This window comes from Oreochromis niloticus, linkage group LG23 (genome assembly GCF_001858045.2).
Source record: "Oreochromis niloticus isolate F11D_XX linkage group LG23, O_niloticus_UMD_NMBU, whole genome shotgun sequence".
NCBI classification, from domain to species: domain Eukaryota; kingdom Metazoa; phylum Chordata; class Actinopteri; order Cichliformes; family Cichlidae; genus Oreochromis; species Oreochromis niloticus.
Window position 1 is genome coordinate 32,237,317 of NC_031986.2, and position 64,213 is coordinate 32,301,529.

A 64,213-nucleotide genomic window follows, 5' to 3' on the forward strand; every position below is an offset into this window, starting at 1 on the left:
TTTTCACTCATTTAGATTGTAACCTTGTTGAGCTCCTTATTATAACACATTCAACCACTCCCCTGATTTTTAGTTGTATTTTATTTTAATTTTTTATTTTAATTTATTTCACTACTTCCTAGTATTTTTTTTTTTTTACCAACTTGAGCTGTTTTGTGTTGTCATTATGTTTTGTTTTTGTTTTGTTTTTTATTTTGACTGAGCTGCTTTCTTAAAGCTTTTTTATTATACACTGTGTTCTGGCTTAAATCAGCATATTACTAAAACCCAATGAAGACGTGTGATACGAACCATACCAAATAAACATACGTAGTTAAATTCACACTCAGCCACAGGTGTGACCAGGTGACCACAAACTGAGAAGAGATACTTTTACTCACTTTATTCGATGTCCCGTCCACTTTTGTGTCTTTCGTGACGGTGAAGGATCCACGCTATGTTACGTCCGACGATTTTATTGAAAATAAATAAATAAAAAATAAACTCTATACAGCTGGAAGTTGTCCAAAGCTTTTGTTAGCAAACAGAATGCTGATATTAGCTAGCTAACAATTCCAAGCTTGTTTCAGGTAAAGTGTGACCGCGCTGTCCCACAGACCTTCCCATCCACAGTTATAGACTGACCTCAACTGTAACTATCTTATTCTTATTTATTTAATGCTTATGAACTCACCTTGCTACAATTCATCAATTCAACCCTACTCCCGTTTGAGGCCAGTTGATTTTTATCAGCCTTTACAACCCAGGGGGCGCTGTTTCACACATTTACCCAGACTCAGAAAAGGGTAAGGACTACAAAGATGGTTCCATTTCCCACCTGACCCCCTCAGAGTCAGTCCGTTTTTTACATTAGTTCATATTATGAGAACAAAATTTTGCCCTCATAAAATGAGTGTTTTCCAAATTACAGGCCAAACTTTTTAAATGTGTTTATTTTTTCTTTATTTTTGTCAGAACTCAACATCAAATTTCCAGGTCTGAAAAAAAAAACATTACAACCAAATCAATTTTATGTCACAGTCTGATGACAACACCTGATTTCTGATAAGCATTTTTCTGTAATAACCTTTCATGATTTCATCAGTATCACAGGTATCAGTATCACAGGTATTGTACTTTCAACAGTACAACTACACCAGTTTCATGTCTATGACATTAGAGGAATAGAAACAAGCACTGATACCCTGGAAGTTTGATGTGTTTTATTTTAATTCACTGGAGAAAAGCTGAAAACTGGCATTTGGGGTAAACTTTAAAGGTTTGGATCACCATATGGGATTGCAGCTCAAAACAAGTTATGAAAAGTCTCTCTTTTTTTTTTCTTGTTTTCTTACCAATAATCAGGCTCATCTTCTGCCTAGATTTTTCTTTTTTGGCTTATTTATAAATCTGTGGCTTAAAATAAATTTTATTATTTGATGAATGTGAAATGTTTTACCTATATTCTGTGACTTTATTTTTGCACTTTTTGTTGAAATTGTTTGTCGTCGTTGTTGTTGTTGGACTAACATTGCACCTAGTTTTGGGGATGGGTCTTCCAGCATGCCATGACCCATACTGCCAAAGCAACAAAGAAGTGGCTAAAGAATAAGTATGTTCGGGAAAAACTCTTCTTCTTCTAAGCTTGTATGACACACCACATTCATCAGTTTTCTAATTGTAATAATGAGATTGCTTGAGTTTAATAACAGCATTGGTCAGAATACTGAGGTGTGACTTGCTTCACCTTACATGTGTTTAACTTGTGGAACTGATCAAAACTGAGAAGAGGCAAAATTTAAGAAATTGCATCACAAATCCTATGGCTGTTCCTTGTAAGGATCACCACAGACATCAAATTAGAAAAAAGAAAACAATCTTGATGAGTCTCCATGCATGGCAGGAATATAGATGGGCAAATTATTATATTGATTGCGTTTTCTGTGTGTTAGATTTCATTGAAAAATTAGAAATTCCACTTGTTAGAGAAAAAAAAAAAAAAAAAAAAAAAAAAAACTGATGAAGAAGCACAGAGCATTTTCAATTTTTATTGACTTTTTTGGACAATTTCTTTTCCAGTGTCATCCATAACCGTTCACTTCAATGGTATTTGCATAATCTTTCATTCAATACTAGGAGGATAGAAACCAAGGTAGGCTGATGCTAGATGCTGAATTAGCAGCTGACAAGCTAAATCTGCACTCGAGCAAAGTAAACTAGTAACTGAGGAGGAGAGGCGGAGGGGGGGGGGGGGGGGGGGGGGGGACTGTCCCGAGAGTTTGAGGAAACAATAGACATACCTTCCAGTTGTCCATTAAAAATGCACCTCAACATCATCTCTACCTGGTTTGTATCTTTCTAGTTGTAAGGCTGATTAAAAATAAAAAGGGCCATTGCTATTTAACAGAGCAATCTGCATAGCAACTGGAAGACAAAAGGACTGGACACTGACCCAATACAGAGGATGAGTAACACAGGACATCACTAGACAGGTAGTTGGCACACGATGGTCTGCTGTTTTGATCACAAACACACAGTCATTTTATTTTGTAGAGTGACTTACTTTTGAATGTCAAAAAAAAAAAAAAAAAAAAAAAAGAAAAGAAAAAATATATATATATATAGGTCCAACAGTTAGTGTGAGGTTGGATACGTTGGAGCTCTAGGCCTAGTGTTGCAAGAGGTTTAGTTCTGGCATGATCTCCAAGCATCTGGCAGTTTGAGTAGGTGCCATTCTGCACTGGCTAAAACCACCCCCCGCCCCCTTCCCCACCCTTCCTCCCCTCCCACACCCCCTTTGTAAAGTTTACCAATTCATAAGGCTACAAGGTACGTGCCACTACTTGACCATATACACAGAAGCACAGTTACAAGCAAATGGAACGACGTGACGGAGGACAACCACTAGAGTGTGCTTGAGGGCTAATGACTGACAATTTTCACGCAGCTACATGAATAAGGCAGGAGAGGGGTGGGATACTGAAACAGCTGGCCTCGTTGGTCAGGCTTCATGTCTGAATAGGTCACCAGCAGCAATTCAATTGCTTCACCCCACCCTGCGAAGGCAACTAAGATAAGGGCAGCTCAAAAAAAATTAAAAAATAAAATAAAAAGAACCTCATGTCTGGCCACCACTGAATTTGGTATAACAGTTCAAACCACAATGAAATGTCTTGTCTAATCAACATTTAAACATCGGTCTTTTACAGACTGTAGACGTCACCGTAACAATGGTCTTTTTTTTTCCTTTTTTTTTTTTTTTTTAAGCATAAGACAGTATTTAATGCAGAAACAGAGCTCACAAGTCAATTACAGTATCTTAGAACACTTTTAGACTGAATCTGCGAGGCTAGACCGAGATAAGTAGACAGAAGGATGACAGTCTCAGAACTGAAGACTTTTAGGGTCAGCGGTCAGTCCAGGTCAAGAGGGGGTTGGGGAGAATAACGGGGTAGATTGTGTTGGTTAATTTCAGGCCCGTCTGTAGCAGCACGGCTTAGAAGCGCTTTGGTCCCCAGGGTGAGGCCTTGGTTGCCACCGGGGCTCCAAAGCTTGGGAAATCTTCAGAGCTGCTCATATCAGGGGCCTTAGAGTAGAAAAAAAAAAAAAAAAAAAAAAAAGGAAAATGAGGATTTAAAAAGAGAAGGGTGTGACCAGTTCTCAGATTTTTTTTTTTTACAGTGACATTAGAAGACCCTCACCTTCTCATTGGCAGTAGCCCAGGGAGCCTCCCTCACCACGAAGCCTTTGGATGGGCCACGCTGTTCGTCCGCGGCAGCAGCGCTACTGCCAGAAGGCCTCATATAAGCCATCTTTGCCTCATTTTCCACAACATCTGCCATCTGACACAAAACAAACTGTGTCAGTACCATTTAACTCAGACAAGGCGCCTTTTGTTTTGGACATTATCTGGAGAGGGAAGCTTACGTATTCCTCTTCCAGGTTGAGGAGATGGTCGATGGCTTCATCCACAAGCTCAGGGCGACCGGTGACTGTCACGAGGTTCGGGTCTGCAGCTCCACTCTGGGGAAACCTGAGATCAACCTGAAGAGTTTAAAAGAGAAGTTAAAGTTTGTAAGAATACAGAAAGCACAGTATTTGGAATGACCTATTCCACTAATTACAATATCATTCATTTCTGTATGTGAACACAGCTGTGACTGTGCTGTCTGGCAGGTATAACCTTTTCCCTTCTGATAGTTGGGGGTTTTTGTGTGTGTGTGTGTGTGTGTGTGTGTGTGTGTGTGTGTGTGTGTGTGTGTGTGTGTGGGTGGGGGGGGGGGGGGATTTGTCTCATTACTCATTACTCTCATTACACACAGATTTTTAGAGCAGCTACCTACATCTTCTCATTTTACCATCCTCACCTTAAACTCCTCCATGATCTTGCGAATGCCCTTGCCACGGGCGCCAATGATGCGGGCATGGACCCTGCTGTCCAGGGTAATGTCCTCAGAGATCATCTCTTCCAGCTCATCCACGATGGCCTGGATGGCATCTCGTGCAGCTATGGCTTTGTGCTCATACCCTGTAATAGTAATCTGATCCTACGGAGACAGCAGACAACTTTAAATTTAATTTAAAAAAAAAAAACAAACAAACAAAAAAAACTTACCAAGCATCTGGCACAATATTAAGCACCATTATCAGGCAGCCCATTTCAATTTAATTGTGTAACTTTACATACCATAAGCCATAGACATACCTGGTTTTCATCATTCTTCTCTGGGAACTGGATGTTAACATCATGCTCAGTGCGGATGGTTGTAATAATAGCACCCTTGCGGCCGATTATCTTGGGGTGATACTTGGGGTCCACAGTGATGGTCAGCTTGAAGCTCCTGAGTGCCTGCAGAGGGTTTTAGAAAAGGTAACAAAATGTTGGGTTGGAGTTTCATAAAGTCTGACAACTGGCCATTTCCCACTACTACTCAACCTGATGTTTGCCAAAGATACGACTAATTATTAAGCCCTTTGTTCACTTGAGGATTATGATAAGGGTGCCCTTTGAGCTAATCTGAAAAGATAAGTGCACCATTTGAGTATAAATCATCAACACAGAGAAATAAAGACACCATGTAAACTAAAGAGTTCAGCCTCAACACACACCAAGCGCCACGACTGATACATTTTAGTACACCAGCAAATACTAACCCGATCCTCCTGCTCGGCCTGCAGCTCTTTGACGCGCTCCAGGAGGCCCTCTTTGGCACGGTCGAGAAGACTGGCCAAGCCGGTGATGGCGATTTTATCAGACTGCTGCTCAGGAGCAGGCACTTGAATATTAACCTGGAGAGAGAGACAGTGATGCCAGATCAAATATCCAGTAAAACATCAAGGCTCCTTCATTCCTATGTGGACATCTGCAACACACCTCAAAATCCTCCATCATCTTGCGAATTCCACTTCCTTTCTGTCCAATGATGTAGCGATGAAGCTCAAAAGGCACTTCCACCTCAATAGTGACAGGAACCAGGGCCTAAAGAATGAAGACAGTTAGCTGTAGTTCTTCAAAAAAAGTTGCTTTTTAACATTCCTGAGCTTGAATATGAAGTCCAACCTTCAGTGCTTCGATGGCAGCCTCGCACCGCTCTTTGCGTCCAGAAATTATAATCACATCGCACTTCTTGGGTGCGTTGGGATCAACTGGCTCCTTCACTTCACCCTCAGCTTCTCCATTCTCCTGGACAGGAGCCTCTGCAGGAGGTGCAGCTAAAAGAATATCAGAGTATTGAAAAAAAATAAATAAATGTACATGCCCAATTGCTTTTTGTTGGCTAAAAGTATCAACCATCAGTTTCAAAACTAAGTACAATTATTTTATTTATTTATTTTTAAATAAAGTGTTACTTTAAAAAAAAAAAAAAAAAAAAAATCAATGTTCTCATAATGAAAGTTATATTAAGACAGAAACTAAAGTAAGAAATACACTGCAGGTCTTTACTATTTACCTTGTGGGTCCTCGCGTTCTGGGAACTTGATCTGCACGTTGTGATCTCTAGTGATCTGCTGGATCCGTGAGCCCTTAGGACCCATGATTGAACGGTGGAACTTCTGAGTAATTACACACTCCATAGTCACTTGAGCATCCTGAAAAATAAAAAGAAGAAAAGCTTGTTACATTTCAAAGAGGAGAATAAACAGAAAGACTTCCCTTACAAAACAAACTCTACTAACCAAGTCCTCCACGATCTCCTGCATGCGTTTTTTGGCAGCTTCCACACACTCTTTGGCTCCTTTAAGGGTAACTTTATCACTCTGAGAACCTGTGCGGGGGAAGCTCACCATAACCCCACCATACTCATCAGCAAGGTCCCTAAGGACTTGGCCGCGGCGGGCTACAAAGTAGCGATGGTGCTTGGGGTCAACGTTCATAGTGTCCTCAACAACATTGTCCTGTAACCAAAAGAAAAAGAAAAGTTAAAAAATGAACCAAATTGTTGGTTCATTTCATCTAACTTTTGACAGAACTCATTTGAAAACTTACCAAGCTCTTGATGAGTTCCTCCAGCTCTTTCTGTGCATCCCGCACCGCTTCCTCGGTGCCAACCACAGTGATGAGTTCCTGGTCTTTGTCCTCAGGGGTGGGGAAGATGATTCTGGCGCCGGTGCTGTCACGAACCTTACGGATGTTTCCACCACCTTTCCCAATAAGGAATTTGTGGTACTCTGGTTTTGCATGCAGCTCAACAGTGTGACTCTTTGTTTGCTAAGGAAAAAAAAAAAAAAAAAAAAAAGGATAAAATTAGGATGACATTTATTACAAGTAGCTTTTAACTACATAAGGTCTTTGCTCAAGTCTTTCAACTGAAATGCAAGAACTCCCTGATAATGGGATAACAACTAACCAAATCAAACTTCAGAAACATTTTCTTAGCCATTTGCGAGCGACTAAAAGGATGACTGAAACAAATACTCAGCATGTGCTACTACAAAAGGAGCTCTTTGCCTTTTTACCTTCTCATTCTCTTCACCCCACAATGTCAAAACAATGACTTCAACACAAGTTTGGCTTTAATTCAGACGCATTTATACAAACCTTCTCCTCCGCCAAGGCAAGCAGCTGCTGCTTAGCCTTCGCCACCTCCTCTGCAGGGCCTCTGATGGTGACCTTATCAATCCCTGAGCCCTCTGTGGGAAAGTGAATGTGCACACCGCCACACTCCTCCATGATGGATCGCACCAAACGTCCCTTCGAACCAATCAAGGAGTTGTGCAGCTTCGAGGGAATGGACACATCCACTTCTGAGATGTTCGCCTGGACAACATGAGAATTTATGAAAGCAAACAAGACAAGATTTAAAAACAACCCTAGTTTAAATTTAAAAAAAAAAATAATAAAAATCCCCACACATGCTAAAATGAGTGCCTACCAGATCCTTCTGAATGGCCAAGATCCGAGTCCGTGCTGCTTCACAGTTTGCCTTCTTCCCAGTGATGACAATCATCTCTGAATTGCTGTTCTCAGCAGGCAGATCAATTTTGGTGTTAGTTTCCTCTCGAATCTACAAAGCAAAAATAAAGGAGGTGTCAAATCAAACTTAAAACAAATTAACGTGAATTCAGAATAAGAAAATGTGCAGTACCTTCTTGATGTTTGACCCTCCTTTTCCAATGATGTTTCTGTGGAACTGCTTGAAGATGGGGACTGAGACAGAATAGCTGTTCTCCACCTGACCAAAGGAATCACTGAAGGTTAACACTTAATGACACTTCAACGCTGCAATAAATTACAAATACACTAGCAGAGCATTTTAAACTTCAAGTCAAACGGAGATTTACCATTTCAGCCACTATCTTGCTCATAAACTTTGAACATTTTTCTACTTCAGTTCTTGGGCCCCGAAGTTGAACAATGTCACTTTTCTGTGCTGGGTCAGGGAAGTTAATGATGACCTGGAACAAACATTTAGAGTTAAGCTTGGAAAATGCACTCCCTTAAAGCAGAGGAAAAAAAAAAAACCAAAAAAAAAACCATAGAAACAACCACAATGATTTACAGCTCACCTCTGGGAATTTGTCCCGCACTTCCTTAATCTTCTCCCCTTTTTGGCCAATGATGGCCCTGTGAAAACGTTGTTCGATGATCAAGTCCTTTGTACGCTCGTTCTCCTACATGAAACCAAGCAATTAGAGATATAACAGGAAATCATTTGCAGAATTTTGCCTGTAAACTCAAGCTTGAACTAACCATGCGTGACGCAAGCTCTAGCAGCTCCTTCTTGGCTTCCTGCACACCCTGGGGATCCCCCTCAATGCGGATCAGGTTGCTCTTTTCATTATCAGGGGGGATGCGGACAGTCACCTTGTGCACCTCTTTGATCCGGTTGACTAAATTAATAAGTAAATGCATTGTTTCAGAAAAATATTCCTTCTTGTTGTTGCTGCAGCAGCATCTGACAGCAATATACTCACTATTAACACCTCCTTTTCCAATCAGGTGACGGTGGAATTTGGGATCCACACTAATCTCTGCATAGTCCATTCGGCTTACCTATCAAAACAACAAAAATCATGAAGAGCTTGTTGTCTAGCACATAAAAAAGTTTGCTCAGTCTCACTTGAGACTGGCTTCAAATTTAAACATTTATGCAAAATTAAACACATTTACAGCCTTTTACAGAAAATTACAACACAAGTGTCTAAATTTCACTAAAGCTTAAAGTTTGCATTACCGTGTGTAAGGCCACAGGGAGGTGACAGGCCTACCTGGGCCTTCACTAACAGCCAATTTCAGGGACAAACATAACCTGACAAATTTCTGTGTGACTGAAGATTCAACACACTTACCAAATCTGTAACCATGGCTTCAATCTGGCCTTGCGCCATTTGCACATCTTTGGTAGGACCCTCCAGGGTGATCTTGTCTTCTCCCTCAGTGAACTCAATGTGCACCTTCATTCAAAACACATGAGAAAACAGAAGTTAAAAGCAGGTTTTCAAAAAAATTTAAACAAGTACTTTATTTAAGAGCATTTAGCATACCTTGGGCATTTGTTGAGTGATCTTTGCCAAGTTCTGGCCCTTCTTCCCAATAATGAAACGATGAAGCCAAGAAGGAGCTGAGACCGAGGAAACAGTGTAACTGTTTGCCTGTAGAAGGAAAAATGCTGTCGTTACTCCTCAGTGTTCATATGTTGAAAGAACTCTTAACATTACTAGTCTTCACAAGGTAATGTACCTTGGCATAAACTTCAGTGAGAGCCTGACCCAGACGGTCGGGCTCTCCACGAAGGATGACAGTTTCTGAGCTGCTGTCAGAAGGTGGGATCTCAACTGAGACGCCAGTTTTATCCAGAATCTCCTGCAGGGTGTTTCCCTTGGGGCCGATCACATATTTGTGCTGAGACTTCTTCACCTCCACCGCAATAGTGGTGGTGTTCTTTTTCTACAAGACGGACAAGAAGGTGAGGGACTTCGCACAAAGTAAATATTTTCATTTATTGTGCCATTTATCTGGACAAACGAACACAATGTGCAGGGCAGGACAATTACTGATGTCAATCTAGATGATAAACAGCAATACCAGCTATAAAAAAAAAAATATGAAAATCTGACTGTTGCTGTAGTCTGGACACAATTTCTCAGTGATTATTTGCATACCTTGTCTTCATAAACCTTCTTGATCTTAGTCACAGCAAGGGCCACCTGCTCCTTTTCCCCAGTGATGACGATCTCAGTCTTATTCACACTCTGAGGGGGGACATTGATGCGGGCACCAGTCTCTTGCATCATCTCGCCCACTAGCTTATTGTAGGCACCGGTGATGAATGGGTGGTACACTTTTTCAATGTTCACCCTCTCCACAGCACGCTTGTCCTAAAAAGAGGAAAATTGCTAATGTATCAGATTTGGAAGAGCGATAAAACAAATTTTTAATAAATTAAATAAAAATATCCTTAAAAAGGTGTTGGCGTGAGGTGGTAAATTACCTGCTCAGCAGAGATCAACAGGATCTCATGCTTTGCCTTCTCCAGCCCCTCCTTGGTACCAGAGATCTTGATCTGGTTGCTGGGGTCGTCAGGTCGTGGGATCTGGATTTTGGTGGCAGTCTTGAGCTCCAGCTCCTGAAGCTTCTCCCCGTTTTTGCCAATGACAAAACGATGGTGCTCCTTGGGGATGCCAACACTAGCTGAAGCCTGTTGGTTTAGATTAGAAGGCAAAGTTGGTACCACAGTCTGTAACTTATCATTTAAGAAAACCAATAAAAGCAAATCTCTTAACCTGAGTCTGCAGTCGGGACACAATCTCCTTACGGGCCTTCATCACGGCATCCAACTTTCCAGACACCATGATCGAGAGACCCTGATCTTTTGCTAAGGAGAGTTCCAGGTGGGCTCCGGTCTTATGCATGATGTCTACGCAAACCTTTGCTTGGTCTCCTTCCCCAAACTGGTTGATGTCCTTGTACTTGCGCTCCTCCAACGGCACATGGAAAACCTAGGAAAACATAGTTCATGTAAAAAAGAAAGCATTTAAAAATCAGTGACAAATAAAATTAGCTTGACACAAAGAAAACCTAAAATGTGAGGCAAACAAATGCATTCAAATTAAGCTCGGGTAATCCTCACCAAGATCTGTAACCAAAATACATAAAAATGTTCCTTCTACTAAAACCCTTCTCATTCTCAACTATAAATGTTTTTCCTTCTGTTTTATATCATACTGAAAACATGCCAATGAATTAAACATTTTATTGAAAAAGGAAAGATAATGATCCATTAAATTCACTCGTCACACCCATCCCCACCCTAAAGTAGACATCTGATTTATTTAAACACTGCAGTAATCAGCACCAAAAAAATTTTAGACATGGAAACTAATGATTCATCTTTTCTTTGTGTACAACACCCGTCAACCATCGGGTCAACACAGCCAGCTGTCCACACTGACGGCAGCAGACGACAGCAACCCTCTTTTGGACGGCAAGTTATGAAACAGGAAAGTGGGAAGTAAGACTGATGATATCCCCATCAACCAGCGGAGTGCTTAGACTGCTGAAGGCTTAGAAGAGTAAATAACATGACTATAACCACACAGGCTCACATTAACCTGCACAGGGGAGGAAAAAAAAAAAAAAAAAAAAATTGCAGTTCTAGCGCTACTAACGTTAACCAATATAACAAATGTATAACAAATGCATTGTTATTTACGAAGCCAAGTGGCACACACACATACTTCAGCAGTATTTAAAATAAGGTTGTTATCAAACAACCTTGTTATCAAACACAGTATCTATGTGAACAGCATTATGCCTCATCTACTGGATAAAGCTCAAGCTCTCTCCTCCCCAGTTTAGTTAATTAAAAACATTTGACCCTCCCATGTTTTTTAATGCTTTGAGTCAGTTTTTCTCCTGACTTGCTTACAGAAGCCTAATTTCCACAGATAACTGTTTGAGTCACACAAATCTCCTGCTATTTATGGGAACTCATTTCTTTAATTGAATCTAAATGACTGATAAGGCTTCCTGTGTCACTGTAGCAGGCCTGAAAAAAAGAATGTCACACAAAGAGGACAAGATGTCTGTGCTATGGTTTTTTATTTCACCATGTTTACTGCTGCGTGTCGCAAAGCATGCCGTCTTCATACCGACCACTAGTGTCACAGAACATACAGAGGCAGTTATTACACGAGGAGGAGGAAAACTTTTCTTAAAGGTTAGTCTTTTTACAACATCCAGTGTCGCCCTGTACACAAACAGCTGCCATGCCCAGTGGAGAAGAATCCATCAGCAGCAGGAAATGGACAGTTTAGCTTTGACATACAAGACTACAATCCACTTACATGGAAGGACCATATTTGTCATTTGATTATTTAGGTCTCCTATTGCTACACATCTCTCCAAATATACAATGCATGTAGTAAACTCTTAATAATTTGGTAATTCACCAACATTCAGTGATATAAAATTACAAAATAATCTACTTCCAAACAGGCTGTTTGAAACTAGAGATGCAGTATGAACTCTGTATGAACTCGTGGCTTTAAAAGTTTTGGTCAAGAATTTGCATTGCATTTCATTAATGTCTTTGTCATTTACTTTCAAATCATATAATTAAGATCCTGTGGCAGACTCTGAAATAGTAATGCAGTAATAGAACTTTTTTTAAAAAAGGAAAAGTTGTACCTGGGTGATAATCGAAGACTTGAGAGGACGGATCTTTGATGCCCAGGCGCTGGAAGTTTCCTGGGTCCCCTCAGGTTGGGACGCCTTCTCGGGGAGAGGTGGGAAGGCATCCTTGTAGGTAGGAAGGGCTTCCTCATCCTCTCCAGCACTGGGTCCTGCCACAGCAGCTGTGCACGTAGGAAAGACATACACCATGAAGCCGCTTGTGGCTCGGCTTGCATTTTACAGGCCGTAGAGTCTTATGTCCAAATACTCACCACCACCCTGCTCTGGCAAAAGCCCACTGCGGTGCGCATTGAAGGTTTCCTGCGTAAGTACAGCGACTGAGCTCATGGTCGAAATCCCACGTTAACACAGAGTCCGAGTGTGCCACTAAAAGAAGAGCTTAGGTTATCTTCACAAGCTTAGTAACAGTACAAGTAGCAAGAATATATACACAAGTCTCAAAGGAGACTCAGTCTGCTCATTTTGAGCTTTTTCTAAAAAAAATCACCTCGTTCATACAAGAGATGTCGGATTTCTTTCTGGTTGATTTGTAGAAATTAAGGATGGACAGAGCTGATGCTCGAAATGGAGGTCGCTCAGTTCTCTGTCGTTTTGTTTTTACTTCGTCCTGTGTTAACAGTAGCAGCTAGAATAACCTGCTACAATAACTTTTCTGTGTGCTTAAGTTTGTTTGTTTTCTTTACTCTAGTGCAAACTGGTCGAGTTAGCTGAAACGCAGTCGGCTTATCTCTCACTCATTCAGTCATGTTCCATCAGACAAACATTACATAAAAGATTAGTAATCAAGGATGTTTGTTCAGTGTTAAACTTGCACTGCACTTATAACAGCACCATGGGCGTATATGTGTGAGGTGAAAAAGGAGAAACTGGCAGTCTGCAGCCTTATGACTCACACTGAGCTGAAAGGAGACTAGAGCAAATAATTTAGGTGAATGAAGCCAGTAGAATTTTATTTTTCCAGGGCTTTTATCTTCAGCCTGTTTTCATTTATTGTATCAATAATTACCAATTCATGCATTTATTTTCTTCACATTTTATTAAATACATAAAAGCTTAATATTACATTACATATTTTTTAAAAAACTGAACCCTGTTTCTTTCTCCCAATGATAAATACAACTTGTTAATATAACCCTCCTAACAGCAGACACCCAAAGCTAGGATATTGGTATTGTATTGGAAAAGGTTTTACTGGTGCATGCTCGTTAAAACCCAGAGATTTACAGCAAAGTGTTGTAACTTTTTGGATCGAAACAGTTAGTTAGCCCTGTGTATGTAATTTGCGTAACAGCAGTGACAGTGATAGCTATAACGCACTCTTTGTTTGACCAAGAAACTGAGTTTTGCATGCACTCGCGGGCAATTTTAGCAAGGCCCTTGTTTCAAGTGGTGCAAGTGTCACAAGCACGGTTTAATGTGCTAAACAAGCTTATCACAGACGGACTTTGGGATATTCACCTTTATCTAATCTACATTTATCAGAGAAAGCCATGTGCGACAGAATAGTCACTCATCACATTCACACGTCAGCACTTTGCTAATGTATGCCGAGTGTGAGTGGGGAGTAACTGAAGAGATTAAGTCCTAGGAGAGCAGTGGTGTGGGCACGGCTGCAGCTACAGCACATTTTGTTTTTCCAACAGGAACTCTGTTCAACCATCTTCTCCAGTGCTATTCTAAGAAATGTAGCCAAGTGACAAGGCTGCAAGGTTAAGAGGATTTTACCCCACTGACCCCTCTGCATGTCCACGCTGGATAGGATTAAAGCAAAAATCCGCCAACATAAAGCTCAGCAGCCCCGTCTAGGATCTTTGAACCAATAATTCTTTCCAAGAAAGAAACCACAAGGCCAATCCGCTTATCTATAACAGTTATTTTTAAAAAAACAAAAAGAAATTAATTGATGTTGTTGATGTTTCGGATTTCTGAATTATAAATAAAGTTGATGATAGAATTCCATTAAAAACAACAACTGCACTCTGTTCCAACTACAGGTCAGTTCGGTTTAACCATCAATGATGAAACTTGATATCAGCCAAAGTCATCACCTTGTTCTTCTGGCTTTGTAGACAAACATAAATTCTAGCCAAAGCACAGGAATGCGAGTTGCTTCAATGAGGAGTTTCCCTCCCGAGCGTGACTGAAATTCATCCGAAAGCATAAAGACTACATCCTGACTTTGTTTTGTCATCGATCTGTGAATTGTGGGAAATTTGCTTCCATGTGGCTGTCTGTTTAGCTCCTCTATGAACACCCTTGCAGTGGGGCCTCCTCCTTGTCAGACTGCATAAACTTCCTGTGCCCACTGCTCATTAGCGGCACTATAAATTAATCTCTTTACGGTTACAACTGATCATTCTTGGCCTGAAAACTTATTTTAAGTGAAGCTGTCAGGTAACTTTGAAGTGCTTCACTGCAAAAAACTTTAAAGCACCAGTGATCCAAATCCAAAGTTATCCATGAAGGGAAGGGAAAAAAACAACAAAAAAAAAAAACATTTTCTTAGCCAGTTATCCACTTCAGATTTAGCTGGAGCCTATCCTAGTTGTCACTGGGCAGATGGGGGGGGGGACTAACACAGAAAGTAAAGCCATCCCAAAGGTAAAAGCCCAGGTCAAGCATTAAGGGCATTTTATTATGTCACACATGTGGACTATAAGTTGTAATATTGACCCATGTCATGTAAAACACAATTCTATTTAATGGATCATTTAAGTAACACATCTTGTGTCAATTTGCTTTTTGTACAGGATAAATTTTATCTTTTAATTTTCACAGTTTTAAATTATTGTGCAGTTACTGTACTGTATATTTGTGTTATTTATATTCACATATATTGTATTTGATATATCTTGAATTATTTTCTGTGAGGTGCTTTGTGATTCTCATCCGACTCCTTATGTATTTTACCCTTTTAAGTTTAATTTTAAGAGTAAAAAAATAATAATAATCCAGCCGTGTTTTAACAAGTATCTGGAAATGCATTATTGGTGATCAGAATGCTGTTACATGCCAGGGTAACTGCTGTAAGACAAGCAACTCTGGCTGTCGTTCATCTGTAACGAGCGTAGGCTGTCAGTCTGCCGTTTACTTTGATTGTCAATAAGATGGGTGTCCATGTCTATTTACTCTGGGTGAGGCTGTAAAACTTTGTGAAAGGAGTCTGATGACAGGGATACTGATGTGAGTTGTTGAGGAGATCCAACTAAACAACCAAAATTGTTGGACCTGGACTCTTACTGAATAAACTCTTATAATGTGAGAATGTGATCAAACTGTTTATCAGAGGGAGAGTGTGATTTTTAAGGACTCATGTTAGCTGCCATAATGTTAACTTAAAACCAGCTACTGTTTAGCAGTCTCAATATCAGCTAAACGGAGATGAGAGGATCGTATGTCTAATGTGATAACTAGTAATTACGACAACGTTACGAATAAATAAGCATATTTATGTTAGAACCTTGACACAGTTAAGGAGATGAGGCTTGAAGTCAGGAGGTTAAGGAAATGAGGGAGGACAGATACAAAATACATGTACATATACATGTACAAAACCTAAAGGCTTATTATGGTTTGAAAAATGTATTTGCGATTGTTAAATTAAACTAACTTTTAAGTTGTACCATGTATGTGGCAGCTGTTTATACACAAGTGATTAGGCAGAACAGCACTACCGTATTAAAAATTGAGGCGAAACCTGGCTGCTTCCACAAGCCAGGGCCTGCACCAATGCATTTTTAATGCATTAATTCTAAGTTCATGACGATGTATTTTGTTGGAAGCCATAATTACTCACTAATCAGTGAATATTTGAGTAAAACTGTCTTTTTTTTCTGCTAAATAACTTTTGTTTTGTTTTTTTTAAATAAGAAGACTTAATGTTACATTGGCAAAAGTAAGTGCCAATATAAAAGCTGTACAAACTTACCAGCTAAATGGTCAGTTACCAGATAATCCGTCCTGTAAAGATGAAAGTTCCCGTCAGCCTGCCAGCTTTTGCCTAGAAAGCAGAAATATAATAACAACTGTTAAAAAGTCTGGGACCTCAGTTTAAATCCACAAAGAAAACCACGTTTTCAGATAAACCTCTGTGTATGAGTCTTACACCATGACCTGCATTTAAAATGTAGATCATTAAATTGCATAGTAATAGTGGATACTGACTACAAACAGAGCCAATATAAGGAAAAAGAAAAAACACAGTCATGCTTCACAGACATATCCACTCATCAGGCCTAATTGCACATTTTGTTATAGCTGTGGTTCTGATGAGCCCGGTAAGATAAACACTGACAAAATACTGCCAACTCATGGCTGAAACCAAATTGTAAATTAAGAAGCGTTCAGACAAAGCAGATGCCAAGAAATGCATTAGTGAACAGCAGTAAAGCATAGCTGCCGCTGGAGCTCGCTCTCTTCAACAAGCATCTGGCTTTCATAATCAGGACGCTGCCTTGTCGTACAAAAAGGACAGAGCTGGCAAGTGATGAAGCTGCTGTGTGTGAGCCAGGTAACCAGGCTATCACGCTCTCATGCAAGAGCCTGTAAAAGCACACAGTGAACAATACGTATTAAATGACCTTATTGACATGGCTGTGCTGAAGTGTCAGGAACACTTGGATTCATTTCACTAGTTTGATGTCACAGATTTCCTCACTTACTCAACAACCCTTGGAAACAGTCAAATTTTCCACTGAGGTGTGGACAGACTCCCATAGGACGAACCTTATTAAGTCACCGAGTGTTGCTTGGGAAGAGGTGTACTATCTGCCAGGCACTTTCTCTGGAAAGCCCAATATTATAAGAAGACACACTAAAAAGTAGGTTTCTAACTTCATTTGTTAGAGTTGGCAGAAGTGACAACATGTGACCTGTTCTCATTATTATTAAAGCGACTAGTGATAGAATGGCCGTGTACAACTGCTGTTAATAAAGCTTAGCACTTATGTTTTTATTTGAAAGACAAATCACAAGCCCGAAACAGTTTCTAATAAAGAGTGCCCCCCAAACATGACTGTACATTTATCTAATTGACCATTCACGTGCTGGTGCTACAGAGTGCAGCGGTTTGCCTGCTCAAAGAAAAACCATAAGGAAGAGGAAGGAGGAACCGCACCGGCCAGAAGACCTGAGATTTCTTTGTGCAAAGAAACAATAAGGTGGAACTGAAAAGGAATACACTTCTCTGAAAGCAACACCAGCATAAGGCGGTCAGAGCGGAGGAAAACTTTGACTGACTTGTTGCAAAGCAAATGGGACGACATGTCAGAGGGCGACCTCAGTGGGTAGGAGTACCAAGGAATAAGGGTGAAATTACAAATGCAAGTGAGCCTACCAATGATATCTTGATGCATGCTCAAACTAATGAGACCCAATCAAACATGAGCATTTGAGAAATGTTTTCACAAAGTCTCAGTTTCTATCTGTTCAGTTTATAAACTAAACCAGTGTCAGGAGTATTTCCAAGAGCCTGAAAGCACAGTCTGGACACTATGTAAACTAAAGATACTTTTGTCTGCTTTTGTCTGCTTCCTTTTTTTCCACAAAGGATCGCCCCAGCGGATAGATCCACATGGTTGATTTGGCAGGGTAAGTTAGATTTGTAGTCACCATTTATTAATTTACCATTTAATAATTAAAATAAATTGGAAGTCTGATTGCTTCAAATGCCATAATTTACAATATCATCTACAAAATGTTCAGTTTCAGCATGATCCGAAATTATCCACAGTAAAGTCAACAGGCCACAAATGCCACACAGAAAGGACTTGTTTTTCAATAGGCTTCTACACAGCCATAAAGTGGTTCTTAGAAATAACAAATGCTTAAGGAATACTCATGATATTGTCACTTTGTGTATCAAGACACCACTATTATCTTTTTTAAGTCATCTACTGGAGGTAAGCAGGTATAGGACCAGCCTATATGCACTACGGAGAGCATTCCAGAATGGCAACAGGATTCAGGACACCCTGTTCTTTGAACAAATTTTCCTTGGAAAAGAAAGAAAGAACTGGCCTGCATATGATACTTGCCCTTGAAAGACCAGAGGCCTTTTGATTAGCAGTTTGGTTCGACAAATAGCTGCCACAGCACTAAAGCGCAAGTGTGTTTTGGCACAACTTTGGCAATTCAAGAGTATAAAGTGTGCTCAAAAAAAGAAAAGAAAAGGGGGGTCCAGAAACAGGATCGTGATGACCCAGATGGAGGCCACATATTCAAAGTGTTAAGCAATGAGAGATTCCTTTTATACTTGAAGTTGTCTTGGAGCCGTCACCTCTTCAGATGTAACCACAGTATACATCCGTTGCTTGAAATGAAACATGCAAATTACTGAACTGTCAGGACAAATTACTTTGCCTTCTCCTCCGAGATATCAGCAAATTCTTTCTTTCTTTCTTTTTTTTTTTTTACTACACACTATAACACAGTCAATATTAAAACCATACAAGTGAACCGCTTCTTCCAGCAGAACCTATGCAATGTAATAATGTTTATTAACTCAATGATACAAGATAAAGAATTTAAGATGTTTTCTTCTTCTTTTTTAAAAAAAAGAAAGAAAGAAAGAAAGAAAGAAAGAAAGAAAGAAAGAAAAACGTGGCACGCTTTCTTAAAAATGTGTAGCCTAAAACCAAAATAAGAGTGTAAGTGGAGAGCATTCACCAGAGAGACCCCAGAACATTAAATAAACATGCCACGGGTACAGCTGTGGCAACCATTAATTAGACTTATTACTAGTTTAAACCAGTGTAATGCAGCTATTTTACGTTATGTATTGGAGACAACTTGTACTAACGAACTGCTAACAAGTTCAGAGTGCCTGGCTCGCCTTTGCTAGTTAAACTCCCATTAGCTTCAGCAAGACAACCTTCGAGCCTTTATGACATTATACCCCAATCCCAGATTAAGGATTTAAGAGGCTGGTTAGTGTGAGTGCCAGCTAACACGATATCAAGTTAACCAAAAGCTGACAGCTGCCAACGAAACATTTTAGTTAATGCTAGCTGCCGTCATTTGGCTAACATTGGTCAACCATTAAAAAAAAATGTAAGAGAGCGAGACAAACTAACACTGTCCCTACTGTCGGGGACACTGTAAATATATGGGTCTCCCATCTAAGGTGGGATATTCACTGGGATAATCAGTGAGTCACGGATTACTGAATCCAAACCCTTAGCTGGCTAGCAAACTTGCTAAAAACTTTGAATGCGGCGTGTGACACGTAGCCCCTCAGCTAATGGTGAAGTTAGCTCAACGAGACCCACACACAACTTCAGGCTGTGCCTCAAACAGCTAACGGCATTAAGATGGAAGCGAATCAACAACTAAAACAGTACCGTAACTCTGAACACATTCACAACCCGATGTGGTGTCGTTTTTATATGTTTTAGCCAACACTGCTGAGCTCGTTAAAACTAGTTGAACTGGGAGCCCTTAGCTAGCGTGCTAATGTTAGCTTCGAACACAGTTGGTTCTTCTAGCTGGCTAAGTCCACGTAGGCATACAGCTGAGCACGGGAGAAATGACACGGAGTCAGGCCAGAGCACGCTATAACGATCTGGGTTCACGGGAAAACTGTCCTCCTTTAACGAGCACGGCTCTGACATAAAAAACTGAAGTCATGTGTAAAGAGGATATAGTCACGTTCAGGAGGAAGCTAAAAAGTACTTACTTATTTTTATGTTCTCGTCTGCCCTGAAGGTGCAGAAGCTGAGATGAAATTCCACTGGCGAGAAGGTGGGATTGAAGCCGGACGGATATATACCAGAACCGCCCACCAATCACGTCCTCCAACGTCACTTCAGAGAGTCTGGTTACAAATAACTTCTTTTCATCTCCAGCAATACAAGTTCTGAACTTTGATCACACTGAGCAAGAAAATCATGTGATAAAAAACGAGATTAAAGTTTTCCTCTCTTCTAAACAGTACAAAGTCCCGCTAAAGTAAAATATAAATTTAAAAAATGAAATAACCACTACAAATTCATTTTTTATTATCAATATCACATTTAAATATGAAATAAACAGGGCTTTTAAGTAAGTGATCAGTATAACATTTAACTCATAAGTGTTTCTTACATATAAAATAATTGGGGACCTACCAAAGAGGTTTTGACCTTCCCCAAAGGAAAATTCCCAAAACTTATTAATGTTAATTCACTCAAACATAAAATACACACGTTTTTCGTAGTCTTCTTTATCTCAGGTAGCACAGAGTGGTCCCTTATCTATAGGCTACATCATGTACCCCAGTCATGCTTCTACACATAGGGGCCCACTCTCAAAGTGCTATGTGAATCCTGCCTAATTAAGTGCAAATCTTTGTTATCATTTTTAATTACATTGTTATTACATTTTATATATATAATCAGCAACAGTGATATACAATCATATATTATAATGATATAATAAATAAGAAGGGAGACACACCAAGAAGGTCCTGGATTCTAATCTTCAGGCCTTTATGTGAAGTTTCCCTGTTCCGCATGAACCTGCATGGATTCTCTTTGGGCACTCTGGTTTCTTCCCACCATTCACAGACATGCATAGGTTAACTAACAATTCCAAATATACGATATAGTTCAATTGTGCACAAAAAAATGCATATCAGTTTTTCCATCCATTTTAATTGCAAAGTTGTAGCAAAGATGTTGTTATGTTGTTGCATTTTGTTTATTATCACTCCAGCACTTTTGCTACTTTTGTGATTTCCAAAAGTAGAATGGGAGGCTGAGTTTTCAGCTGTCAGGCCCTTCCTCTGCAGAGCCAGCTCCCAGTTTGGATTCAGGAGACAGACAGCGTTTTTATTTTTAAGATTAGGCTCAAACCTTTCCTGTTTGATAAAGATTATAGTTAGTGCTAGATTATCTGTGTAGGTTCTCAGTCATCCAGGTCATCTCTTAAGATTAGGGCTTGATCAGGTGACCCTGAACCATCCCTCAGTTATGCTGCTATAAAGACTCAGCTACTGGGGGACTTCTTATACACTAAGCCTACCTTCTCCACTTCCCTCTTTACATTCCTCCGCCTCCTTCTTTTTTTTTAACTTTTGTCTTTTTTCCTCCATACAACCCCCAAATACTACTCATATGTAATAATCTGAGTTTTCGTTTTTCTCTCAGATATTGTAGGCTCTTGGCCCTACTAAAGCGCTGTGAGGTGGCTGTTGTTCAAATGAAATAAATATTAGGCATAAATGAAGGAAATTTCTGCAATTTAAAGAAAAAACAACTTGCATCAATTTTATTTTAATGTTACTGATGTTACTGATATTTTATTAACGTTATCATTTTTATTTTAAAATACAGATACAAATCTATGTTGAAAAAGTAACTGATGAGAGTTTAATTCATTATTATTATTATTTTAAATTTTGTGGTTATGAATCCGACCACAGCAGCACAGTAGCACGGTGGTAGCACGGTTGCCTCACAGCAAGAAGGTCCTGAGTTCAGTTCCACCATCAGTGTGGAGTTTCTTCTCCCCGTGTTTGTGTGGGTTCTCCCCGGGTACTCCGGCTTCCTCCTACAGTCCAAAGACATGCAGTTAGTGGGGATAGGTTAACTGATTAATCTTAATTGCCCATAGGTGTGAATGTTGCCTGTGTCTCTATGTGTTAGCACTGCAACAGACTGGTGATCTATCCAGGGTGTACCCAGCTGGGATAGGCTCCAGCACCCCCCGCGACCCTGAAAAAGGATAAGCGGAAGCGAATGGATGGATGAATCTAATGACTTACATGTCTATTCCAACATCTATATTATAATTATGGACAACATATTTCTTTAACACCCTCCCAGGTCATGCAGGTTGACTCATACTAAGGACACTGATTTTGACAAGCTTGGTAGTCAGCCTTGCTGATAGTTAAGGTTTAAAGGGTCAAACCTCCTCGACAGAGTGGTAGCTAAAACTCTGACCGATGCCCATCAATGATGGCCATGATCTCTAAATCAAACAAACAGCAATGACAACATGGGAATCATATAAACCCATGCTTAGGTGTTATTGAATGACCTGCTGAGGTGACTCATAATAACGAATCAATACCAAAGAACTGGGCTTGGTGTAATTGTTTCAACAGTATCCACCTTAATTATCTTTGTTAAAAAGTCAACAAAACTTGTCTAGTCACATTCTCAAGACTATTGCGCTGGCATCTTTTGCTGAATGTTTAAGCGTCACCTTAAACAAAAGTCACAGAAAGTTTGCATCATTATTTGTTACACACCATGTGACTTTATAAGCATTTAGACACACCAAGCCATCTCTGACATCACAGAGCCAACACCTATGAATGTAGAAAAAAGCTGACATTCATTGTAGTCGGTCAGGAACATCTATCATAGTTCTGTACAGTGTGAATGAGACTGGATATCACTTATATGGTCATCTCAGGCCCATGGCTCTGGCTGTGAATAGAGAACCCTTGTCCACCTGCGCTTCACGTCTTCTGTTTGGAGGGGGCAACCAATCAGAAGAAAATTGATTTATATTGACAGGCTGTGATGGGCTGCACCAAGATCCAGTATAAAAATTCTACTCTAATAGAATTGCTGAATAAAAACAAAGCTGACGATAACAAATGTACATCCTGATTTAGTAATGGCATCTAAGGAAAATTGTGTAATTCAAGACCTGACAAGATAAGAAAATGTACAGATAAACTTGAATTTCTCTCAGAAAACAAAAATAGGACTGCAGAGGAACAGCAGCATAGCACAGAGAAATACTGCACTGCTGAATTTGCCAAAGCTAATCCATAAACACAGTGAAAGAGTTAAGAAAACTTTATTGCAGGCTTTTCACAAAGGTCAATACCTTAAGTATGCAAAGCTACATCTGGACGAGTGGTTTTGGAAACAGGTGCTATGAACAAATTAAGTTAAGAAACTGATACTGAAAAGCAGTTAGTTTCTGAAATAGGACAGTGATATAAAGAACTCTCAAAATATATTAGGAACTACTTAAAGCAGTGGAATAATGATTAATGTGGTAAAATTATGAACAATAGTTATATTATTAATTATTAATTATACACTAATAATTATCTTGCATTCTTAAGCCTACTTAACAAATGGCAGATAGTACCACCAGCAGTGTGCACTAAAAGTCTTTATTGTGCAGCAAAACTGTCCTATCAGTATTTTACTATATTTGATGTTTTTGTTGCATATTACCATTGTTTATAGTTTAATATACAGATATACATCATATCCCTTAAGCTATTCAAACAATTGTAGGGTTTCTCTCCGTAATCCCAACAGTCTTGTTGTCGTCTTTCTGGCTATGCATTTTTCAGCTTACCTGGCAATGTTTCGTTTCTGTAGCTTTAGAAGCTGAATAAACGTATTACTGCAGATTTTGGCAAATATTTTCACTGCGAATATTTCACTGTTATCTGTAAAATCTAAAGCTGTCAGATATTTGTAATGAAATAAGTAAGTATAGATAATATTCGCTCTGTTTTCTAGCAGAACAGGCAGTAACCTAAAACTGAATTGAATTGAAAGTTGTTGTTTTTTTTAAATGTTTTATTCTGCTGCAAGATTCATCCATAGTTTGACCCCACAGATAAAAACACAAAAGATTTTCTCTATTGTCTGAGCTTTACAAAGTGTTACATTATATTTTCCCCTTAGATTATAACTCGTCTCTAGAGAACATCTTCTGTATATTTGCTGGTAACAGGCTATTCCATGTTTCATACAGTACTTGTGCAGTATGATATTTAACAACTCTCATAAATTTGAACAAGTTTGATTTCAAAAATAATATTTTATTGTGTTCTTGAAACTTTACCTGCTTGACAATTCTTAAGGGCCATTTTTGAAGTTGTGTGTAACACCTCTGCACAGTAATTTAAATATGGAAATACATGAAGTGAACTACTGAGTTTATGATTCAGTAGATGCTTTTCTTTACTCATGACTGAAATAGTTCTTGATAGTCTGATTGTACATGATTTATTTAAGGTTTCCAGCTGATTTTGTGGTCTAAAAGTACACCAAGAAATTTAATCTGACATTTATGTCCAGTGTTATTTATCAGAATATTTGTATCAGCTACAAATAAAATGAGAACAGTATCTGAAGATCTACATCAGGAGTGTCAAACAAAAGACAGAATTGGCACAACAAAGACTCAAATCTGAGCCTCTGGATAGCTTTGGAAAAAAGAAGGAGAAGATAAATTTTGGACTTTTAATTGTAAGTTTTGCAGCTTCTCCTACTAATAATGACCTTCCCCACAGCCATTCATACTACCATTAAGTAATCATTAGGTAATCAATAAACAATTAAATGACAGAAAAGTCCTGTTTTTATAATCTACTATAAAAATTTCTGTTTTTGTTTATTTTTAGAATGGACCAATGGTAAAAAACCAAAAACCAAAGAAACAATAGAATATTGTCTGTGAAGTAACAAAAACATTCTCTTTTACTTTTCCTGTAATTTTACACATTTGTTTCTCACAAATGTAAATCATGCTGACACATTTCTTTCATTTACTACAGCAGCATTTCTTTGTCATGTAGAAAAACTACACCTTTTCTTTTTCTGAATGTGTAGTTGAACTTCTTTACTCTGACAGCAGTGTGGCCCACTGCCTCAGGTTAGTTTGACATCCCTGCTCACATACAGTTTTGAATCCAATACTGACCTCTGTGGGACTCCACAAGCAATGTTCAATCATTTTAATTATGCTATCCTGTCTCCACAAATTGTTCCTTAATATTTTGTGCTTAGTTATAAATGTATTCAGTCTGTCAATGAAGAGTTTATTCCCGTATTTTAGATATTTGTATGAGTAGAGAATTTGTGGTGTCTGTCTCTGGATTTATACAGGGCTAACTGCTCTCACTTATATCATAAAGAGTTGAAAAAACAAACCAAATGTTTAGAGGTCTTAGTTCACAGGGTTACCCAAAAATAAACTGGCATCATTATTTGAAAGTTTGGTCATATTTAATATCTGTTATACTGTTTAATTTTTAATATCTGTTACACACACACAGTTAATTTTGATGTTTTATTGTTTTCAATTTCTGCTCATTTTTTATAATATGGCGTATAAAGAAACAGCACAAACTGTAGCTTCAGACAAATCCGAGGCTTCAGATCTACCAGACTAATTTCATCACACATGATGGGCACTGTGATGAGGCCCAGGGCTTCTTGCAGATAATGAACACAGATCAAAGTGTGGAACATGGGAAAGTCATCAGGTTCAGATTGCATTCTTTGTCTTTCTATTAGCAGATCATTTTTATCTTTCCATTTATGTTTTGCATCAAATAAAATGTTGTTTTAAATGAACAAAAATCAGAAAAACACCATCAGAGCTTCTCTCCAAAAAGAAGCAAGGATGAATGACGGCCTCTTGTTGAGACGTTAAGCAGATACAGTTATGTCTACGACTATTTATACAGTGACACAGTTTTTGTCATTCTGGTTTTATACAGTCTCTCATTTTCAGAGACTCAGAAGTATTTGGACAAATAGCATAATTCTAAATAATGATGTGACCCCAGCAAGGACCCAAGACACTCAGCATGCTTGTGACCGTGTGTTTATTTACAAAATGTGCGTCTCTGCATCCCTCAGTCCCTTTAACCCTTCCCTCAAATAGATGCTGCTGTATTAAATCCCTCTATCCCTTCAGTACCATTCAGACTTCCAGCTGTCTTCACCTGTCCTCCCTTCCTCCAGGTCCCGACGTCACTGAAATAGGGAGAGTGTAATTACTGAATTGCTTCCAGCTGCCCTGCCAGTCTCCCTGGCACTGCCCCTTGAGCCCACTGGACCACCCGACCTCTGCAGCGGAGCCGCAGACCACACCTCCGCCACAAATACTTTCTAATAATCATGGTCAATTACTCCCTGAAGTCTACAACATTTCCAGATGCCATGGTGATCATCTTGACCCTGCTTGTATAAACAAAATAGCTTCATTTGCATTTAGGTTTTCAATTATGAATTTGAAATACAGGGAAACTGATCATTATGGCCAGGACTGTAGCTGGTTATATGCAAAGGTCATAGTGGTTCAACTGTCAGTTGTCATCGTTCCCATTAAAAGCACCAGTTCTCTTTGGGCACCGTCTGCTTTAAAATATTAAAGTCCTGCATTAAAACACAACATATCATAGCAGGAAATACATCTTAGATAAAAAATAAATTATTTTAAACATGAAAAGTGTCAGTGTTATTTGAATGTCTGTGTTTGTTAAGACTTGAAATACCAGATGATAGGTACACATTTTCATATTACGAAAATAATTTGCACATTACATTCAAATACATTCATGTGGAAAAGTTTTCACAGGGCTGTCTGCAGTCCTGTGAGAAAAAAGGAAATTATTAGCTCACAAAACCACCTTCAGCAGCAAGTAATCATTTTCTGTATGTCTTTATCAGTCATATCACTGTTCTTCTTTGAAATGATGCGTCAGTTCGTTCAGGTTAGGTTCGTGGCCATTCGTTTATGGACAGCTCTCCTAAGGTTCTGCCACAGTATTTGACACCCTAATTTTTTTCTTTTTCTGGTCTTCAGAAAAAGTTGTAGCCAAGCTTTATGTTGCGGACAGATCCGTTCTAGAATATTTTAGTGTTGTCATGAACTAGTCTGAATCTAAATTCAAAGATCAGACTCAAAGATCAGCGGCGATTGGCAGCTTTACAGAGTTCATTGAATGGTAGTGAGTTATTAACTGGCAACAGGTAAGTGACGGGGAAGAGTGGCTTCACTACAGGGATGCACAGGAGCTCTGCTGCAGAGCAGAGAGGGAGTTAACTGCAGTCCAGGCGGAGGAATTGATTATTGCGGAGCTTATGAATATTTCAGACAGTCTTACTTGTTAGGATGGTAAATTGAAGCTTAGGAGGAGCACTTTGTCAGCAGGAGAAAATCAAGGAGTGTCAGAGAGGTGCAAAAGGGGTCGTGATCAGGTAGGTTGTGAATGGCTAATACCTTTCCTTTGCAAGTAGCAGAGAAAAAACAAGCTAGAGCAGGCAAAAGTTGCTGGAGGTGTCCACAGTCCACAAGTGAGTTGTGTACCAAACAAACAGGGTTCCAGGAATGAGTCTGGTCTAAAAAGGGGGATAGAGAAACAGGTTTAACAGGCAAAGAGCACTGAAACAAACTAGTAACGGAAGAAGGCTTCCTGTCACCATGCTGGCAAGAGGACTGGGGAACCCTTTAGCTTTAATATAGCCAACAATTGATTTCTCCATTCAGAATAGCTGTGGGACGGAGGGCTCAAACAGGAACACTCCTCCCAGTGGAGGAGGGGAATCAGCAGGTACACAGAAGAGTTCATGGATGACTCAGTGACTCCGAAGTGCCCGAGTCCTGTGACTGCAGAACAAACCCAGATGTCAGCACCACTATGCTGACAGTTGGTCTGAGGCGTTGATAGTTTGTGTTTTGTTTTTGCTTAAATGACGTGTCGTGCTTCATGGCCAGGTGTCTCCACTGTGATTCTACCTGTCCAAAGGACATTGTTTCAGAAGAATTTGCTGAGTCGTCCATTCCTGGGAGGGACTACCATGTGCCATGAGTCTGACCTGACTGCTCCAGACCAGCAAAGTGCCAAAACCTCTGCTTTCATAGAGGTGCTCCCGCTTACTGATGATCAGTTAATCGATTGCATTTGATTAGTAACCCATAGCCTCTCCTTATCCCCATCATTCCTCATTCCAAACAGGATTTCTGTTATCAATACTTGAACTTCAGCATAATCATTATTTCTGCGGTGCGTTGGTACACCCTTTGCTTTATGATAAACACACATTCAGTTCAAATGCGTGCATATACATCAGATGTAATGATAGAATCTATCAAAGCATTTTTAAAGCATGATGCAACGTTGTTTGGGATTTTTGAGAGAGAACAGTAGGGGGAGCGCCACTACAATAAAAAAAAAAAAGTCCTTGTCCTTACCTCGTATAGTTTTTGTCTTTAAAATGGGCTTACCAGACATTGGACCGCGGTGCAAAGTGCCCATTGTCCTGATGTAATTCAGATCTGAGGCATTTAAAGACTTATAGATTAGACGGGATGGTTAAATAGGATAACACACACACACACTCTCTCACACATACACACATAACGTGTTCGGAGAACTGTGTTACTAAATTTGTATCACTTAGAAGTTTACAGTGAAGTCTATTTACATCACCTACGGGTCAGACTTTAGCCCAAACTTAAATAATGTCAGTTTCGCTTTGTGGGTCAAATCAGACCAAACTAATGATATAAAACACTTCTTATTATCGACTTTGACTCTTGGCGCAAATCCCCATTTACTTTTTGCAACATTACTCTTGTATAAGATATATTCCGACTGATGAGTTTCTTCGTGTCCATCCCCGAAAGCCATTTAAAGTAGAAGAAAGCATATCTTGGCTCTCCTGCCTACGGTCCTTAGCCACATTTGAACCAATGGCAGGACAGACGGCTCTGCCGTAGCCAATGATAAACCGCTGTTGAGTGCGCACTCGTTTGGCTGACGACGACCATGGAGCGGAGTAGTGTCCTCTTCGGCGTTTCAAACTTTTAGCGTTTAGTTTCATTTCGGGCAGAACGGTAAGTTCAAAACAGCTTTTGAGCAGATTTTCTTTTTTTTCACTCGTGTGGCGACTTTTTCGGATCTAATTCTCGGTTAAGATAATTAACTTCGCTTCGGTTCTGGAATCCACTGAGTTCAGTTTCTCATCAAGAAAACAAACCTCACCTTAACCATTCCTCATGCTTTTCCCGAAAGCTTTTCTGGCTTAAAGTGTTGCTGTAAACGCGGTTTACGTCTTGGTGAGAGTTTTGGGCCCCACATGAAGCGCAAAATCGGTGCGCCGTCGGTTCTTTTCGTATGTTAGGCCGTCTTTTGTGCCAACCTGCACAAAAGACGGTAAAAATAAATGGTTTGGGTCAGTATTACTTTATGGTCTTCTGTATGTCAGCGTAATGTGGTACATTTGTTATGAATGAGCCTCAGGTGTGCGCAAACAGCTTCGCAACTTTGCAGTTAAAGGAAGCTGTTTGGACTGTTTTTGTTTGTTTTTTGTTTTTTAAGCCCACATAGTTTGTCCTTTAGAATAAAGAAAATATTTGATCAGTGGGAGTTTTTGTGTTAATGTTTGTTGCTTTCTGAATTTGCAGGAGCGTTTCCCTGAGCTGGAATGGGGGAGATAGAAGGTTCATACAGGGTCCTGCAGACCCCTGGCACAAGACTGGGAGCCCAGTTCAATGCTGGGATCAGCACTCTGGAGCCGGGCCAGAGTCTCAGTGGCAACATGGTCAACAGGAGCATAAGCCAAGGGAGAGGAATACAGATCCGTGTGCAGGGGCTGGACGACTCTCAGGAGTTCTTTGATGTAGAAGTAGGTTCTACTGTGTGTGGTTCGTGCAACCTCGTTTATTTACTTTAAATATGTCTGCAGATTGCTCCACAAAAGGCTCCGTCTTACCTTGGAGGCCTTGGTCACCCTGGTTTGTTTGTGTGTGTGTGTCTGTGCGCGCGTGTGTGTGTGTCTTGGTGACAGCTGCCACATGGCTTTGGTGCTGAAATCCCTTCCTCTTTAAGGCTTCTTATTGGGGCAACTTAGTGTAACTCAGCAGGGCGCCTCTTGGTTTCTTGGCTGTGATTTCTGCTCCAGGTCCAACTGGTAGTAGTTCTCTTTACTGTCCCTAAGGCTCGACTTCCAAAGGAGTAGATATTAAAAGTTAGGAGTCTGGTCTTTCTGTTTTTTAATTTATTTATTTTTTTTTGGGGGGGGGGTTAAGAAGTATAAATTTTACAGAAGCATTTGGTTACTCACACAGTCATCACATACAGTGTATAAATCCTGGCTAAATATACTTGCTTTTGTTTTCTTCTTTTCATTGGAATTACTTTAGAGAAGTTGATCCCATTTAAATAGTGGCTGTTGAACAAACTTTGAGATCCATGTTGTGGCTCTGCTTTGCCATGTCTACTTGCCAAATTGCAGCAGGAGTCACTGAGAAGGCCAATAGGAAGCAATAAGGAAGCCACTCTATCAGAGCATGCTTCCTGGCTTTTTATGTGAAGGGGAAAAAAATCTAAGTAGAGTCTGTACAATGATTAAATGCTCAATTCAGTGGCTGGTTGATGGTGAAGTGTAATAAAAAGACCTGGCAGCTGCTAATTGTGTTCAAATAGGTTTGTATATTTATACTTTCCTGTGTGTATCCTAAATCCTTGTGTAGCCACAACAGTAGCAGTTCAGGAGTACTGCTGAGGCAGACGTTTCATAATCTTATGCACCATATGTTGTCTCAAAGTCTTAAGCTAATAGAGCGTAACAGACATATGTTAAACTTGCATGGAAGCAGGCCTGTGTGCTGTTCAGTCTGAAGAAAATTTAATTGGTTTTAAGAAAATGTTGTTCTGAGTTCTGACAGGCTGGCTGAGGTCTGAGTTCAGTGCGGCTCTGCACGTGGTGTTGATAGGTGGCAGACCGAAATACATGGCTGCAAAAAGAGAATGACGGCAGTGCTGTTGTCAAGCAGACTGGAGTTTACCAGGAACAAGATGGCCTCTGAGAGGCTCTGTTGTTCACTGCTTAATATTTCTGTTCATTCATTGTGAGGAGTCGTGGGCTGGTGGGTGAATAGTTTTTATCCTTGTGTACTGAACGCATCAGAAATGTGTGCTCAGTTTGTGCTCTATCATTTATTGTTTTTGTGCCTATCTGTCCACAGTCACTTCAAAGAGAACTGATTGAGCCAGCACAACTTTTCCTATGCTTTTAATTATATTTTTTCTCCCTCGTGGAGTCCGTGTGCAAAAATAGATACGAAATTGCAGTGTGGAATGTTTGCCATGGTTGTGGCCTTCAAGTAACTGCCTCCCCTCATTGTGGCGTTTTGGTTGCTCAGCTGCCCAAATATCTTGTGTACAGTCTCCATCACCTGCCATTTACTGCCCCTCTTACTGTACAGTGAAGCAAAAATACACTTCACTCAAAATTACACACAGGAAAGCCACAAGGGATTCATCCATTGTGCAAATTTTCTTGATATAGATGCTCTTATTTTCTGCTTTGTTTTTGGTGGTTTTTCTCTGAGTCAGGGGGGGATAAATATATGGGAACTATTTTGGAGTATTTCTGCTTTGCATTGCTTTTAAAATGTAGATGCCACAAAATTTATGGGTTTTTGACATCTTATGACTACAATATTCTGCTGGTAGATTGGTGCAGTCCTAGAATAACCGCTGTCATTCTCCATATTCATTTCTTTACTGTTAAATCACATCTTTCATCCTTTGTGATAACTCTGAACTGTGAAATCATATTGCGTGCGAAGGTGTGTGTGTATTTCTGGCCATATAATGTCTTTAGCCTGGACCTCAGGCAGTCGAATCAGATCAGAGAGTCTTTGATCTGCTGGCCTTCTTCTGCTGCAGTTACCTGACATGGGTCATCATCAGCAGACATTTGCTTGCACGACTCTTGTCCACAGGCCCCTCCCACAGCCAGCCAGCACGGGAGAAAGCTCAGCCTTGTGGTTTCTGGACAGGGAGGCTGGGCCAGCGGGGCAGGGGAAACACAGGCCTCTTTTATCCAGCACAGCCAGCCCCTTTGCTGGCCTTAACTTCCAGCTTAAGACTTGCAAAAAAAAGAAAAAGGTGGCAGAGAGTGGGTTGTGGAACCTAGCTGTGTGAAAATGCGTTTATAGTCAGGGTGCTGGTGGGAGGGAATCCAGGCAGGCTTTGCTTTAGTGTTAGCAAACAAGCACATAAATAGCAAGGTTGACAACCAAGAGGGGCAGTTCAGAGGGAGCAGTCATGGCCAGTACAAAGTTTGAGCCGAGGTGGTGGGGGAGGGGGGACACAGTCAGGAGTGAAGCCCTGCCGAAAGTTGGGCTGAGGAATTCCAAACCCCCCCTGGCCTGTCCCTGAAATCACATTTGGACTAACTAGATAACTCAAACAGTGCAATTCAACCGTGATGTGTGCTTTAAAGTCCTGTTTCATCTGTGAGCCGTTCTTGCAACGATGCAGTCAGTGTGAAATGCAACAAAGTGTTTAATTATCCTTTAAAATGGATGGTTTACACTAAAGTTAACAATACACAATTTTCCTCTGGCCCAGAGTGTTATTTATTCAGATTGTCATTTCTTTAGAGACATTTTTACACGGATTTTTAATGAATAATTTGTGTGTTTAACAATTCAGATGAATAAATGGCACTACAATCCAGAGGGGGGGGGGAAACACAGATTTTCATTTATTTATTTAAATTGTGTGGAAGTTTCTGGCATTAACAAGAGATTGCAAGATCGAGACACATGGCACTCTTGTAGAGGAAAAACACTTTAAAACTTTATTTTGGGAGCAAAAAAAAGCTTAAAAAGCAAAGATTTTTAAGGGTTTTTTTTCCCATCTGATCTCACTAGTGATTCTATGCATGCAGTTTTTATGTTGCGTGATGTTTGAAATTAAAGTCAATTTAGATAATGGTTTGAAATGGCTAGCTAAATAAGTGCCTGGAAGTGCTATAAGATGGCTGCCCAGTGGAAAGACTTGTTTCCAGAAGGAATTTGGATAAAGTAATATCAGAGTGGTGTATCTGAGTTTATCTGTGGTCAGTTTATCATCTGTGGCGTCAGTTACGCGGACATCCTCACAAAAGCGGTAATCTTGTTCTTCATACCAAATACAGGCTGAGAAGCATTCGGCTCTCATCCCCACAAAGCACTCGCGCTACCCCACTGTGTACTGAAGTGGCTAAACTATCTAATGGCTGTGCCTTGAAGGACTTCTTGTTAAATACCTCAAACAACTCCTCTCTGCTTTTACTGTTATGGTAATCTTTCTTGCTGCAGGGAGTAATTTACTACCACCTAAGGAGGATCCACCTATTGAGATTTCTTTCTTTTTTTTCTTTTTTTTTTTTCTCCCCTCATGTTTTAAAAGCCAAGCCGAGGCTGTAAATTATCTGGGTTACACAGGTGACTTGAGCAGAAGGCACTCTGTAAAACATCTGATCCCGATTACCACCTTCCAGAGTTGATTTCCCAACAAACAACATGATTGCCAGCTGTCCACGGGCGTGTCCTAAAGCCAGGCAGCGAGAAGAAGGGAAATTGCCATTCAGTTATAAAATCCACTGAAGAACCTGTTTAACGTCAAAATGTATACCACCGTGAAAAATGACAGCGTACCTCCCACTGTGGCAAATGCAAGCCCCAACACACCCCTGCTGTCAGTGGGAGGTTCTGCTAGAGCCCTCTGCCTTTCACCGTGATCTTTAGACCATGTTTAACCTGTCATGCAAGGTACAACCAATCCCTGCATTTTTGAATTGCACCTGTATTTTTTTTTTTTCATTTTCCCCCCTTGAAATTCTCTGTGCATGAGAAAGGCAGTCCTCTCCTATAGCAGGCTGTTTTTTAAACTTCTACTTGTACTCACCCCTGCTCCCAGCGCATACACACAAACAAGGAGAGATTTGTCTCCCAGAGAAACATCTGTTTGCCATAATCCCCCGCTGCTTTTGGAGCTTGATTGGGTGACCCATTGACCTGCCTTAATGTTGGCGTGGAGATGAGACTGTGGTCCACACCACAAGTAGGGTGTGAACAAACTCGGCATGATCTCGCTGTCACATCGCAGATGTGACTGAACTTAAGATGCCAGGAGGGCTTCTGCGGTGCCGCCCGTGGGTTTATGACACATTAGCGGCAGAGGAGAACTGATAAATTACATTCAAAGGTGGAGCTAAACAGCAAAGTAAATTTGGATTTCTTTTAATCAGTTCGGCCAATTTTGGTAGTATGTTCTCATGCTTTCAAAAGATATTTATATCTAGAAACGGGGCCGGATATGTGGTGATGCCCAAGCCATTTAGTTTCGACTCCGTCTTCCGTGTCAGAGGCCTTCACAGGTCGGTGCAATTGTTTCTTATCTCTGACTCAGAAAACTCAAATAGCGTGTTTCTTTTAAAGGCTTGCATGTGACTCAGGTGTGTAAAAGCTCCACCACCATGATACTGATGTCACAGTGTTGCAATGTTCAACTGTCAGGAAAAATAACCCAGCACTGATAAAGGAGCTGATAAGCTCGGAGGCAAACAATTCAGATTGATTGGACAGTTTGGAACCCGTCTAGATTTCAGGCCCTTCCAAAAGAATGAGTCATGTGATTCAACAGCTAAAATATGGATTTATTGGCAACCGCGACTAAAAGTCCATTTCATTTTTAAGACGTTTAACTCTGATGACTGTAAAGTGTAAAACTTCATTCCAATCTAGGTTGCTTCTTGTTGCCTGAACTTGATGACAGCTTTTGTACCAAAGCTTTTGCTTTTAGTACGTTATTGGCCAAATTATATTTGTAGTTTATAAACTTATAAATTCAGGCATTTTTCATAACATTTACTTTATTCTTTTTGTTGTTGTTCCACTGTAAAATACTTCAGCTGTACTTAAACCACTGCAGGGTTGCCAACATTTAAGTGTGTGCCCACAAAGTAAACAGTAAGTGACTTCACAGAGAGATAAGCCAAATTGGACAGCATAAGAGGAAGTTGGTTGAGGGGAAAATATTATCTGCGGGCTACATGGAATTTCACTGCAGTGATGCTAGAAAAAACTTTTTTTGGGGGGGGGGGATGGGGGAATGATGTGCAGTAGTTGTACCGAGGCTAGCTGGGTCAATAAGAAAATGCTATCCCTCCCTGTCTGACTGTAAAAGATAATGCTACATGTCAAAGTTTGATCTTACTGTGCTCTTAAACACACGTTCACAATTCCGGCAGAGGGTTAATGAGTAACACAAAGACGAAGTGCCAAGAAAAAAAAGAGAGCATTAAGTAGTTTGCTCATGGCTACTGCATTGAGAACATAATCCTCAGCAGGTCAAACCTGCCAACTGCTTCTGGGTTTCTTGTCGAACCAGCGGCCTCAGTTCTGTTTGATTAAACCTAAACATTAATCGTGTGGTGATTAGGCTGATTGTAGCTGTTTGACAGTGTGGTTTTAAACTTTGTTTGCTGGTTAGACTGAATTTCCACCGACTTACAACAGGATGAGGTGTACATGGTAAACCTCAAGAACACTGAGAAGAAATGAGGATTAGTGTATGGAAACATTGTCTAACCGCAGGGAAGATTTGGTTTTGCTCTAATAACTTTGTTAATGAAGCACTCACTGAATGAGTCAAATTGACAAAATACCTCAAAGCGTTCCTTACATTTGGCTCCCGATTCGTTGCGTAAAAAATCTCGCTGACATTGTCTGGATCGTACGTTTGGCCTGCACTCAAAGGCAGCCCAGACAAAGTATTTCAACACACCGGTTTTTGTTCTCCGTTTGAGGTCAGCTGGAATCAGATACCTTGAATGTGTGGAAAAAGGGGGAATTTTACAAGAGATTCCTAAATTTATGGATGTTGTGTCAGTAGGTTTCACCTGCAATTTATAGATTTTTCTGAATGCAGAACATGTGATTGTATCAAAGTAATGAAAAGACTGACTACAGTAAATCTCCTGGTGTGCTTTGAGTTGTAATCCTTTACTTTAGCCAATGCAAAGCAGTACTTTTTATAAGGCTTTTAAAAATACTATTTTACATTACAACCAGATGTTTCAGGCTATAATTTTCTCAAAAAGTCACAAGCTAGGATTCCAAACCTCAAGTGCAGTGTGTTCTTCATACATAGTAATTAGTTCTTCATTTAGTGAAAACAAACCCCAGAGCATTGAGATGGTAAACTTGCGCAGAGTTCCCGCATGCACATTTCTCAGGCCCAGATAAACGGCGAAGTACAGTAAGCTCAGACGCTCATCCAAGTCGAGAAAAGTATTTAAATCGACAGATGGAACATACGCAACCATAAAACACACAATGGAGTGGATCATTTACAGCTGCGAATATTTTCTGCACCACACAGGCAGACGGCATTTATTCAGCGCTCGCTTTGAACACCAGCGTGTCCTCGGTCTCTTCGGGCTTAGTTGAAATTAGTTTTTGATGATGCTCTCCATCTGTGGAATCTTTCTGAATATTTTCTCTTTTAAAGCGATGCACTTTCGCTTCTCATAAAGCTCATAAGATCTATTGTCACAGAACTTCTGAAATCTTTGTGTCGACATAGTGATGAAAATGATAATTCATTCTTCTGCTTTTCTTTTTTTTTTTTTTTCTCTTTCAGCCAAAGGCTCTTGGACAGATCCTTCTCTCTGAGGTTTTCCACAGAGGCAACCTCATAGAGAGTGATTACTTTGGCCTCGAGTTTCAGAACATGCAGATGAACTGGGTACGTACATCTCGATTTCCTGTTTGAAGCGGACACATTGGACATGGAGGAGCTGACTTGCGCACTGATTAAATGTGTTGGTTGAGGCAAACTTTTTTTAAAATGCTTGATGACAACAGGATGGGCATTCGGGGAACAACATGGACTTATAAGTCATTAGTTGCTCTTCTTCAGCAATGCGAACAGTGAGGTAGTGTTTTCTCTGGACTTGAGTAGTATATAACTTTGGAATATTTTTAACTTGTCTGGCAGCAGTGCTCTTATATACATGTCAGACTTTCCATTGTTTTACTCTTCCAGAAACATAAGTGGAATTCAAGACCACCTAGAAGTTTTTGTAAAGCATCAGAGAGGAGCTATGGAGCCCACTATATATCTTCTTCAAAGAGAATGAGGCCAGTGTTGTTTAATAAGACCCACCGGCCTCTTTGCTCATGTACGCTCAGCTGCCCGAGGACTGAAAACTATGCTGTGTTTAAATATACACTACATTTGCTGCTCTGCAGTCTGGTTTTTAAAGGAGCTTCTTCCATTAACAAACTAAATCTTTTACGCATAGTGAATTTTTACTGATCGTATGAAGGAAGCTTAGCTGCAGCTGATGTCATGAACTGTCGGTGACCCAGCAGGGCGCACGCTGACATTCTTTTGGGAGTAGTTGCTATGTCCTCATCAGTTATTTCATCGTTCAGGAAGCTCTTACGCAGAAGAATAATAATATATTAAGAGTTTAACAAATAATTGGAAAATGTTTTCACGATTAATCATCCGAGTCATGAATCATTCGCTTTGTTAAAGTTTCCCAGCTGTGAGGACTGAATTTGGTACTCATAAAACCAAAAACTAATTTAAATTGGGCTAATCTGTCCCACGGGGTCACCCCCTGTGTGCACCTCTGCTGTTTCTATATCGCTCCAGAGGTCCTGCTCAGTCTCGTTGATCTTGAGGCTCTGTGTTGCTCACCTGATCTCCATTACATCCATTAAACCTGCGTTTAATGGATGTAATGGAAATGTGTGCAAGTCAATGAGAGGCACTTCATGTGAATAGCACTGGTTTGATTGTTTTACTTCTGCTTATATAAAAATTTCAAAAGGGTGTTAAAGCAGAACTAAACAAGTCCTTTGAATTATGGGGAGAGGGCTAAGAGCGTCAGTCTTGCTCATGCACTGCAGACTCTTCCACGAACATTTTGTGGGCCGCAGTTTGATCACCAGCGATGATCCTGGGCATGAAAGTAGAGTTGTTGTTTGCTGTCTGCACAACATTTGAGAACTTGGATGAAATCGAAAATGTGCAACTTTTCAAACAGGAGTGACCTCAGAGAGGTAGCAGAACCTGAAAAGGTCTCCAGGTGAACAAGATGACTTTGAAGGGAAAATGGTCAAAGTGACGTTCAGGTATTGTTTAAGGAGGAGTAGTCCCCGAACTTTATTATGGCACCATGTATCTGAAGTTTCTAAATCCTGCTTGATCTGGCAGATTTTTACACTGGATGGCCTTCCTCATGCAACAATAAGAGGTTTATGTCTCCTCCTAAAATCAGTCTGGGCATATTTTGCTTGTTAGACAAATGTGTAAACCACTGCACCATGGGATTTTAAATGACAATGCCCCACCCCCAAAAAAAGCTGTGAAAACAGTCCAAAATCCTCAGATATTCAGTGCTGCAGAGTAAGACGAGAATAAGCCTCAAATTGGCACATTTGAAAAGCTAGTGTGTTTGGAGGGTTTGCTTATTACATGTTTGGTAAATCAATACTTGTAATACTTGCATTCTACTCATTTCATTGGGTTTCCCATAGATATGGTATCAGTACTTTGCCTCTGATTATTTCTACACATGCATTTGTACACTTCCAGAACCAATCAGCGAGTCTGCTGACATAATCCTGCCCACATATCGAGCGATACACCCATCACTGATTGCGTAGGCTGTGGTTGTGTAGTTGGCTTGACGCTTACTTTAACGTTGTCCTTATAGTTGATGTTTTCTAAATTTCAGTGACATTCCTCGACCAGCACATCGCTACTAGTACATCTTTGTGGGTAGTTTTTTTTAAAGTTCAAGTGTAGCTGTGGGATATCCAGGCGGATGTTTGATGCAGGTCAAATGCAGATGGTTTTAATTTATGTATTTATTTATTTTTAAACTTAAAACAACATCAGACGATAACTGATGGTTTCAGGAATGTTTTGGCAAATGTAATCCCTCTTTTACTCTCTACACTGACCATTTACCAAAGCCTGCTCAAATGTGGTTAGCCAGTAGAAGTTGGAGTAGAAGCAGAAACCTTTTTTCATTTTTAATAGAAATTTATATACAGACTGGCACATGTGTGACTAAGAATTGAGTAGAATTCAGGCAGCAATCAGCTGATACCAATTTCTCAGTATATCTGTCTGGATCGAGCGCATTCCTCCCTCAATCAGCCCCAGATGTACGGCTTGAGCAGCCTCCTACACTGAAGCCAGTGTTTTGCCAACAGCATTGTGACATCTCTTTTCTGTTTCAAAGGGGGCTGATGCAGCAAACAGTCCCTGTGTTACAAGGGAGTCACTGAAGTTATCCTGCCACCACCTGTCAAAGTTATTGTTCACATTATGTTCTATTATTTTTATTTTGGGTTTTTTTTTTTTTTTTTGTTCTCTTTAGGTTTGGCTGGAACCCACAAAACCCATTTCAAAACAAGTCAGAAGTAAGTGAGGCCTATTCTTAGCTCTGAATCCACTTAATAAAAAGTGTTTGGGGCATTGATAATCTTGCTTGTCTGCTTGTGTGTTTACAGGACCAGCAAATACACTTTTTAGACTGTCAGTGAAATTCTTTCCCCCTGATCCGGGTCAGCTGCAGGAGGAGTACACCAGGTCAGTGACTGTAATTTCCTTCTGGATATCACTTTTATCTCTACCTGTATGAGGAGCTTGAGGAACATGGTTTCTTTTTCTCTTCCCTTTTTTTTTTTTTTTTTTTTTTTTAAAGAAGCTCTGTTATGCTTTTCAGGATTTGAGAATTTGTCTTTAAAATTACTTTTTCTGCAGTTAAAATCTTTGATCCTTGTTTTTCCGAGAGTTTATTTGTTTAAGTGCTGTTAAATGGCACTTAAGGTTCCTAAAGATGCTTAATCCATGATGAGCTTAGTTTGTGCTTATTTACTTCTGATGAACATAAACAGATGGACACTAAGCTTATGTCTGTGTGTGTGCGTGCACATGCTTTTTTTTTTTTTTTTTTTTTTTTCCCCTTTAGGTATTTATTCTCCCTGCAAATGAAAAGGGATCTGATGGAGGGCAGGTTGATCTGCACAGAAAATACTGGTGCCCTGCTGGCCTCTCACCTTGTCCAATGTAGGTTCTTTCTGTTTTTGTTAAAGCTGACAGTGTAATCAGACTAAATTAAATTATGCAGTAGTAAAAGCACTTGTAAAATCTAACTGGTTTGCTCTATTTGTTTCAGAACATAATTCTGTTCACAGAAACTGCAGATCTTAAAAGAAAATGTTCTTTTCAGTAAAAAAAAATTCCCAGGGTTCAGTGTATTATACCTCCTCTTACAGGTCTTTAAAAACCTCATGGTAAAACTGTGTTAAGAGACCAGATGAGAAAGCGCGAATGTCTAGATTCAAAAAGCAATTCTTACGGTAATTTGCAGCAAATTGTGTAGGGAATAATTTGTGAGCTATAATCTAAAGTAACAGCAAATCTACAGGTCTCAAAAGAATAAAAACAATCTGTTAAAATGTGAAATGAGCGTAGTCTTGCTTCGTTTTCTCTCTATAAATCACAGCGGAGATCGGCGACTACGATGACGCAGCAGACAGGGAATACCTGAGGATAAACAAGCTGTTACCTTACCAAGAGAAAGTACAAGAACGGATTATGGAGCTCCATCGCAGGCACCTGTAAGTTTTGCCTTTTTGTCTAAGTGAAATCTTTCTCCCTCTTTTCCAAATTGCTCTAACGATCTGACTCCTGTAGTTCGGTTTATGGCTGCTTTCCTTTCTCGCATTCCTCGCGCACTCAGAATACTTGAATCTGACCTGTAAACGTAAACAGGGACGCGAGCTTCGTTCCTGATGTCATTACCAAAATTAAAGTCAGCCAGACTTTCAGCTTCTTCAGACGGTCATGTAGCGACTCTCACGGTAGACCAGCCGCCTGCAGATTGTTCTGTTGCAGCTGCTGACTGTGCACTTCTGAGAATAAATGCAATTCATTATTTTCTCCAGATGACCACATGTTGAGGTAATTTGAAACAAGTTAACTGTGACATCGAAGTCGCTTCCAGGCATTGCCATCATATTGTGTGTTTGTTAGATTGGCCTGCAGTGAGGATGCAGGGGAAATGCAAATGATCACTGTGATACCATGATTGGTATGGATGATAAGACGCTGAATTTTCATACTGGTAGATGAAAAATAGCACGGGTTTATTTCACTGGCAGATGAGATGCAAGCTTCAGATTAAACAAATGATTTTAGCTTTTCCTCTTAAAACTGCACACGCACAGCATGTACTGTAGTACTGGCTCATTTATTTAGACCTTTTCTTCTTGTGGAGCTTTGCATGAGTCACAGCAAAAAGGTTTGGTTTCTTTTATCTTGTACTGGGTTACCCTACAGTCGATCATCTGTCTGAAACAAGCCATTTTTAGCTCCTTTCCCCCTGCTTCAACCCAGCTGTCGGTGATCACAGCTCACCGCTGGCGACACATGTTGTGTCATTATCAGCATATACGTGTTCTAATATTGAAACATGCTGAGAAGTATGCTTTGTGTAAGACTGTTATCGCACAATTTTTCCAGCAGATGGACTCTGGCTGTGTTTTTATAATGCACTCTGTGCTGTCTGCAGCACATGTTGCAGAATCCGCATCAAGGCTGTGTGACTGCAGAAATGGGTTTCACAAACAAAGTAAACGAAACAAAGCAGTGAGCCCTAAAAATCCAGTATCAAGCAGGTCCTAATGCATCTTGTATGGAATGTACCATTGGCCTATGTAAGACATGGGACGCATAGCCTTGTTGGCTTGACAGGCAGGGGTTATACCCAGCTGTAAACAGACAGCTGCAGTCACCACAGGCAAGCAGTCATTATGTTGTATTGTTTCTTTCCAAATCTGCCTGCAGACGGAGCCTTGCGCTCTCTGCTTGATGACTAAATTTACGTCACTCAGACAGAAGTGGTCCCTCGCTGATGTGGAAACTGTAACACCCGCATCAGCCTGTTAAGTGTTGCTTCTTTCAGACATCTGAGCGTCTGCATTACTGTGCCTCCCTGGTTTTATTCAGACATGCCTAAACTATTCTGAAAAGAGTCACTGTGAGTGTTCAGCATTTGACTAAACACTCCAGCATGTTGAGTATACAGTTTCTTGGTTATTTAGTCCCATTCTCTAAATGGGTTCCAGCTATTTGGGCTTAAAAATCTGTTTCAAATGTGTTTAAATGTCACTTCCTCAGCTTTACATAAAACCATCCCACGTGATTACTCATGTTTGGCTGTCTGTAGCCATTCTTCCACTGCACTGTAGCCCTGAACTTTTCTACAAAACATCTGATTGAGGAGCATGTTTGAGGCTTCACTGCTACATTTGGGAATCATGTTGTCCCTGCTGCATGCACTACCCAGACAGCCCCACAGAGTATTTCCAGCAGTGCAAACTCCTCTCAACCATGCCATTTCCTGCTGTGTGCCACTAGTAAATGTGGGGAGGAAAAAAGAAAAACACATATTCGCCCAAAATAGCTTAAAATTCATGTGTGAAAACAATTTGTTAGTGTGACCGCCCTCAACCAGCCTTGTGCGACTATAAAGAAATAAGTCCCTAATGTAGGAAGATGCTGGAGACTTAATTCAACACGTTTATTTGTTCAGATGTTTGTTTCTGGATGAGCTTGAATAAATAATCATTTCCAGAAAACTGATCTTGAAACTTTAGCACCCAGGCACAGTGCACTTTTCTTTTAATGATGTTTAACACGGTTTACTGTAATGAGGTCAATGAAGTGTGACTATTGAGTGTTCTTGCTAAACAAACCACAGTGAGGGTTTTTCCCCGTTTTCAGCGTGTTACAAAACCCCTCACTCCACTTTTCCCACCATTGGCTCCCATGCAAAAGCAGTGCTATCCTGTGGCCAATGAGAACTCTTTTCAACCCAGTGTGTTAGGCAGCTCTAAAGACTTTTGCTAATCTTCCCTTGGTTGCCAGCGTGGAAGCACAAGCAACGAGCTCCCTGGCCTAATCCTTTGCTCTGGCCGGTCTATTAGCCATAAGGCCAGTAGGGCAGGGGAGGGCCCTAAGGAGATTTAACTGCTTAACGGATGAACAAAATTAGAAGACTGTGATGATTGGATGGATATGTCTTCCTAACATGCTGTTTGGTTGTAATCACACCATTTTTAGATGACGTCTCTAAAATCCTCGAAATTATAAGGGATTTAAGGTCACGCTGCTCGGTCTAAAATTCATGCTGTCGTGCTCTGTGTCAATTTTATGTGGTAACTTTATTTTTTTTTCTTTAACTGTACATAAATATAGTGTAGTGTTAAACCAAACACTTTGAATGCTGTAGATGATTATTGCCCAACTTGATGAGAAATAATTTAATAAAAAATAATGGGGTAGACAGTTAATTTGATTAAGGGAAGATGTGAATCACAAGACCGCAAAGTGACATGTTGGTGTGTTATACAAGTGATCTACAGTACTTGAGGCAGTCAAGGTTATTTGTTATTGAGCAAAGCCACTTCAAAGTACATGGCATAACTCCTCAAAGTTGCTAAATTACAAACACTACATGAGATACTACAAACTGATTTTTGAATCATTTCACTGCACGGATGGGAAGATTCTTAAAAAGCAATGTTTTAAGCCCTCTGGCACTGGGCTTTTTATTTTAAACACCCAAGTTTAATCGGTAACAGCCGGAAAGCTAAAAATGGTGTTCCCAAGGAGTGAAACTACGTGGGAACACTGTTAACACAAAACGACTTCATATTCATATCAGTAAATTTGACATTCAGTTTTACTTCCACCTGATCAAAATTGGAAATTTGGAGTGAATGACAGCCTCGCGGCTGAGTCGGCGACTGCGATTCTATTGACCCTGCTCTGAAAATGTTTTAGCTCATCTCCCAAGTTTGTTGCAACAAATGCGATTGAGCTGCTTGGCTGTAGTGTAAACACTGACTATGATTAACAGAGGCAATGTCTTTGTGCTAAACAAGCCATAATGGGCTGTAATTGGCATCTAGCTTGTTCACAATTCTAATGCAATTATCTGGGAGGTCTCAGTTCCTTCACTGAAACACTTCAGTAATTTTTATTTACTGAACTTGGCAGAAAACAAATCTGTGACGGGCCCTACTTTGCCGTCATAGTATCTTTCTTTCTTTTTGTTAAATCTGTGTATAAAGCAAGCACGTTACGCAGAACGTAGAGCCAAAAAAGGGTTTATTTATGTGCACATAAATCTGAACCTGTCAGTGGACCACTGAGAGGAACCCTTCCACCTGTGCACTTTAAGAACAGCACGAAGAGGACCTGCTGTTACAGTGAGTATTAATAACTTCTGTTATGTTGTTGATACCAGGGGGCAGACTCCTGCTGAATCAGACTTCCAGATCCTAGAGATCGCCCGTAAACTGGAAATGTACGGCGTCCGCTTCCACCCAGCAGCTGATCGCGAAGGCACCAAGATCAACCTCTCTGTCGCTCACATGGGCCTGCAGGTTTTTCAGGTGACCGCTGCTCTGAATCCAGATGTCTTCCTTGTGCATATATCCTAACAGTGTTACTGATGATTGTGTCTGTCTTTTATTCCACTTGTATTTTCTCTCAGGGCCACACAAAAATAAATACCTTCAACTGGTCTAAGATTCGCAAACTGAGCTTCAAGAGAAAACGTTTCCTCACCAAGCTTCACCCAGAAGTCCATGTAAGTGTTATCAGTGTCCTTCAATCTTAGATTTCATATACACTGAGACCAGATAGCTGTATGCATTCTGCTTCTTATTAATCTTTGTTTTAGGGCCCCCATCAGGACACTCTTGAATTTTTGATGGGCAGTCGAGACGAGTGCAAAGTCTTCTGGAAGATCTGCGTGGAGTACCACTCATTCTTCCGACTGTTTGACCACCCACAGCCCAAATCCAAAGCTGTCCTTTTCACTAGAGGCTCCTCTTTCAGATACAGGTATTGACTAAAGACATAAAAATAATGCCATGTGTCACTGTTACTGGTTTAGTACATTGAAGTGGTTTAATTAAAACTCTTTCTGCCAGTGGAAGGACCCAGAAGCAGCTTGTGGAATATGTCAGGGAGAATGGAGCAAAGCGAACCCCTTACCAGAGGTATGTGTGTGTTTGAGTTTAGACATACAATTTATCACAAAGAGAAGCCGGGTTTTTTTTTCTAATTCTTCTTAAGCATCCACTGGAAGAAAAATCTGCATAAAATCATAACGGTAATTGTTACAAGATGACATGGAGATCTTATTTTCTTTCAGAAGGAACAGTAAAGTAAGAATGTCGGCTCGATCCCTCGCAACCGATGTGCCAAAACAGGTAAATACTGCAACATGTGGTGCTAATACAGCCATAGATTTGTATTTAATGGATAAGCTAACGCAGATCTTTTTCTCCCTTTATCTCTTTCCGCTGTCCTCTCTGGTTTTGTGTTGTTTTTTTTTGTTTGTTTTTGTTTTGTTTTTTGTTTTTTTGTGTGTGTGTCTCTTCTGTGTTGTTTTGTTTTTTTTTTGGTTTGTTTTTTTTCCCCCAGAGCTTTTCATTCAATGACAGTCTCAGGTCCCCGGGCTCGTCTTCCTCCGCAGCCGTGACTTTCCAGTCAATGCACATCCCTAGCGTTTTCCCGCTAACAGAACGCCAACCTCAGCCCCAGCCTTTGACCGCACTGAGTCAGTCTCCAGCACCTTCTCAGCAGCAGCAGCTTCAGTCCCCTCTGCAAGCCACCAGACCCCCCAGCCCTCCGAAGGAAGAGCCCATCAAGCCTACTTCCCCGTCACCCTACGCTTTTCAAGGTGCCCCCAGCAATCAGGCAGCAGGACACTGCAGCCCCTTGTTTGTGTGTTCAGAGAGTGGCACGGCTCAGTCACAGCCCTCCAAAAATGGCAATGAGGATAATGAGCGTGGGGCCAAGTGGGGTGGAGGGAAGAGGACGGGGTTTTTTACACCTGAGGCTTTTGAGGCGGAGCTTTTGCGTACTAAACAGAGCCCCCTGTTCTCATTGTCCAGCTCACCACTACAGGTTACTGAGGAGTTCATTGATGATGATCCCACTGAAATTTCCTTCTATGGCGGGGGTGTTGAGGCCTACTCTTATGGGCTGGAGGATAAAGTAGGTAACTTTGATTTAATGGAGGAACCTGAGCTTAGCAAAAACCGGCTCTTTAGTGTGGGAATTGAAGATCTGAATGGGAACCCCAATCCCTTCCCTGACAGTATTGTAGGTCACTCAGAGACTAGTTCTTTGGTTAACAACCGCTCAGAGTGCAGCTCCTTGGATAACCTGGGGCTCAGCTCTGCAGGGGAGTCCATGTCAGTGGGCTACGGAGGAGCTGACACCTCCTCGCTTCGCCTGCCTGGGTCTGACATCCAGTCGGAGGCCAGCTCCATGGTCAACTTCCCAGCGTACTCTGTGCGCTCGGAGAGCAGCTCCGCGGTGCAGTTCAGTGACCTGGTGGAGCAGCTGGAGCAGCTCAGCTACCCGCCCACTGCCACAGAGGGTTCAGGGAACGGTAGCTCAGATTCAGACTCCGACTGGGGCTCTGACAGCGTCCTTCCCCCTGAGCAGAACCTATTTTATAGCAATCCTTTGACGGGGAACAGTGGAATCGAGGGGTTCCTCCTGCAGTGTCACAATCTGCAGGCTCTGACACTAGCAGACCCCTCTGGATCCCCACATGTTAAAATGTAAAGCACTTGAAGACAGTCTAGGGCTGTCCAAATGTAGAGATAACGTTATAATGCCTGAATTATGCTTCAGCGGGAAATCTGTGGTAACCGGAAACCCCTCTTAACCCTACACCAGCGGTCCCCAACCCCCGGGCCTCAGACCGGTCCATGAGTCGTTTGGTACCGGGCCGCGAGAGTTGAGGCTCAGGTGTGAAATTTATGGTTTTCAGGGTTTTTATCGGTTTTCAGCGTTATCTTGTTATCGTTTTTATCGTTTTTATCGTTAACTCGGTTTTCCTGGGTCTTTTCACGTGTGTTATGAATAAATCTTCTTCTTTTCGGTACCGGCACTAGTTTTATTTTGTTGTATTTATCCGCGACACCTTATTGCCGGTCCGTGAAAATATTGTCGGGCATAAACCGGTCCGTGGCGCAAAAAAGGTTGGGGACCGCTGCCCTACACCATAACCTTCCACATCAGTCTCTGCGGGCTGCATCAGCCCGATGTGGAGCTGCATTTCTCAAGAGGTGCACATCTCGTTACGTGAAAGGTTAAGAGGAGTTTTTGGCTACATCGCAGATTTCCTACTGAAGCATAATTTGGCAACAGCACATTTCACCATTTAACCAGCACTTAAAAGATGTTTTTAGTTTTTGAAAAAGATGGGTTCTTCTTCATCATCATCGCCATCACCTGAACTTTGAGGCTTCTCAGTGAAGACACCACATCATTTCACTTGAACCTTCCCCATACACAACTTTAGTTGCAGGCAGCGCTATAATAGTTTTTTTTCCTGCCTTGTCTGGTTGAGGAGGTTCTTTTATTTTTAACATCATTCCTATCTTCTCCTGGAATTTGGCTCTTATTTTTACGAGAGCCTCGAATGCCATATCTCTTTTACAGTTGTCTTCTCTGTAACATTTAGCCTTTTAAGAGAAAATATTGAACATGCATTTTGGAAAAAAAAGCATTTATTTTGGAAGCTTTATCTTTTTAAGACACAACATGCCTCCTGTTAAAACCCTTATGTACACATTAGCATAGGACAAGTTATCCAAATTACCTTCCACTTGAATAGTGAGTGTTAAATGGAAAAGTTATTCTTCTGTGTGTAAAGTTGATCACTTGAGATGATGGTTTCAGATAATTTAAGCTTGTAAGTAATGCAGAATTTTTAATAATTTTCTACTTTTTAAAAAAAATTCTGTCCTGACCTACAGGTAAGAATAAAAATGAGCTAAGTGTACTTAAAGTACTTAACAAGCATTTAACTTCTTAACTACTTGTTTGTTTTTAAATCTAATTTCTGGCACTTACTGGGCAGTGTAGAGTTTTCTGGTAGATGGTAATCTGTCTAATCTCAGGGTTGAAAAATGAAACCAATATTAGTCCCTGTTCAAATGAATATTAAAGCCCCCCTTTTTAAAAAAAATTAAATAAAATAAAAAAACACAGGGCATGCCATTAAATCTTTTTCTTCTTCCTTTTTTTTTTTTTTTTTTTTTGCCTGCCCCCTCTTGTACCTCGCTGCCACCTGCTGGCGAAAGTCAGCATTGTTCACATCCCAAAATCCCCAGCTGTGGTAGTTTTCTTTTGTTTTGATAGGTTTATAATGTCTATATAATTATATTTTTACAAAGCCAACACCAGCTAACAATTTTTTTTCCTTCATATTGAGCTGAGTTAAAGAATGTAAACGGTGCACTGATGAGCCATTAAGTGCGCTGTTAGCACCACTTTCTACAGAATGAATGTATCACCTGTTTGTATGTAAGGCTTTAGTGTTTTAAACTTCTTGATTAACAAATGAAAGCAGAGCAATGAAGCACCTTTTCAAGCATTTGATCAGACCTAAAAACTTACAGGAAATCCGTTTGATAACTTTTTTTTTTTTTTTTTTATTAGGAAACAGTTTTTTTTTTTTTTGCACATTTCTGAGTAATTTTATAGGAAAAATCCAGGCATGTCAGTTATTAACACATCAGTGTGGACAGAATATTTCTCTGTAATGTTTGCTCGACTGAGATATATCTGGTGTCAGGATTTGTAAGGGCTGATTCTACATTTAACCCAGCTAAGATGGCGATGATACAAGCTTTGATTTTATCCCTTTAATGTGCCCGAACTCAACTTTGCTTGATTTTTCTGTACATTTTACAGAATCACCTCTTTGTGTGCAGCACTTGCACCTCAATGCGGTTTTTTGTCTTTATTTTTTTGTAATCCGTAGACACTAGATGGATAAATCTCATCTGTCCTCATTGTCATTTTGAAGGATGGGCAAAACACACCCAAAGTGTTTCTGCAGACTCTCTGCAGTCACGGGTGTGGACGGGTGTTTCTGTGTCACCGTGGAGAAATCTTATTTTGCTTCAGAGTTTTCTGATCTGAAGGATTTGTCTTGATGGCTCTTTATTTTTATTTTTTTCTACCATGTGATTCTTCCCACTTAACTAAAGATTTCATTAACGATTAGCTGACAGTTATAACCAGCTAACCTGCACTTAGACACCAAGTAATCACCACTTAATCCTGAACATGTATATTTTTACTAATCATAAACAGCCTGTACTTAATGTTTTGTATGTTTTTACTTTAAAGAATAAAGTAATCACTTTTGGGTACCATGAATGTCAGACTTAAAATTCTTTAAAATTGCAGATTAAACTCAAAGGAGTAGTAATGGTGGAACACAAACCCTTACGGTGTTGGATATTATCTTAATGGTCAAGAACGTGGAGGATGAAGTTTATGTATGTTGCATATAATATATCTGCTGCTGTATCCTGACTGTGTTTTAGTTGCAGGAACAACTACAAATCAGATTTTTATTGCTCACAAATCTTTCATTCAGTTATGAGGAAAGCATGTGCCAAAATGTTTGCATTGACTCATTAATATCCTACACTGACACCACTCCCTGGTGTGTTCCGAGTGTATCGCGTGACACTCCAGGGATCCTGCTAACGTTATTAGAGGAAGAATTCGATATACAGCAGTTTTCCGTCATATTTGAGGCAACAGACGCACATGCTGTTGGGGGTTGGGTCAGACTTGTACACAAGATTCCTCAACCTAATTCCAGCTGAGTGCGAGAGTGTGTTCGCGCTCCCTGTTTGGACGGGCCTTGTGCCAAGTCATTCCACAGCAAACCCCCATCCTCCCGCTGTGGAGCCCGACGTCCGCTCCCTCTCCTCCCCTCGAGTCAGTCCCTGTGGTGGGGGCACTTCAAATAAACTATAAACAACTGTTTGCCCTCCAGACAGGCCGCATTCCTGATAACTCTTTGCATGAGCAATTATTTCCGGGTCGAGTAGTGAGTCGTGGAGCTGTCTTCTTTTTTTTTTTTTTTTTTTTTTTTTCTTCTTCTTCTTCTTCTTTTTTTTTTTTCCTCCTCCCAGCCTTCCTTTTTTTTTCCCCCTCTAATAGAAGTGGAAGAACAGCTGTGGTGACCCATGACTCAGTTAAGATAATGGCCTGGCGTTTCATCTGCTTGTTTTGTCTCCTGATTTTTCTGTGCAGAACAAAAGCAGCAGAGCCGGTTCTCTGATGTGAATCGAGCCTGTGTAGGTTACTATTTGTCGTTTGTCTTCCTCGTAGAGGGCGTTTGAAGCGAGGGCAGGAGGGGGAAAATGTGGGAACTATTACTTGCCTTTGTTGCCTTCCCCTTTATTTGTGGCCTTTGTGTGATGAACTTGGATTTGTTAGAATCTGGCTTTTTTTCTTTAATAGGAAATGAGATAATTTAGGGGTGAAAAAATGGTTTGGATGAAGATGAATTTTAATAGTTGCATACAGTTTCTGAAGGTCAACTACACGTAGAGGTCTTGGTTGTCTTAAGCTCCGCCCTGAAAAGCTCATGTTTAATCTGTGTGATTGGTTCTTTTAACCCTTTTTTTTTTTAATCCTTTTACTGAAATCTGACGTAATATAAGGTGATATAAAATGCTTCATCATTTTTATTTTCCCTCTTCCACAGATTCAGTGGTGGACAGCCCTCAGCTCTCCCCCGTCGCCTCCAAAGGTCCCCTCTGCCTGTCGCCCTCCTTCCAGATGTCGAACCTCAGCCTGCCGGGCCAGACCCCGTCGCCCCTGCAAAGCCCCATCCTGAGCGAGGTGGGCAGCAATGCCAGGCTAGAGGAGGAGGAGGAAGGCAGGAGGAAGGTACACCTCTTACATGCCAATCCTTCCAAAAACCTGCCTCACAACCCTAAAGCACACACACTCAGTCCCTCTAATTAACAATGGGATGGGAAGTTTTTGTTTTGTTTTTTCAGTGGAGGGAAAGTTAGTTTTGCTTAAAAGTTTTGAGTTTATTTTTGACAGGAGTGTTAACTGACGTCTCTCACCGCAGCGATATCCCACCGATAAGGCCTATTTCATTGCCAAAGAGATTCTGACCACAGAGCGAACATACCTGAAGGACCTCGAGGTCATCACTGTGGTAAGTTTTCTTTTGAAACTTGAAGTACATTTGGACGAAATCCATAAAAATATATAAACAAATAAAAGCTATAGGAGCAAAAATGGCTAATCAATCTGAAATTGTGTAGTTCTGCTGTGTCATGCATGTATGAACTTCTATTAACATATTATTTTGCATAATAAATGAACACACAGTGTTTCCATGTGTAAAATTGAGTTTAACTCAGTAGTGTGTTGCATTTTGATAATGTAAATTATTGTGGATGTTCTTCTTGGTGTTTTTATATTACTGGGTAATTCAGCCTTCAGTCCTTCAGATGCAAAACTGGCATCAAACCCTATAATTTATATTTTCTGAAGTCCGAGTAAAGAAATAAAAGGCCTTCGACTTTAAATGCCATACCATTGTTTGTAGAATAGTTTTGGCTAATCTTACAAACACGCTCACTTTCCCATTTCTCCTTAATGCATAGTGAGTCAGCGTGAGGTGCTTTCATAGGTTGAATTTCAAGTTTTGGAAGAATAATATCCTCATGCTTTTAATTCTGTACCAATACATGACGATCGGGCGATAAGTGAGCGAGAGGGGGAGAGACGGACACTGGCATCAAAATGAAATCTCAGAAAGCCAGATGTGTTGTAAAACAGCTCCCCTTAAAGGCATTTATGCTTGTAGTCAACATGTACTTTTTCTATTTTTTGCACATGCAAACTTTGCACTTTGCAAATTTAACTAAACTTGAATTTTTTGTAATCACTGGGGATTTAACACATACAGTGTATTTTCATGGTTACTGAGACAAAGTTTATCCTTCCTTCAGAATTGCTGCCTAAATAACTGCCTAGAGACGAGATTTGCTTTTAGGAACGACGCTGTGAAGAAGAGTCGGGACACTTTTCTTCAGCATCAGCAAGTGTTAAACCAGACTTGTCGTTTTCATTCACACCCATGTACTAACGTGACTTTTGCGTTTGGCTGCTCCCAGTGGTTCCGTAGCGCTGTGATCAAAGAAAACGCCATGCCCGAAGGCCTGATGACCCTCCTGTTCTCCAACATCGACCCCATCTACGAGTTCCACAGAGGTTTTCTGAAGGAGTTGGACCAGAGACTGGCTCTCTGGTAGGTGCTTGATCTGGTTGTGGGTGTTTAATGTACCTTGGAAGTTGGATTTTGTAATTGGGGAGTGATGTCATTGCAATTGAAAATGTCTGTGTTTGAGAATGAGAGAAACGGCATCTCATCAGGCAGGAGCTTCACTGATAAGACAAACTCTGTACATTTTTTTTTTTTTTATTTTTGTTTTTTTCCTAAGGGAGGGGCGTTCAAATGCTCATGTCAAAGGAGACTACCAGAGGATTGGCGACGTGATGCTGAAGAACATGTGTGCCCTTAAGGTAGGACATCTTCAGTTCATTTAACTTGTTGTTGTTGTTGTTGTTGTGTGTTTTTTTTGTTTTTTGTTTTTTTTTGTTTTTTTTAAATTCCTTAACAATCGGCTGACAAACAGAGTGACCCGAGTCTCGTTTGGTCTCCAGGAATTCACCAGTTATCTACAGAAACACGATGAAGTGTTAACAGAGCTGGAGAAGGCCTCCAAGAGGCTGAAAAAGCTGGAGACGGTCTACAAAGAGTTTGAACTGCAGAAGGTCTGCTACCTACCCCTCAACACATTCCTGCTCAAGCCCATCCAGCGACTCATGCACTACAAGCTAATCCTGGAGAGACTGTGCAAGCATTATTCCCCTGCCCACCGCGATTATGACGACTGCAAGGGTGAGTTTCCTAAAGCTTCTTTTACCTCATGACGGTGCTGATAATACCCCACCATCTCACAGCATCAGTCCTCTGTAACATTCGAATGCATCAACTAGTAAGGGAACTGCAAACGGTAGCACCACGAGCACATTGTCCCTCTGGTGAAGACCGCTTACTTTCACCCAATCAAGTATTCACAAGTTTATTCACTGTATATACATTATATAATATGAAGTACATTTGCATAATATGCATAATGCAAATGTACAGTTTATAAGGTGGGGAAAGCTGCAGTAAGCTGACACTGAAGAAGACGCTTGGATGAGTGACGAAACAATTCTCCCACTGAAAACGCTACGACTAACACTAATCTGGAAATGCTTCAGTATATTTACTATCTTTGAGTGTTATCACAAGCAGGTTTCTAGTGAAATATTCTAGTTTTATTCATAATTCTTTGAGACAAGATTAATACAACATATGTCAATGCGTAAGAGAAATATTAAAACTTTCAGAGGGAACAGTGTTCATGTGCAAAATCATTTCCACTTTACTTGGTCGTCACTGTAGCAGGAATGTGATAAGTCTGTGATGCATCATCTTCTGGTTATTCATTTGTCTTCCCATACAGAGGCTCTGAAGGAAGTGGCGGAGATAGCCACTCAGCTTCAAAGCAGTCTTATCCGGCTGGAGAATTTCCAGAAGCTCACAGAGCTGCAGAGAGACCTGATCGGCATCGAGAACTTGACGGCACCAGGCAGGGTGGGTGCAGTGGCACAGAGCGAAGTGCAGGAAATAAGTGCATACAATCTAACAAGGTTCTCATGTTTTTTTTAGGAGTTCATTCGAGAGGGGTGCTTGTACAAGCTCACCAAAAAGGGGCTGCAGCAGAGGATGTTTTTCCTGGTTAGTAAAAACAAAATCTACTTCAACTTAACGTCTAAAGCTTCTAATCATTGTTAGCAGTTTTTAATCTTTGTCTTCATGTCTTTTCAGTTCTCTGACATGCTCCTTTATACAAGCAAAGGTGTTACAGCAACCAATCAGTTCAAAGTCCATGGACAGCTGCCCCTTCATGGCATGATAGTGAGTCTACAGTCTCTTCTCTTAACCTCTGCCACCCCCTTTTTAACCATTAAAGCTCCCAATAAGAATCTGTAGTTAGGTTTACACAAAAGCTAACATCCCATCATCAGGTATTCCAATTCTTCTGACACACAAAGTGATGAGAAGGGAGGGTGAGGGTCTCTTAACTTTACATGTCTCTGCTTTGCTCCTGGCTGCAGCTCATAGTGTTGGATGCGCCGGTAAGTCCTCTGAGCTCTGCCAGCTTGGATGCCCAAACCCGATCCTTCTTTCCTCCCATGCCTGTGTAGACAAAGCGAAAAGCTCATCTCAAGACAGTAGACTCCATATAAAAAAATGGAAATAGCCTCGGCTTTTGAAACATGAAGCCAATATAGTTTAAAGCCTAAACTTGCATTCTTTCTAATGGCCAGCAGGGGGCAGTGATTGTGATCCCAAAAAGTAACACTGTATAGAAATCTGAGAAAATGAGCCTGCTTCTCACTTATGACTGCATTACACACTCCCGTGTACCTAATACACATGTTTGGTAAATTATCAGCTGTTTTACTGTAAATGAGAATTGAAGAATAACTCAGAGTGTGACAACTTTGTGATGGACAAATTTTCTGCTGGTTTCTCAGTCAGATCCATCATTCAATCATCTGTACAGGTTCAAAACACTGAGGTGGTGACTGCCAAAATAATCACAAATCAATGGGTGTTGTCATAATGGCTACATCCATTTTTTTTTTTTTTAATTAAATATACAGTGTTTACTCAAGACATACAGACATATCAGCCTCTGCCTGTCATAACTGTTCATAATTATACAAAGAAAATACAAGGATGAACTATCAGCAGGGCATGGTGATGTGTGTTTTGACTTTGACATGGATATTATTAGGATATGAAAGATAAGATGACCCCACCAGTTTACCTCCATATACATAGATGCTTCAGTAGAGGCTCTTTGCCAGGTCTCGCTGTGACTTCAGACGTTTTGCATTTGTTTCCCTTCTTTCTGTTCCTGATCTGAAACCATTCATGGTGAAGAAGGTTATTTGGATTACACCCGTTTCCTCCATCTAGCTTGCATTTTTGTTTTCTTTTAATCGTTTCCTCTTTCTGCTTGTAGGTAGAGGAAAGTGAAAATGAATGGTCGGTTCCTCACTGCTTCACCATTTACTCAGCTCAGAGGACCATTGTGGTGGCTGCCAGGTGAGACTAGGAGGGGGAGAAGTTGGAGTAGTGACATGTGACTGTGCATGCTGCGAACAGCACATTTGTGTGTATCATGTACTTCCACAGTCCCATGTAACTATTACCATCACGGATAAACATCAAATAAATGCAAGTTAATCTAATGCAGATCCAAACAGGTGTTCTAAGTGAACCTTCGGCAAGCACCAGGTGTCTGAATCCAGTCAAATACTGCTCCTTTTATTGGTACGAGTGATGAATGTGTGTGTTCACTGTAATATAAACATCATTACCTGAGCCATCCACTGTAAACCTCAATCAGTATACGAGTCATGTTTCTGGTTTAGCCTTGACCTGCCCTTGTGAGAATAGTAGGCTGAATACTTGGTGGGTTTTTCCTCCAAGTAAAGTGGCCTATGTTGTTTTTGGCCTGTCAGACTTCATTGGCCACATCACCACATTCTTAGATCTCTAAAGTTGTTATGGTCTGAATTAAAATGTCTACAAATTCAGGCCAAAAGCACAGAAACAAAGAACCCTATCATAATAAACTGGAAGTATCCCAATAATGTGTTGCATCATCCTCTGTTCTCGCTAAAAATGTGTCCAACGCCGTAATTTGTCTGTTTGTGATTTCAGCTCTAAAGTGGAGATGGGAAAGTGGATTGAGGATCTGAACTTGGCTATCGACATGGCCAAGAAGTCTCAAGAGAAGTCCAGCATCTTTCTTGATGCTGGACTCAGCGATCGCTCCAACCGTAAGAGTTTTCTTTAAACTTGATACCGACACAGCCTTGAGTGTAAATGTGTGTTTTTGTGGCTACTTTGCATTTTTTCTCAGCTTAGTGAGCAGAAAATCCCCTTTGGACACAAACACCCCAAACGTGCTGTTAATCCCTCCCCCTCCTCTCCTCTACACAACTTCCTGTCCTCCATCCTTCCCCCTTAGGGTCGTCCGACGAGGTTTCTCTGGAGCAGGAGTCGGAGGATGACATGAACTCCTCCCGCACTTCACTGGACAAGCAGACGCACCACCGTGCCAACACAACCATGCATGTGTGCTGGCATCGCAACACCAGTGTGTCTATGTCTGATCACAGCCTGGCTGTGGAGGTACTCCTCCCCTGCCCCCAGTTACACGCAAACACGGCCGTTTACATACACCAGCATGCACACGACACACACCAACAGCACGTACATCAAACCTCCCATCTTCATACCTGCATCAGTGGAGTGAGCGGAAATGGCTTTGCATTCTGTTTTCTTCTGAACCTTTTAACACCTTTTAAATGCTCATTTTTTCCACTTTGTTTCCATTTTCAGTTCTTTAAGGCTCTAACAGTCAATTTCTCCTTGATAGATCATCTTCTGTTCTTTATGTGCATGCAAGAACATTCGTCTGACACTGGCTTTTCACCCCACAGACCTGAAGGATTTCCTAACATGCTCTTCTTTCCACTTCTCAGAGCTAACATGCTAACACTTTTTTCTGCACCCTGTTGTTCCTTTTTTTCCTCCTCTCTCTCTTCGTCCTCCTCCAGTCTTCGGTTCTCCGGCTGTCTCACCAGAACTTCCTCCTCGCTATCTCCTTGGTCAGGGCCAAAGACCAAATACCATCACACATGTTTGCTGGTACCGAAACCAGAACCTCTCTCTCACTGATTACCTGCGCATGAACCAGGTACTCGATCCACTGACCCGAAAGAGAATACTGAGCTACACAGTGACTGTGTTCCCTCCCTGAAGTCATAAAGAGTTAGAATTAATGAACACTGATGGTGGAATTCCAAGAAATACAAACATCTAAAGTGTTTATTTGTTCATTTATTGCTAGAATTACTTTGTGTCCCAGGAGATGCATTCAAAACAAATTGGTCTCCATTTCAGTTTGGATCTACCTACCAAAACAATGTTAAATAGAAGAATTATTAGAATTGAAGCACGCAAAAATGAAGGCAACACGAGCATTTAGATAATGAAGAAAGGAAAATGCATATATTTTAAATACCAGATGGAAAAGTTGGAAGCAGAGCGAAGGAGGAAAACTAGAAACGTGTTTAATCATTTTAAAAATGCCAGATAATTATATTATTATATTTCCGTTTCCAAGTGTCAGAAAGAAAAACGGCTCCACAACTAATTCTCCCTGTTGGGTAGACTCCTCAGTGCACTGAATAGAATTATAAATTCTAAGCGGTCATTTGTCTCACAGCTTTGAAAGAAAAATTTAACAGAACCATGAAAGCAAAAATGGTTTGTTTTTAAGGTTTTTGTTTGTTTTTTGTTTTTTAATCAAAATCTGAATCGGCGTTTAAGCAAGAACTGATATGCTCATGCTTGTATCTCTCCTCGGTTGGACTAAGATGGTGACGGTTTCAAATTTTTAGATCTGCAAATCAGAGCTGAGGGCTGAGTGTTGGCAAGCCAGAGTTTACTGTGCCGGGAAGGTCTCTCTTTACCTGGTTAAATCACCATGGTAACTTGCGCTGAACAAACTGAATGAATCGTCTTCTACTCGGCAGCTAACGCAGAAGCACATTAGCAAAACCAGCCGAGTTACAACCACTTGTTGATGAAACGCAGGGTTAGTGAGGCCGTGTATTATATGGACATGCATGAGCAAAACAAAACTACTCGGTTATAATTACTACAGATCAAACTCCACCTTCAGAGCGCCAGCATGCATTAACTCTTTCCCCTTAGAATTAACACACAAACATGCATTATCTACAGATCACATGAATTAAACTTTAATTTAAACTCCAGCATTAAATCCATTAATTTTAGCAATGATCAGTGTCTAACCTTGTTCCTTTCTCCTCTTTCCTCTGTAGAACCAGCTCTCAGGTTACCTCCTGAGGAAGTTCAAGAACAGTAACGGTTGGCAGAAACTCTGGGTCGTTTTCACCAACTTCTGCTTGTTCTTCTATAAGACTCATCAGGTCAGCCCTCAGAGATCTCTGACAAAGATCGAGCCCACGTAAAAGCACGTCACTGAGGTGTCTGTCAATGTCTCGTTTGCAGGACGACTTCCCGCTGGCTAGCCTTCCACTGCTCGGCTACACAGTCAGCACGCCCGAGGAATCGGACGGCATTCACAAGGAGTACGTCTTCAAACTTCAGTTCAAGTCTCACGTATACTTTTTCAGAGCAGAGAGCGAGTACACCTTTGAAAGGTAAGTCGATTCAGGTCAGTTGATTCCTCCAACGATGCAGTTCGTCCGTCAGATTACAGTAGCATGTCTGCTCTTCACAGATGGATGGAGGTGATCAAAAGTGCAGCCAGCACTACAGGCAGGATGAGCCTCCTCATACCTAAAGGAGGTCCCATGGAGATGAACAGAAACTGAAATGAGCGTAGTGTATCTGGAGGCTGGGCCTCTGGGGCATCAGAGACTTGTCGGTGTCATTTCTATGTGAAATAGACATTTAAACATTAACAAATGAAAGATACTGCCAGTTTCAAGTGTTAACATTTTTCTTCTTGATTCTAATGGTCTGTGCATTTTGCTTGATTAATGATGTAAATGGTAACATTTGTCCCACTATACAGGATATAATGAAAGGGAGAGGTGTACATTATGAGCTTTTTTTTTTTTTTTTTTTTTTTTTTTTTCCTGCATGTGTTGTGCTCTTGTTTCTTTGATCGCATAGACTGATGGGAGATGCTGTTTTTATGGGACCAACACAAAGGGCTTAAATTCAGGTTTTCTGAAGGACTGAAGCTTTACTGGGTACAGTACTGTACTGTGACTGACTGGGATACAGATGAAATACAGTATGTGGGAAATGAAGGTACTGCAAATTGTATGTGCTCTTTAAACTGTACTTTGAAAGCGCTGAGGGCATTAGTGAGGAAGAGGTGAACGGGAAGGTAATGAGATGCTGAAGCAAGTGGGAGACTCGAAGATTTGGGAAGTTTTAGGGAATTCACGCTGCTGCGAGGAAGCGGGATTTGTTGTGAGCAGTATTCGTTTCTATACTCTGAGGCCAGACCTGATTGCTTTATTTGCTCCGAGTGGGAGAATGCAACCAGTGTTTGAAACTTTTTAAAAGGGAGCTGTTGTCTTTTATGCCCCTGGTTAGTTAAGCAGCGTTACGGTCAGTCTGGTGCTACATTTCTCTATTTTAATATCTCATGTTTCCTGTTTTTATGACCCATAGGGATTAACTACTTGAGGACATGCTGCGCAACAATTTTTTTTTTCTAGTGTTTACTTTGTAAAATTTGCAGATTTTCCTTCTAAAAGCTAAAGAGAACATATTTTTAAGTAACCGTTTGAGGATGGCTTACCACATGTCAGACTTTTACACGAATGGGAGCTGCACAGATGACAGTAGTGTAGCGTTTTACATGAACCCATGGTATTATTTGGTATATATTTTTATGAAGACTGGAATCTTTACGCTCTGTGTGTGATGTGTTATATTTTTTTTGTGTGTGTGTGTGTGTTTGTGGTGAAGCCAAGCGTGCAGTCCTACTTGCACCTCCTTCCCCCTCCCCGCCTCTGGAGCTTAAAGAGAAAGTGATGATGGAGGTAATCTCCGAACCATCAGGCATTCTGTGCGAGTAAGAGGCAGACTCTGCTGCACACTTAACATCCAGTATGTTATTCCTATTTATTGTGTAGGATGTGGTCAGGGCCAGGCTCCTGAATACACTCATGTAGTCTTCATGTTATTCCATTTAAAAACCTAACAAATAAAGCATCATTTGAATCAGACTTCTTGTGGCTTTGTGCTTACATTGATGCCCATTTACTACTTTACGTTTAAGACGTCAGTTAGATGTATTTGGTTTAGTGGACCCAATAATGTTAGCCTTATTTACTGTCATGTGTATATTGTTTCAATGGTGAATGCTCAACTTAAAAATACCTGTATGTTTTCAAAAGTTCTTGCTGTGGGCACAGAAGGCTGTCTCACCTGATGATTTTTCTTTTTTAATGTTTATTTAACCAGGAAGTCTTAATCTCTTTTGCAAGCGGTCTTGCTGTCAAGATAAGCAGCATGGACCCAAGTGCACATTGCATTTTCAAAGCAACTGAATTTACTTTTTCTGAAGATGTGAACTTCAAAGAAATTAACATCACTGCAATAAACAGCCACCCGAGCTTCATATTCATATGTCGAGAAATCCTGTGCAAGTATGAGAGCATGCACAATCTGTACAGATGTCTCCAACCAAGGTGGAGCTTTGACTCTGTTTAAAAAAAAAAAAAAAGTCACCATTCTGCTGTTCAAACCCTCTTTCAAAAACCAGCCATTAAGAAGGAAGAACTGCTTTAAAGGAGGAAGAAGAGGGCCACAATTTTTTATTTTAGATGCAGGATGAACTCCGGGGCTGCCCCAAGGCTGAATACAAGATAAATTTGAATTATTTTTAACACTGCATCATGCAAATCTACTACAATAACCCCCAAGAAATGAGCATAATAGTTCCCCTTTATGATCATCTCTAGACAAGTTGCACAAAATCTTCACTTCCTATAAAAGTCAGCCCGTCTTTATGCAACACTAACATTTGACCAGACTAGCTTTTGAAAGCATTGAAAGAAATTCTCCATTTAGCTCTGAAATTACTTTATTAAATAAAGTGGAACTTTAACTAATAATGGTTTTCTTGTAGGGTCTAAGTACATTTTAATATCTCAGATCTGTTGCTTTACATAATGAACAAAGGGGGAAACATTAGATAAAACCTTGAGGTCACATATGACTACTTGTAAAAATTGAATATAAAAACATGAGGAGGCATTTAACTGTACATAAAACCAGACAAAAAGCATCTAAAGTGTTGGGATGACAAGAGACTGAAACATCCAGAAATGAGTAGAGGTTTCACTTGCATGTTGCCTAGTTAAGTGCACATTATCCACAAGTAATCAAACGGAAAAATGTGTGAAGTTTCACTGAGTAATTTCAAAATGCAGGTATCATTTACAGAACTGACATAATTTATATGTGCAAAACAAAATGTTTTAGTCTTGATTTGAGACTGAGACTCAATAAACACAAAATTAAAACTAGCATACCAAACTAGTTTCCCCACAGCTAAGCTCCTCACACATCACGGCATGTATTTTCTCATATCAACTGCTGGATCTTGTGCCAGACTTGGCTGAGCAAGACGAATTTGAAACATGCAGAATTTCATAGTTTGGATTTCAAGGAACCAGCCACATCCCCATTAATCAAATTAAGCATTTGCTCATGTATAGCTAGGATAATGAGGTTAAACAACAATATATTTAAGAAAATGCCAAAGAGGAATAGTAAGCTGAAACACTAAATAAATGTGTTATTGCATTATTAAAAACAGTGTAGCCTTTACTTTACACCTGACTGTACAGCAGTGTTGACGAGACTGCTGCTCACCTGAGAAATGGCATCAGATCTGCACAGCTTGCATAACCCGAACCACAGCGACGGTAAAATGTACACACTTTGTGCTGGACATTTTGAAGATGAGAGAAATCAGCCTTCTCCCTGTTCAGGGTGAGACTCGCCGTTTGAAGAGTTGTTTTTTTTTTAATGTCTCATGTATTAGAGAGGATCTGCAAAAAATAATGGCAGTCAGTCATAAACAAAGCAGGGCATTCCTCAGGCATGTCCAAACAGCACTGAGCAGTGGGTGTGGTGTCTTCCCCAGAAATGCTGATATTGCTCGTCTGCCAAGCTGATGTGTTCAAACATTTTTCTGCTGGGGAGTGGTGAAGGCGTGGCTCCTTTACTTTTCAGACAACAATGTGCCTCCACATCAGAAGGGTCTTTATGGCTGTCAGTAATGACGACTGCAGCTTTTAACAGTTAAACTTGTACAGCCCAAAGACTTTACAATTAGTTCTTGTTTAATTACCTGTGTCGCTAAGTTTTTTCATTTTCTTCACTTCACAACCCTTATCTGCATTAACACGGAGTTCCAAGATTACAGCTTTTGATTTCTACCTTGATAAACTGAGTAAAGTGGTGCACTGTGTTGCTTTCTTTATCACGGCTAACTCTTATCTGTGCTGGACAAGTGTGTCACAGAGGGTTCCCATAAAAAAGTGACCTCCCTCATTTGAAGTACATTATGAAAAAGGCGGACACCGTGTGACTTTGAGCTTATCTCCTCCTGTGAAATGTACAACACCACCTGTGAGTCCACTACCACCACCCAGCCCCTATTTGGTTTAAAGGAATGATTTACTTTTGTAGGAAATGTGTGCCAACCTGTTTTCTTGCTGAGCTGGACAAGAAGCTTGACATAAACCAAGGTTTGTGTTTGTCGTAGCCAGAAACAAATCAGATATATTCCCATTACTGGAAATGGTCCAGTCGATGACGATACTGCCTGCCACTTCTGGCTGCGAGATGTCTAGACAAATAACCAAATCAACACTTTGTACACATTAACTCAATTAAAGATTAGAATGACTTTGTAGTATTGTGCTGACAATCTGATATATAGTTTTATGTGAAAATGGCTCTAGTGAGTGCTAATGTTATCTTGGACACAGCAAGGCTAGCCCTTTCTCAGACCAAATGGGCAGAAGTGTTATCAACTTCCAGATAAATAAATATGTTTAATATCAAATATCAAACTCCTCCTTCATCCTTCAGTGCAACAAAAAAGGTTAAAAGGCCCGAGAAAGAGAGATCCCATTTCTCTCATATTGCCTTCCCTAAACTGGTTCCTTTAAAATCCAGAATTGAATTTCAAGTCTTCTCTTCACATACAAAGTCCTGAATGATAATGTACAGGGTGGGCCATTTATATGGATACACCGTAATAACATGGAAATGGTTGGTGATATTAAAGTCCTGTTTGTGGCACATTAGTATATGTGAGGGGGCAAACTCCTAAGATGGGTGGTGACCATGGTGGCCATTTAGAAGTCGGCCATCTTGGATACAACTTTCGTTTTTTCAATAGGAAGAGGGCCATGTGACACATCAAACTTATTGGTAATGTCACAAGAAAAACAATGGTGTGCTTGGTTTCAACATAACTTTATTCTTTCATGAGTTATTTACAAGTTTCTGACCACTTATAAAATGTGTTCAATGTGCTGCCCATTGTGTTGGATTGTCAATGCAACCCTCTTCTCCCACTCTTCACACACTGATAGCAACACCGCAGGAGAAATGCCAGCACAGGCATCCAGTATTCGTAGTTTCAGGTCCTGCACATCTCGTATCTTCACACCATAGACAATTGCTTTCAGATGACCCCAAAGATAAAAGTCTAAGGGGGTCAGATCGGGAGACCTTGGGGGCCATTCAACTGGCCCACGACGACCAATCCACTTTCCAGGAAACTGTTCATCTAGGAATGCTCGGACCTGGCACCCATAATCTGGTGGTGCACCATCTTGCTGGAAAAACTCAGGGAACGTGCCAGCTTCAGTGCATAAAGAGGGAAACACATCATCATGTAGCAATTTCAAATATCCAGTGGCCTTGAGGTTTCCATTGATGAAGAATGGACCCACTATCGTTGTACCCCATATACCACACCAAACCATCACTTTTGTTGTTCCAACAGTCTTGGAGGGATCCATCCAATGTGGGTTAGTGTCAGACAAATAGCGGTGGTTTTGTTTGTTAACTTCACCATTCACATAAAAGTTTGCCTCATCACTGAACAAAATCTTCTGCGTGAACTGAGGGTCCTGTTCCAATTTTTGTTTTGCCCATTCTGCAAATTCTGTGCACCGATCTGGGTCATCCTCGTTGAGATGCTGCAGTAGCTGGAGTTTGTAAGGGTGCCATTTGTGAGTAGCTAATATGCGCCAAAGGGATGTTCGACTAATGCCACTCTCCAGTGACATGCGGCGAGTGCTACGCTGTGGGCTCTTGCTGAATGAAGCTAGGACAGCCACTGATGTTTCTTCATTAGTGACAGTTTTCTTGCGTCCACATTTTGGCAAATCCAACACTGAACCAGTTTCACGAAACTTAGCAAGCAGTTTGCTAACTGTAGCATGGGAGATGGGTGGTCTCGTAGGGTGTCTTGCATTGAAATCTGCTGCAATGACCCGGTTACTGCGTTCACCAGATATCAGCACAATTTCGATTCGCTCCTCACGTGTTAACCTCTTCGACATGTCAATGCCTGTGAACAAAGAGAAACTTGTAAATAACTCATGAAAGAATAAAGTTACGTTGAAACCAAGCACACCATTGTTTTTCTTGTGACATTACCAATAAGTTTGATGTGTCACATGGCCCTCTTCCTATTGAAAAAAACAAAAGTTGTATCCAAGATGGCCGACTTCTAAATGGCCACCATGGTCACCACCCATCTTGAGGAGTTTGCCCCCTCACATATACTAATGTGCCACAAACAGGACTTTAATATCACCAACCATTCCCATTTTATTACGGTGTATCCATATAAATGGCCCACCCTGTAGTATCATATTATCCTAACATAGGTCTTTGCCCTCTGACCGCAGGC

At 40.6% G+C, this 64,213-nt stretch overlaps 2 protein-coding genes and 1 long non-coding RNA gene across 4 annotated transcripts; 1 reads left to right on the top strand and 2 right to left on the bottom strand.

Moving 5' to 3' along the window:
* Nucleotides 1–2,011: 2,011 nt before the first annotated feature.
* Nucleotides 2,012–19,942, bottom strand: hdlbpa (high density lipoprotein binding protein a). Its single transcript, XM_003444207.5, has 28 exons — nt 19,791–19,942; nt 16,044–16,115; nt 12,367–12,481; nt 12,110–12,276; nt 10,204–10,419; nt 9,912–10,118; nt 9,583–9,798; nt 9,161–9,367; nt 8,965–9,072; nt 8,770–8,874; nt 8,395–8,473; nt 8,171–8,310; nt 7,987–8,091; nt 7,762–7,875; nt 7,566–7,652; nt 7,353–7,484; nt 7,019–7,237; nt 6,467–6,688; nt 6,157–6,375; nt 5,931–6,069; nt 5,540–5,691; nt 5,354–5,458; nt 5,134–5,268; nt 4,685–4,828; nt 4,347–4,526; nt 3,907–4,023; nt 3,681–3,821; nt 2,012–3,565 (listed from the first exon to the last, which is right to left on the bottom strand). Exons 3-28 carry the CDS (start codon nt 12,440–12,442, stop codon nt 3,476–3,478), a joined length of 3,822 nt encoding a protein of 1,273 aa, XP_003444255.1. The 5' UTR covers nt 12,443–12,481; nt 16,044–16,115; nt 19,791–19,942; the 3' UTR covers nt 2,012–3,475.
* Nucleotides 19,943–28,551: 8,609 nt separating this feature from the next.
* On the top strand, nt 28,552–59,492 carry farp2 (FERM, RhoGEF and pleckstrin domain protein 2). 2 transcript variants are annotated; one of them, XM_005451179.4, is made up of 27 exons: nt 28,552–28,708; nt 29,279–29,499; nt 36,297–36,401; nt 39,058–39,100; nt 39,191–39,269; nt 39,652–39,749; nt 40,189–40,303; nt 43,999–44,146; nt 44,248–44,343; nt 44,437–44,600; nt 44,690–44,758; nt 44,914–44,971; nt 45,186–45,444; nt 50,299–50,483; nt 50,674–50,763; nt 51,731–51,864; nt 52,058–52,139; nt 52,281–52,518; nt 53,132–53,262; nt 53,338–53,406; nt 53,497–53,586; nt 54,704–54,786; nt 55,408–55,526; nt 55,718–55,881; nt 57,603–57,710; nt 57,793–57,944; nt 58,025–59,492. In XM_005451179.4, the coding sequence occupies exons 2-27, from the start codon at nt 29,299–29,301 to the stop codon at nt 58,116–58,118; spliced, it is 3,174 nt and encodes a 1,057-aa protein (XP_005451236.1). In that variant the 5' UTR covers nt 28,552–28,708; nt 29,279–29,298; the 3' UTR covers nt 58,119–59,492. The 2 variants fall into 2 exon arrangements, with proteins under 2 accessions (XP_005451236.1, XP_019207378.1); XM_019351833.2 differs by having other exon boundaries at nt 50,299–50,435.
* Nucleotides 53,594–57,681, bottom strand: LOC106098155 (uncharacterized). Its single transcript, XR_001224290.3, has 3 exons — nt 57,574–57,681; nt 54,506–54,600; nt 53,594–53,868 (listed from the first exon to the last, which is right to left on the bottom strand). It is a non-coding gene; the product is annotated as an uncharacterized LOC106098155 (long non-coding RNA).
* Nucleotides 59,493–64,213: the final 4,721 nt, after the last annotated feature.

What these genes read in the sequence shown, in the direction of transcription:
- farp2 (XM_005451179.4), top strand. Translation starts at nt 29,299, where the DNA reads ATGGGGGAGATAGAAGGTTCATACAGGGTCCTGCAGACCCCTGGCACA. An exon ending in GGCCTCTCACCTTGTCCAAT is followed by an intron (nt 39,750 to 40,188) that starts GTAGGTTCTTTC and finishes TATAAATCACAG; the next exon opens with CGGAGATCGGCGACTACGAT. An exon ending in AGCAGAGGATGTTTTTCCTG is followed by an intron (nt 53,407 to 53,496) that starts GTTAGTAAAAAC and finishes ATGTCTTTTCAG; the next exon opens with TTCTCTGACATGCTCCTTTA.
- hdlbpa (XM_003444207.5), bottom strand. Translation starts at nt 12,442, where the DNA reads ATGAGCTCAGTCGCTGTACTTACGCAGGAAACCTTCAATGCGCACCGC. An exon ending in CTGCCATCGAAGCACTGAAG is followed by an intron (nt 5,459 to 5,539) that starts GTTGGACTTCAT and finishes TTCATTCTTTAG; the next exon opens with GCCCTGGTTCCTGTCACTAT. An exon ending in AGGCCGAGCAGGAGGATCGG is followed by an intron (nt 4,829 to 5,133) that starts GTTAGTATTTGC and finishes AACCCTCTGCAG; the next exon opens with GCACTCAGGAGCTTCAAGCT.